The following is a 72,089-nucleotide window of genomic DNA, read 5'->3' on the forward strand; positions in this document are numbered from 1 at the left end:
TGAAAGGTAAGACTGATCTCTTCCATAAGACAATTTTCCAATTGTACATATACAAAAGAAAAACAATAAAACTTAGAGCATACCGTGGCTTTAGCGTGTTATGTATACTGCATACAAGAAATTCAGGATACTTTCTGATAACTCGTGGGAAGTGGTCTTCAGGAATACCAAGATCAGTAATGAATCTGATCTTCTCCTTCAATGTATTCTCAATATTGGCAGCAAAAATTTCTGGGCAACGACAGAGAAGCTTTCCTATATCTCTACTTTCAAAACCAAGTTCTTCCATGAAGGTGACCACCTAACATAGAAGAATCAATGAACCATGACAAAGAGAGTTTCAGCCAAAATTTCTACGAATATGAGTTGCATAGCCAAGAACATTTTTCACAAGGTGTAAATTTCAAACCCCAACCTGCATATCTAAAGCAAATAGCTTTTTGAAGCATAAACGAGAATAATATGCAACTGGACACTGATTAGACAAGCATCGAGTATACTCATTCTTGATTTTTTTTTTTTTTTTAAAAAAAAAGAGAGAAATTGTCACAGACTTTCCAGGATCACAAAGCTGGATCTCTTGTTCACCAACTAATACTGACACAGCTCTAGCAGTTCTGCAACATCAGTCTTCCCTTGTCCTTTGTCATCCTTGTTCGGATAAAGCAAGTAATTTAAGAATTGACACCCATTTGGTGAGTTCTTCTATTCCCACCATATGATACCATGTAACACTTCCTATCATCCATGGGCTATTTTTACAAAGAAACCGTAGATTGGCTGCTTAAGTTGGTGGTGTGCATGTGTACAAGACGAAAAGGTAGGTTTTAGAATTCAGCCAAACTGTTGTCTTCTGGCATTCATTTCAAAATTCATTTTAGAGTACGCAAGTGAAAAGATATAAGTTAGTACCTTTTCAGTACCTAGCAGTAATCTTGGTACCGAAACTCAAAAGAATTGCAAATTCAAGAGCATGAGGTGCAAATCCTTGTACTAGACAAGATAACATAGACCTGCTTAACCTTTAACATAGTTACAAACAACTGCCTAACATTTAAAAAGTTGTAAAGAACCCCCAAGTTTGAGTCACTGTCACAGATATCATTATATTTTTGAAAATATCACAATATTAATAAGGAAAACAGAAAAAAAAATTATATTTAAAAAAATGAAAATAAATTTCCTCGTCTTTATCACATTTTGTTTCTTTTTTTTTTTTGTTTTCTCTCTTTTTTTACATCAATATCATCATGAGTTCATATAAACTTATGTAAAGCTATTTATCATAATTAGCCTCTCATTTATTTTATTTTAACATAATTTTTAGATTTTTGTTTTCGTTTTCCTGAGATTTTTCCAAGATTTTGCTGAGAAAACAACTTTGAAAAAAAATATCTGAGCAAAACCTTGCCACTAAAAATCTGAAAATGACATTTGTGACAATATTTTGTGCAAATAAAATAAATTCCAAACACACTTCAGAAATGTTGGCTCATGGAAAACATTAGATTGATGTTTAAAATACACATTTTTTATTTAAAAAAAGAACTTCCAGAAAGCATGATTCTTTGTCCTTTTTCTCCATCTTTTGGATGATCAGGTTCGGTGTTTGCCATTCTTAATTTTTAGGTTTTCTTGTGGAAGAAAAGAACAAAGATGTGGTGAACAGTCAGCTACGAAGCCAGTCCAACAGCCAGCTCAGTTTCCTTTGAACGGTATATATTGGGGGGCTCAGCCCCTTCTTTCTACCATGCTTTTTCCAAGCAATGGACGAATAAAATAGATTTATTTTTATGTTGCTTGTACCATGGGGGACTTTTGTTAGTATTTGTGGGGTTTGATTTTGTGTTGGTGCAACTGCACATGTAACTGATCTTTGTGAGATTTTGTGAGTTAATCAAGTCTATATAAACTTGATTCTAGAGAAGATTGAGGGCAGCTTTACAATACTAACTTGTGTCAAACCTTAGTTAACTAAATGGTGGCTGGTAGAAGCAGTTGTTTGGGAGTTGCTGATAAACATTAGGCAGTTATTTTTAGTTTTTGAAAGTCAAGCAGTTGCCTATAAATAGGTCAAAAATTCAGCAGTTTTCTTTCTAAAGCTTCAGCAAAGAATTTCACCATCAAGTAGCAAGAAGCAGAGTCGTTGGGATTTAGGATAAAATGGGCTTATGGTTGGGCAGGTCCAAGAAAAAGTCTTCTAGAATGGAAAAGGCAAATATTTATGTGCAACCAAAATCTTGGGAAATTGGCCATTTAAAGTATTCATTATCGAGAAGGGCAGCTTAGGACATTGACATGCCATCGGTCATAAGTAGTCACTTCCCATTTCTCATGGTCGTCCAGATTACTTTTATTGAAGCAAGTGAAAACACTTCTCTCTAGAAAAACCTTTCACATATTTGAAGTTGATTCATTGCTTATGCACATCAATGACATGAACAAGTGGTGAAATGCTCCCATGACTCAGATGCATTATGCATTCCACTGGCTGAGAAACAGAGGACTCTTCTATCGGCAAGCCTCAGCAGTCCCATGGGCCTCTCATACGTCATGTCATATCTAATGGTGATATAATGATCTCTATTAATTTCATGCATTTTGACATTAATGTATTTATATTGATAAATTATTCCAGTTATTAATAATAATATTCATATTTCCTACCTTTCATTTACTATTCATCCATTTCTTCCAACTAGATTCCAAGAAATTCCATCTCAGTGCCAGGTGATTCCTCACAGTAGAACACCCCACTTTTGACTTTCCTTATGCTTTGAATGTTCAAATTCCCCTTCTATTCCAAAGATGTGCTGTCCACTCCAGCAACCATAGGCAAACAACCACACAATTTTGAGCTATTCAATTTTAACTCTTGCTTGAGAATAGTTGGAGGAGATAGACAAATGAATAACTTTAGCAGTAACAATGTGACAATCAAAGCCCAACAGAAGATTTTTGACTCTTAGTTATCTGCTTCCAGTTCGACCACATAGTCCTGAGAAGGGAAGATGGATTTGTTACATGTTACTTGTTGAGACCTTAGTATGTTTCTGTTTCGCACATACATGTTTCTGCTTCAGAGATTGTATGCTTATCACAATTTCAAAAAATAAAAACATATCAGTGGGAAACTAAGATGAGGACCTTCGTGACACAGAATATTTTCTTTCCTATGTGATACTTTTGGAGGCATTAACTATCACAGTTCAATGTCCTTTATGGCGATGACTGGTTAGTCACTAAACCAGAAAAATGCCCCATGGATGAAGGATCAGAGGGTTTGGTTTGTACCAACACAACTATTACAACTAGATGCCATGTGACAGAAAAAAAAAAGAAAAGAAACGAAAAGAAACAAAGTTAATTGATAAAACCATTGTGCAGACACTAAAAGACCCTAGATTATGCACCACTATTATTTGGGCAAAAATATATGCCAGTTCATTCATAGATCTAGATGGAAATGCTAAGGATAGAAAAGAGAAAAAAAAAGAAACATATACGTACATCTTTCAGAAAATTTTGAAGGAAACGTAAACAATAGTTTAAGTCTTCAAGTTAATAAAAAAACAAACCTTCAAGAGCTCTTGAGGTCTCTGCAGCAACAATTGAGGACTAGAAGAAATAATATGTGCAAACTTTTGGCTTCTAACCCCCAAATCAACAAACTGTGTTAGCACCAACTTCATCCTTCCAGTTGAACATCCTAATATATGAGGCCAGCTTTTGATCGCACCAGTGATACTGGCTTTTGGCACCTAATGATAAAAAGAATTGCTATTGTCATTGGCTGAACATTAAACTAAGAAGAAAGTTGGCATGAATATAAATGTCCTCATGTTCTAGTCACATGCACATACAGTTTAAAAAGTATGTATATACAACTATTACTATTATCTAGAAGAAATAAATGATTAACACCACCTAACAACAGCAGGAGTTGTTGAAAATGAAAAGACAAAATAGGTGACAAAATGGACCATATTTTTTAAGAAAGGTAGCAAATTAACCATATCTTCTTTCTTTCCCCTCCAAAAAATTGGACCCTAGCTAGATAAATAATACCTACTCTTGCTAGGTGGACAACATCAGGGGTGCTCTAAGAACTATCCAATGGCACTTAACCAACGAAAAGGATGGAACACATTATGCATGCCTATCCACTGTTAGGAAAGAAGGGATTAATTTTTTATTTTCCAAACTCAGATATCAGTACAAGGATGTAGAGTAAATTTCAGCCACCATTTCAAGGACAAAATATTATATCAAACAGATAAGGAAAAAATTCAATATAATTGCAAAATACACCTCGCAACTTGAAATAGGCCCCGTTCATTTTCATGCACAGGAACACAGATATCAAACAAAGATTTAATATTTCTCTCTACCATCTCTTGATTTTTCATATGTATAACAGACTCGGCAGTTAAAGTATGTAATGACCAAAATTAATAGAATGGTGACAACAAGTAAGGAAAAGAGAAGCCAAAATATTCACCTTTTCTGCACTAAGTAAGAAGACAATTTCTCCATAGTTTTTTTGGATACAATTTGAGAGAATCCAAGGGTACTTAACCAGCAGCTTTCCCATTTCTTTGTCCTCTATGCCGACCTGAACAGAAACATGATTGATTGGGTTATTTACATAGGAGAAGCAGAAAAACAAACAAGCGCCTAACGACCTCACCAGCAGTTTGGTGTATGATTACAAAGCAACTTATTGAAGAATTATCTGTTGCTGCTAGGTGTGGCAAACAATGACTACAGGTCATGCATCATGGCTCATTAGATGCACAAGTACATCCATGTATATGCATATCTTAGTAGTCTGCATGTGTGTGTGGGTTGGTGGAATGGTGGGTGAATGTGTGACCATATGCATGAATCACAGGTGCAGTGGCTTGTAAACTGTATTGAAATTACGCGGAGACAAAACTCAATATTGCCTAAAGAGAGTTTCATTACACACATTTGATGTTGAAAAAATAGAACCAGGAAAGTAAAACGGTACAAAAACAAGAAGAATCAGATTACCCTTGCAAAAAACTTTATTCTGGGGATAATATCCTTCTCGATGTTGTAAAAGATAGTGGGAGGAAATAGTAAGATTATCATTCCAATCAGTCCTTTTGGCACACCAGCTTCTTCAAAAAATTGCACCAACGGCTTGATACTGGAATCAATTGACAGCAAAAGTACACGAGGAAAAGATTCAATAAGATAAGGAAAAGAGGCATCCCCTTGATCCAACATGTTTAATCCTCCACGCCTGGCTTCCATCTAAAACATGGAAGAAGTATCAATGATAAGGAAATCAAACCTTATCAAATATGAACACAATTGTAAAAAGGTGACATGTTGAAACTTGAAAGAATCATCAGGCAACATCAGAAGATGAAGAAAATTCATAAACTGAACTGACCTTCTCAAAGTATGACAGAGTTCTTTGAACATCATCATCAGCAGAAATAGAGAAGTGCTTCATCATGCGACGAGCATTCTTTCCAATCAATTTCACTCGGTCCCGTTCAGAAAACAATATTTCTTTCACAAACTTAACCTGTAAATCACAAAATATTAAATAATTAAGAAAGTAAACCGAAACCAAGAACAGTAAAACAGGCAAACCCAATAAACTTCAACAAAAAAACTCAGTATTGAAAACCAGAACATTAGTCAACAGACCGATTAAATATGCATCCCAGGAAAGATAAATGTCGGTCAGGTGCTGTAGCTAGATACCTAGAAACGCATTGTCTTGATCAATGACTAAAACGTAATGACTTTGTTTGCCTAAAGCGCTAGTCAGTGGTTAGTGCTTAGAGGCAAAGGCCAGACTAGTTGGGGCCAAGTCGAGACCTGACGAATTCAAATTAAATTTTTAAAATGAACTTTTAAAACAAGGAAAACGAAAAAAAAAAACTGAGATTTTCATCCGTTATAATTTGATTACATGGCTTGCTTAATGTAAAAAATTGGAAAGAAGAGAATTGCTAATAAAGAACAAATAAGAAAAGTTTCCAAACCAGGTGCAAAGTACGAGAACCTACAAGTTCGGAACTTCGATCACTCCGACCTAACAAACGGAAAATAGCAACTGTTTTTTGACCCAAAACCGACTTCAACTATATCGGAGTGCCCAGAGCATCGCAACAAAAGTCTGCTTATAGAAGCATGCTGAGAAGGGATTCTAAATTTGAACTCACAGACTACAAAAAGCATGAACTACTCTAATAATGGAATCATGGTGAAAATCTTTTAAATTCAATCAGAGAGCTAAAAAGAACAGACATAATCATCTAAGCTGATGAAAACCCAAATCTCACACCTTCTCTACAAGCTCGACGAGCCCGACCTTCCCGGACAAGTAACGCGCAACGTATGTGGAGGTGGAAGAGCTCAAACCAATGCTCTCCAAGAAAGGGATTAGACCATTATCTCCTTTCTCTTTAGCTACGTACCAGACCTTCTTTCGGAAACCGAGGCTACCCGCCTCCCCCTCTTCAATTTGCCACGAGTTCCATAACCCAGATTCGTCCAATTCTCTGACATTTCCAACAAGTGTCTGAATATATGCCGGACATTTCGACGAAATCTCTATCGCTTCGTTCTTCGACACCCCTAAACCTACAAAAATATCAAAGACCATATTCCTCGCTTCCTCTAAGTCATCACTACCGGAACTACCACCACCATCGGCGATCAAATTCTCAGGGGAATCGGCAGAAACACCAGTGGTTACTCTCTTCCTTCGTCTGAGTGATCTGCCTAAAAATCTGACTCGACCGCATATCGAACGCGGAGGGGTTCCCGAGGAAATCCTCGAGGAACCAATGTGCTCCAGAGCATGGGCAGTGCAGTACTCGCGACGGAGACGGCGAGATTCGAGGAGAAACGTGAAGCGTGAGGGTAGCGAGACGTTCGCAGACATGGCCGGGACATTGCCGCGAAAAGAAGCGGGACTGGGCGTCTGTTACTGCTCTCTAGCCGTTCTTTGATATTTTTCCGGGCAGATTTTTATCTTGAAGGAAGCTATCGTTCCCATTCCCACCGCAGTATGAACAATTCGCGTTTTGGAGACGCGCTTCAAAAGACATTCCGCAATTATCAATACCATGTTCCAAAAACTTAGAAATAAACATGAAAAGTTGAATATTTACTTAGGCATTTTGTAAGGGAAGGTCCATATTTTCTAAGTATGCTATTTATGTGATCAACATATGTACTTTAACAAATGCAGTTGTTCTTAAAATTCTTTTAGTTCTTAAAATTCTTTTAGTTCTTAAATTAGTTCTTACTTTTAGTTCTTAAAATTCTTTTAAGATTTAAAAAGCTTGTTTTGAGACAGTTCAAAGAAATAATTCACTGAATCGTGACAACTATAACGGATTCTAACACAATATGTGTAATAAATATCAGAACGTTGATTAGACCAACTATGTTAGTGGATCGAAGCAAGAGTTGTGGCCATTGCCGCTGGTTTCTCCTCTTCTCCTCAAGGATTACATAATATCTATATTATTACATATTATACACATATATCCAGCATATAACATATCTATAACACAACTAGTCTACAGCTTCAACATGTTGAAAGTCCAAGTAAAATAGCAAATAAAAAAGATGGTAAAGAGCCGTTGGGAGGGATTGCCGGGTGGTAAGAATCCACTCACAGCTTCATTGCAAAAACAAACCAGCCGTAAAAACTAGTACCTATATATGTTAAAATACGAAGCAAAATAAAATGAATTTAAACATGCTGAAAAATCAGAGAAAATAAGAAACATAAGAAGAAGCAAAATAGGATCATATGTCCATTTGGCAAATGAAACAGTTTGTTAGTATTATGCTTAAAAATATTGATGTCGAGCAATCAGATTTGCATCGGATATACCCATAGCCGTATCCTTTTTTTTTGAGATATTGACATATTCAAATTTGAATACGAACAAAGAAAAGTCACATCTAAATTTGAATTTGATTTCACAATCCAAATCTGATTTTTACATTCATTTCTGAATCAAAATCTAAATTTTGAACCGAATTTGGTCAATTTTCAAAATGTAAGATTGTTACATATAGGATGTTTGTTTAAAAATAAATTTTATCTGAAGCTGTGTCTGAATCCAATCAGATTTTTATGTATATTTGAATCCAAAACCGATCGATGTCATTTCTTAAATCTAAATCTGATCCAATTTCTTAATCAGATATTAAATTTTTTTTTCCACATCTGAATGTTTCGAAATGATTTGATTGGATATCCAATCCAAATTAGATATATTGACATCCCTACCTATAATTTTGAAGCAGATTTATAAAACACTTTTTAAAGTATTTCATCGTTATGCTAGCTAGCTCTAATTTTTTAGCCATATTCATGGAACAATTACATGTTGTTTTGTTTGCCACAAGGGCTCTATACTAACACTAGACTGCTGGTCTGGTTAAGGAAGATGGAAATCCGGCAGGGATAATCCTCACCAAACCGGCTGGAAGGAAAGAGCTACTATGGAGAACCCTCCACTAGCAACTCTTGGAGCCAGATCTCCTATCAAATTGCTAAAAAACACTAAAAATTTGGTATCTTCTCCATGTTAGCACCATTTTAGACCAAATTGAAACATCACCTCTTATCAATAAAAGCAATGAAGATATGGAATTTTAACCTTAAAATCCTATCAATGACATAAAAATATGATGCATTTCATGCATCATCAGCTGCCAAGGGTTTCAATAAGAAGATAGAGAGAGCAAGTATGGGCTTCAGCACCAATTGGCATGTTGAGAACTACACAAAAAGAGAAAGAGAGAGTGGGTGTGAGAACATTCACAGCCACCAACAGTTTCCATATGCTACTACAACTTACAACTTGGCCCTTTCTTCCGTAGATGATTGTACATGTCCCACCTAGTGGTCATCGGAACTGTTCTAATTTCAACATTTAGAAGCATAACTTATAGATCTAAAAAATCCAGTATGAAAATACTTTTTAACCGTTTATGACTTTCTACATCAAGGAAACTAGATTCAAGAGTCTACAGATATCAATGCGTATTGTTAGTTTTTATGAAAAAATATTATCACTATTCCTATACATGGTCATCAATCATGCAACATGTTGGGCAAGTTCAAAACACGAACTTGTGGTGACATTTAAAATCACATAAGCGGCTATTCTTTTCACGGCTATGGTGCAGCTTTATCGAGCCATTACTGCAATCATCCTAGTGTGGGGTTATTATTTTATTTTTTAAAAAAAATATTCACACAACAGCAACCATTTCTGAGTAAGTGGACTTCCAGTGTCGCACTGCCACCATTTACCGTCTATAACCATTTACCAGTTACATACAAAAATCACGAAACATGAAAATGACCCATGAAATTTGAACTTCAAACCCTTAAATGTGAACCACCTTGCCGCCGGGTTATACTACACCTCTTGAGTGCATTTAGTTATCGCATGCACTGAGAGAAATAATGATCGTGCAATATCAAGGGAAAAAAAAAACTGCAGACGACTCGTTTGCAGTCTCCTGAAGTTTTATGAGCAGCTACTCATATTGCACACAGCCTATTGCGTGGTTATTTTTTATTAAAAAACATTTAAACAACAGGCGTGAGCGTATTCAATTCCCATACAGTCACAACGAAAGAAACATATAATCATGCAACATATTGGGCAAGTTCTAAAAAAAAAAAAAATTACTTGTTGACAATTAAAATCACGTGATCAACTATTCGCTTTGATCAGATCAATGCTCAACGTTCACTAAATGGCCTTAAACCTGCCCCAGATACATCCATACAGAGGTTCCAGAGTATACACTCAGACCTCGGTTGGAGGCTTTAGCCTGATAAGCCTTCGCACTCTGTCCTTCTCTGTGTTTTCCAACAGTCCCTTCAAAACAGCACAGAAAATAGATGAAGGAAGAGAAAAATTAGTACGACACACAAAACCTAAGAAAGAAAAAACAAAGGAAACATAGCAGATCTGCTCTTCAGCCCTCGGCATTAGTCAAGCAATATCATATATTCATTCATCAATAAGGTGATTAAAGTACTTTTGTCAACAGATTTATGACTCCTACTCCCCTCAAAAAAATGTTTAAAATGATAAAATATCGGAACAGAAAATGTCATAAGAAGCTAAAAGGATATTCCCATCATGCTTTAATGGACAGAGAAAAAAGTTGTATCGCAATAAGGAAATCCTAACATGGACATTTCTGAGACTTTAAATTTTGAACATTTTTTGAAGAACGAGAAATATTTTTTTATTTTAGAAAAAGTAGACATTGTCACTCTGCCTTTGATTTGGACAAGATGAAATAACAGAATTGGTGCTTGCAGATTGAACGTCTACAAAGTGAAAAATGTTGTATCTATAACAACTCAAAACCAAACCACTCCCATTAAATGCTCATTGTTGAGCATTGAGCATTTAACGAGAGACAAAGGGGTTGTCCCAGTTGTCACAACACACTGCGTTGTTAGGATATCTATCTATCTATCTATCTATCTATATATATATATATATATATAGGTCCTGACAAGATGTAGTTTTCTGCTGGACCTATTGAAGGCATAAAGTACTAATGTTTACTTGGCAGTAAAATGCCATAGCCCAATCATCTATCTTATAACTGACAAGCATGCTTCGAAGTAAAAATATGAGTGTCAAGTTCCACAAATAGATTCAATCTTTTAGAATTGCAACCTTAGAAAAGAAACAATAATCTTCCTAATATTGGACTTTCAAATGAAAACTAGAGTTAATGCATATCAGGCAACTCAAAACCATAACCATCACTATTTTGACATAGAGAAACCAAACCTTCCACACAATTTCGTCCAAGCATAAACAGATCCTTCCATACTTGTCCAGAAAGAGGCGCTCTGTGGGGGGTTTGCCACATACATCCTTTACTGAAGAAGTTATTGCAAATATGACTTCTGTCACTGAGGCTCAGACAACAAAAAGACGTCACTCGTCAGTACAACAACCTCATCGTGTTCAAGTCCCTAAGTCCAGTAAGACATTGTTAAGAATAAGTAGGGACCCCAGATGCAAGTTTCAGAAATGATAACCTTGCATGATGCTTATGTTCATACCATATATAAGGCACCCCGGAATCACAAAGATTCACAACCAATTACTGACCCCCTTTTACTTGATTTGTGTAGCCAACCAGAAAAAATTAGAATTTACTCACTTGAGCGAGTCACAAATTTTCCTGGCTGCATGGACGACCTCATTATCTCTGGTGTTAATAAAACTAGAGCTTTAATTGCAAGAGGACCACTAAGGCGCCAACGACATGAGTACATTTTGGAAAGGAAAAACATGTTTGAAAAACTCACATGCAAGTTCGTCGTATTCATCTTTCCCAACCACAAAAAGGCAGACATCTCCAAGCATAGTATAAACAATATACACAGACCTGTAATATCAAGAATGACAATTAGATAAATTAATTTACTTGTATAGTGATCCAGGAGATATAACTAATGGAATATAAAACTCACATACTAAATCAGGTATTGCATAACTTAGTAAATATGATTGAGATCATTGAGGGAAAATAGGACTTTGTCACTCAATAGTTGACAAAATATGATTGACACCCAACAAAGTTCGCTAATTAAGGACTGCCGAATGTAAAAAATTTCACAATTCAAGAAATGAGGCTAAGGTGGCCGAACTGCAGATGCATGACCATGAAAGTACTACACAAGCTTCAGAATAACAGCTGAACAAATAAAGGATATTAAGGTCGACCAACTTTATGATTAACTTCCTAATGTTGCTAAAACAAGTCCATGTCTACCCTGACGGTTAATCTTCAGGGAGAAAGAAAGTTCAAGTACTTTCCAAGCATTACCAAGCCTGAACCAGTTGGATATAATGTAACTGCATACAGGTTCAGATAACATTAGATGAATTCAGATCCTACCATCAAATGAACTGAGTTCCCACTACCAAATCAAAGTAAACAGAACTTAAGTGTCATGAAGTCAAAAATAATAATTTTTTTACTCAAGAAATGTTAGTTTTATTGAAAATGAAAGTGGAATTACTAAGCCTAAGACAAATAATGAGATTGTGGATTACTATTTTCTATTCTACCAACTTTTAGATATGGAAATGATTGTATTCTGGCTTCAACCAAGACGAAAATCATGAACATGAAATTAATCAAATGCATTCTCAAAGTGAAATACGTAATAATCCTATTGTTTATTCTAGAAGAAATCCATAACTACCTCAAGAAACTCATGATCATCATAGGAATCAAATTTAGGAACTTAAAATACACATCCAACTCTTAGAAAAAAGGAAAAATATCCAGAATTCCAAATAGATTTGTCTTTTACGACTCTTTCACATAAACATAAAGTTAGGCATCTTGCTATACATTCTTACTTGTACCGTCAAATTAAAATTATGCTAAAGACAAGTTTAATGGGAAAAATTACGAAAACTGAACTAAATGCTCCTGAATATTCTAAAGCATAGGAAATTCAAGTTTTATCCATTGAAAAGCAAACCATTGAATGTAGATAGGTTTATAAAATAGAAACTAAAAGTATTAGATCTCTAGGAAGACACAAAGCTAGGTTAGTATCCAAATGGTATACACAAAGATATACAATAGGTTGTGAAAAAACATTTCCTCCTTTAGCAAGAATGACAACCATAAGAACTACTGTTTCTATTGCATCATTTAAAATATAAAACATCTTCTAAATAAATGTTGAAAATATTTTTTTGAATGGAGAATTAAATGATAAAGTATGTATGGAAGACCACCTGCTTCGCATTGGAAAGTTATTTGACTAAGAAAAACTCAATCTGGCTTAAGCAAGCTTCCAAAGCTTGGTTTCATAGGTTCATTTTCTTATATGTAGATGATACTTGCTTTAGAGTTTTGATGTTATTGGAATGTCACAAACAATAGGTAATAAAGTTGTAGAAGCCCCAAAGATTATTGGAATGAAGATGAAAGTTGAATATGGTATTCGTATGGATAATCCAAGTCCATATAGGCAACTTGTTGGATCACTTCTATTAGCATCAATAGTCCTAATATGGTTAATGCAGTCCATATAGGATGTAAATTTCAACATGCTCGCTTCTCACTTCACACATGTGCCGTGTTGAAGATCATTAGATATATGAAAGCAACTGTCAATAAGGGAGTTTCTTTTTTTTTTTTTTTTTCATCATCATCCTCACTTGAATAGTTGAATTTTATTGTTGTTGACTGAGGAGGAGATCTCAACAATAGAAACTCAAGAACTAGCTTTTATGTATGTTTAGGAAAAAGTCTCGTACCCTAGAGATGCAAAAACAAGTTCTCCCTGCATTCTATTGAAGCGAGCAATAGAACAATGGCTTCAATAACAAGCTTAAGGAACTATGGGAACACATGGATAGTTTGGAACAACCCACAAAAATTATGCTATGCTAGTCAGAGTTTGATCTACATACCCAGACTCATACGTTTTGTAAGTGAATAAACATAAAAAAATGGATTGCCCCATTTTTGTCAGAGCGGACTACTTAAGGAGTACAATTTATCTTCTCTGTGTGGCCTCAAAAATTCAAATTACGTGTTCATTTACCAAGGCAATTGTGTTCTCCACGTGTTCAATCATTTTCTTAACAAACTTTCTGCGATAGCACCGTAACTCCATAAGTGTGAGAGGAATCTCAGGCTGCATGTGTAAGACATCTAGATGGATGGATAGCCAAAGGATTTGAGCTTCTCTATCTACACATACATACATAGATACACACACACACACAAAAACCTATATATACATATATATGTATCTGCCGTTGTTTGTAACTTGCACTCTTTTTTATGTATTTTTATTTTTCTATTTGTCAAGTCAAGGATAGTCCTTGACTTGACCAGGCTAACTGTCAGCTAGCTCCTAATGGCTAGCTTGGTCCTACTATTCTATATGTGAGACTGAGAGTTTTGCCCGTTATATAATATGGAAATTTCAGCCATTTGTTCTCTTCAAAAAAATTCTTTTCTTACTTTTGCCTTCTGCATAGCACACATTGGATATGCTTCTTGTGTGAATAGGTTGTTCTGAACCTTTCTTGTTGATTTGAGATTTGAAACTCACTATTTTCAAGGCTTTGGACTTTGACGTTTATTATTGGTTGCTGATTTACAAGGCATTGCACAATTAGTACCGTTTTCATAGATATCACCATTTTTTTTTTCAAAATATCACGTTAAAAGAACATAAATAAGAGCAAAAAACTTAAAACAATTGAGATATTTGAAAAACAAACAAAAAAACAACTGTCTTTTCAAGAAAAAGTATATCTTAAAATTTTCAAGGTTTTTAATATGTTACTAACAATTTTAAACTTTTATCAACGTTTCTATAAAAAATAGTAGAAAACTTCAACTTTTTCATAATTTTGTTCATTATTCTTTATATTAATTAGTTTTTTTGAAATCCTGATATTTCCCAAGCTTCCTAATCAGTCCCTGAAGAAAACCACAAAGATAAAAATCCTAAAACAGTATTTCTGGCAGTTGGTTATACTAACAACTTTTAAGAAAGAATTTGTAACTAACATTTAGAACAAATCTAAAACTGAACTTGTCAAGGGATAAATCTAAGCATATTTAGAGTGCATGGTTTGATTGTTAAGAAAAGACTGCCATACTTATGTGAAGCCACAAGGAGCTCTTCATTTTTTGCACCTTCAAGATTGTCTGCTCCTAACTTCACCAAGAAAGATCTCCAGTGTAATCGTTCTTCTGCAGGAACACCATGAAACCTACACCAAAGAAAGTAGAATCACATGATTTGCTTTCAAACCTCTTGACGTACCTAAAAAGATGTAATGATATTACCGCAAAATTGTATGACAATTTGCCTCTCATTAGTTGCTACAAAGTACAAACACAGATTAACTAATCTACATGTTTCAAATAATGCTAAGTAAAATTTCGACTATTAACCCTTTTAACTGTACAATATCCAATACCAAAACATGGCCAACATAAAAATTAGAAGCTGCTAACAATGCACACACAATAGCTAGATTTTAAGTCAGGATGAAGTGATATACAAGCATGTGCATATATATATATACACATATATAAGAGACTTTATGTTAAAACTTATGTTACAATAGATTAGGGATAATTGATAAAATGGTTACCAGTGCATCATCTTTATCTTCAGCAAAACCATCCTTAAAGCACATGTATTTCCTAAAAATCAGGAAACTTAGTCTAAACTCTAAACACTTCTAGCTGAAGGAAAAAGTTCAGGAAAGTCAGTAAACTTAACCATAAGGACACGTCTGTCTAGAAAGTTTCTTATTGAATAAATTTACCTACTCTTTCACTAGAAAACTTGCTCTGTCAAATCGTCATCTTAATGTAGCAAAAGCATTCTAGTGCTTGTCCTAGATAAAACATAAGAATTTTCATGGCAATGGAAAGCAAAATGATGCTTTATACTTATAAAGAGATCCTATGGTCAGTCAATGACCATTAGATGATGAGGATAATGCCCTAGTTACTTCACAACGTAGGCCATGTGTCCCTCTGACATTTCCTTAATTTTGACAAGACCATGACTGAAAAGCTCAGCATCGTATTAGCCAAGGCCAACTTAATCCTGTTTGTACAGATTACAGATGAGGCAACTCTAAGAGGTACTATAGCAATAATTTATCAAACACCTATGTATCTTCATTTTATTCTCCCTTTCACATTTCTCAAAATGTGATGTGTTTTCATGTTAAAAAAAATCTGATGAACGAAGTTGGGATTACAGGGATTTTCATAAAATAGCGTTAATCAATACCAGACTCGAAAAAATAAATAAACAAAACCATGGCTTAAAAAACCCCAGCTTCAATTAGTTTTTGTCTTTTTCAAGAATGCACCCTCACCTGGGCAGAGATGTCAGGTGTGCTAGAGTTCAACACAATCAACCGTTCTATGAGCACGCATCACCATTGGTTTGTGCAATTATCTCTTCCGAGAAAACTACTCATCTAGACAATTCCTACTAAGAAGGAAAACCATCCAAAAAACCTCTGTTCTCGCTCACCAACAACGGGAAGCTTTCAAACCAAATAATAGAAATCGACAAAATTTTGAAGAAAACCAAGCCATATAACGAATTATCGATGCAGATCCAACGAATCACCACAAGAAAACTTTACAAGAAATGCAAGCAACAGTTGGAAGGATTACCGTTCCAGCAGAATATTTCCTTCTGAGTTTGAGAAGAGAACAGCAAGCAACATTTCTTAGCTCTCTGACACACTCTCACGGATTGATATCTCCCTCCCCCTTTTGCAAGCTTTCTTGGATAAGTTCCAGCAACTACGTTAGACCAAAGATGTCACCCGCTGCTCCAGGAGGTGAGGAGAAAACAGTAACTTTCTTACAGAATTCAAAATCTAATGGTCACTAGAATACAATTTCAATTCAAAACTGATAATATGCGTTGGAAGAGAAGTGTAACGGCTACTTTCTACATGATATCCAATGCATAATCAATAAACATGGATCTAGTTTGTACCTATTACGCTGGGAACTCAGAGGCTTAGATCTAACTGATGTTTAGCTGCTTGCTCAGAAGACTCGATCTTGCTCAGCTGAAAAAGAGAAAATACAAAAGAATGAGTCCTACTAACTCAGCGAGCATAGAACTGTAAGATCATAACAATTGAAAGCAAGTACACTCATCAACAATTAAGAGATAACACTACATAAACAACTTTCAAGAATATCTCTTAGCATTGTTTTGAGCTTAAAACTTAATTGTCTGCTATTGGATCTCTAAATTTCACATATCAATCTCTTACTTAAGTTCACTCTATTGCCTCAAGAGAGACTTGCTCTCCACTTGAGGTCCCACACTCAAAGGACTTGCCCCTTTGTGGAATCTTGCAATTAGTGACCATCTTTTTCTTTCTTTTTCCTTTTTTTAATAGAGGACTTACTCCTGGCTCCTTGCGGGCTATCATTGGTCACGGCCCTTAGGAAGCATTTGGGGCCAGTCACAATAAAGACTTGCTGAAGAATTTTATGAACATTCTAATAACTTTGTCTTCTCATTACAATTGTCTGCTTTCACATAGATCAGCCTCTACTAATAATTCTAAAATAGCTGCCTTTACAAAAATAATGAGATACCCATAAAAGATGCTTTAAACAGCTTCAAATAGCTATGACATCTTAATAAATCTGTTTAACATATAACTTAACAAATCATTGTTAAGCAAAAGGCTCAACATGCTAGATCTGCTATATTTATCTATTCATGATATGTACATCAAATAATGAAATAGCTCGTAAACAAACATTTAAAATTCAGCTGTGATAACAATCTATTGCAGGTCCAAACATAACAACCCATGCAATCGCAAACCAAATAAATCAGAAATATGTATTTTAGATATACCATACTCCAGGCACGTCCTTGGGTACGGTGTCGCGATCCAGCCCACCTAAACAATAACATACTCAGTTATTATCCTTGATTAAAGGTCAAAACCCAATCCCCTTACATCACCAGCAGCCTCACCAACCATAACCCTTCAAATACGCTGCCCAATCTTCTCATATTCACCTACATTTAGTCCAGCTCATACAGGATTATAAAAGCCCCATTTCATTTTGAAATCAACTCTAATTAAAACCCAAAAAGGAACCGTGCAGCTTCAGCCCCATCTGAAACTAACACAGAACTGAAACTTCTCTCGTATCCCACAATCTATGCTCAAAACTTCTTCCTTAGCCATCAATACCCGAACTCTTAAAAACAGCCTTCAAAAATTCAACCGTATGACCATGCAGCCCTCTATAGACAAAAATATCACATCCACGATCAATCCCACGCTAAAACTAAGGAAATCGTGATTCTCTATCACAAACTAACAATTAAGAGATTCAAGCTTCTAATCTTAGAAGAAATTTAAAAAATAATTGAAGAAGGAAACAAATGCAGTAAACTTACCTTCTCTACGATCCTCTTTTCCTTCTCTATCTCTCACTCTCTCTCGTTTTCTCTCTTCCTCCCTCGTCTCTTCTCACTCGTTCTCCTTCTTTCTCTCTTCACCTCTCCCGCTCTTTCTCTCCCGATCTCCCTGTCTCCTTGTCTCCTCTCTCGCTCTCTCAAACCCTCCCCCGAGAGGAGGCCCAGGCGACCGTCCCCTCCTTGAATTTTACAAAATCGGCCCACAACAAAACAAGTATTTACTAAAATGTTCATTTTAGTTTAAGTTTTTCTAAATAGCCCCTCAAACAAATTTAAATTAGAAACCAATTTACAACATTATTTTACTAAAACTACATTTAAAAAAATGAAAAGAAAAAGAAAGAAAAAAACCCGGATCATTCAATAAGATTTCCGGGAAATGAGATCCAACCCCTGTTATTTGGCGAGATTATTTCTTCAATTTATTGTTTTCTTTTATGATGCTGCGATTTGCTAATTGTGGGAAAACATTAAGCACCTATTTATTAGATACCAAAAGATACTAGAAGATATCATTTTGCTGAGAACTGACTTCACAAATAATTTACTTTTAGTAAAATTCTTTTACTTTTCAAATGTTGTGTCTTTTGATTATTTTCAATATTTACAACACTATATATATATATATAGATATATATAAAGTAACCATGACTCTAATTTTTCAAAATCACCCAGTTATCTAGTCTTGTTCATATGAATTAGATAGATAGTTGAGAAAAAAAATAAAAAGAAAAAAATGTGAACTAATGTAAATGACAAAAATGTTAAATATTTTTTTGCTCTTACCATACATCATGTTATCGAAAGGTCATAGTTATAGTTAAATGGTTGGATGGTATACACACTATAGATTCACATTTTCCCCACTTGGGAGACAAAACTTAAGTCATGTCCCCCCAAAACAACAATTCTTAAAAAATGAAAATTTATCGTCTAAAATTTGCAAAAAAATCAAAAAAATTGTCTTAGCTGCACCTTTGTCAAGCGTGCAATCCTATGTCGACTATTATTGAAACTGTTCCTTCAAGGTGCTTTGTATTTCAGCTAAAACTCACACTCTAACGCTTTGTTTAGATAAAGAAAAAGGAAAGGAAAGGGAGGAAAAGGGAACGAAAAAGAAAGAGGTGATTACAAAGACTTGTTTGAATAAAAAAGAAAGAATTGCTACAATCATGTTTGTTTGGACTACAAAAAGGAAATAAAGGGATATAATTTATAATACTTTACAATAATACCCCTAATATTCAAAAATGAAATATAACAACAACACTAGAGTAGAAATTTTTTCCTTTAATAGGAAAACTTTATGGCCAACAAATGTTCAAGGTTACACGCCATACCTTGAGATAAAGACAGAATCATTTGGAGAAAGATAGAGGTCTGAAACTAGAACGTGCACTTCCACAAGAGAGAGAGTGTGAGGTGGAATTGCCAATGGCCAGCGGGAGTTTGGACAATGAACAGCAGCAACCCAATGTCCAGCGGCAGCGATAGTGACTCTGGCAATGGTCGGTATAGTCTTAACAGAGAAGGTTACCATACAGGTCTCGAGCAGTGGCAGGAAGGGAGAGAGAGACAGACATGGTGCCCGTTAGAGTCTTGACGGTGGACAGAAAGAGAAAGAGTCATGTAAGGTCGATTGATGTCTCTTTTGCTTGCGGGTGGAAAGTGTATACACAGAAGAAAAGGATAGACTTTTCATTTCCTTCTCAATCCCTCTAATTTAGAAATGATCGAATTTACATTAGAGCTTCCTTTCTTTTCCATCCCTTTGCAACCAAACAAAATTTTTACTTTCTTTTCCTTTCCCTTCTTTTTAATTAATCAACCAAACAAAGGAACCAAACAAAGGATTGATTGTTTTTTTTTCCCTTTCCCTCCTTTTCCCTCCATCCAAACAGGACGTAATGCACAAAGAGCTATGATATACCTAACTTAATGCACGCACACAAAGTAAGAATAACTCAATAATATTGACCGGTCAAGTAACAAGCGGCCGACAACAAAGGGAATTAGATATATTCGATGTCTCATTCATATTGATACAAAGCTATGACTAATGATGGAAACAAATGGACCAAAGTTGACTAGGAATGATCGAAATTGTTCTTTCTGCCTTATAAGTTGGTGCTATCTGTTTGCTTATTTTATACAGCGGCACCTCTCAAACATCTACTTATTTATACGTAGTGCCCACGATCAATCACTTTACTATGTGTGTTGAAGGGAAGGGATCTAAAATTCTTTGAATTTGTACCCCTTGTTAAAAGGTTTCTAGCTCCTAGTCTAAGCAGGCCAAAGACGGCAAATGAAAGAAAAAACAGGAAGGAGATTGGTGTAAACTTGATTTTTGACATGAAAACTAGTGCAAACTTAAGTTTCATACAAAAAGTTAGGTACTCGTCAATCTCATATTCAGACCTCAGCAACATCCTTGTGTTTGGGAAGTTTTTTCTTGAGAACTAGCCAATGTCGTGCAGTGATTGGACTTGTTTATTGCTATAACGATCAACAAAGTCAAGTTATATATATATATATATATGTATATAGATATATATCAGGCACTTGGGTCAGGGGTAAAACAGCATACTCTTTATTTTTTGCTAAAAAATATTTTAAATAAAATATAAACATTATAACATATTTATAAAAACTATTTTAATATAAATTATGTTTCGATCAAGTCTTTTTATGAAAAATGTCGATTTTTCCATTATCAAAATGTTGATATATGAGACCCATTCATTTTCGCTTATTATAAAAACACTACTGAAGCCCAAAAAATTATCAACTTAATTTATATTTTGTATCACTCTGTCCTTTAGATCATATTGATAATGTTATATTAAAAAACACACTTTTATCCAATATAATGGATAGTTAAAGAAAGCAAAGAGAAAAAAGTCCTAGTATTTTGGTCATTTCATATTAGTTCACATACATTTCTCATTATTTTTCTTTCAACTATCTATTTGATTTACATCAACCACTCTAATTAGATGATTGGGTGATTATAGATAACCGAAGTCATAATTCTCTCTCTCTCTCTCTCTCTCTCTATATATATATATATATATATATATATATATATATATATATATATATATATATATATATATATATATATATATATATATATATATATATATATATATATATATATATATATATATATATATATATATATATATATATATATATATATATAGTGAATGAACGATGACTTTGGTTATTTAGAATCACTCAACGATGACTTTGGTTATTTAGAATCACTCAACCATCTAACTAAGGCCGTCCATGAAAAGCAACCCGATGGTTAAAAGAAAAATAAGGAGAGAAATATGTTAACTAATATTAGATGACAAAAATGTCTATCACTTTTTTCATTTAACCATTCATCATGTTGGATTGAACGGTGTAGATTAAAGGGATGGCTGACTCTAAAAAGCTATTGTCACCATTCAATTTTCACACACACACACATATATATATGTGTGTGTGTGTGTGTCAAGAGATATATTATATGTGTTGTATAGTTGGTACATGTTACATGTCAGCATCCCAAAATTTATTTTTGGTTTTTTTTTAAAGTGCTTCAAAAAAACAAGGTTTTGTTTTGAAAAGAGAAAGAAAAAATGTCTTGTCCATCAATATGATGATTGGTCATTTCTGATGTCTTTACCAATGGTAACCAATCCAAGGGCTATGTTTATTCATGATACATTTAGTTTTTATTTAAATATATTTTTAATGTTGAATATTGATATTTTAAAGACTTTTTGATGAGAAAATTTGAAGTATCATTTGAAATTTAAGTCATTTTGATTTGAGACTTTTGAATCAAGACATCTTTGTAAGCATCATTTGGAGATCTTTGGAAAGTAATACGAGTATTTTGAAGATTTTTTTTAATCAATTTAGTATTTCTTTAGGATCTTAAGTAGATTTAGGATTTTTCTTTAATTTGGTTACTACTTAGCTAAAGCTTCATGTAATATTACTTAAGTTCTTTTAGAGAAGTGTTTGTGATCATTCGTGAATTTCATAAATGAATGTGAATACATGAATGCATTGATTCTATATGTTTGAAAAATATGTTGTTTATTCCTACCATCATATTCATCTAAAAACATTCATACCATCACATACATCTAGATTTATTACAGTGCTTATATATTTTGTCATAAACTTTCTTGTAAAAAAAGAAAAGATTTTGTAAGTGCAATAAGTTTGTAGACATTCAAACATGATTCAAACATTAAGTTATTACTTGGGTTTCGGTCTTGATGAAGTCGATAAATTAATTAAAATTTTAAACCTTAAAAAAGCGATATTTGGATGAATCAAACAAGAAGAAAGAATGAATAAATGATTTTAGAGAGTAATGATATATGTATATGTATATGTATATCTATATGAATATATGCACTTACATATATGATCATTCATGTAACATAATTTTAAGCAAAAAGAAATAGAGGGAAATGGAAAGAGATTTTGGAAAAAAAAAAAACAAAAGGGGATATAGATATATATATATATATGTGTGTGTGTCAAAATTTATAAAAAGAAGATGTTAGATCAAAGAGATAGATATATTCACGTACATATATATAAGTGTGTGTGTGTGTGTGTATATATATATATATATTAAAATCAAGAGATAACTTGAAATATTTTTTACTTTTTTTTTTTTGTAGGCCAGAGGAACTTGAGTTTATGCTAGGTTAAGTCTCTAAGACTTCATTGAAGATGGTCCATATTTTTAAAATTATTTTGAAAGCAATATTCAAAGTATTTTCATATAAACATATAAAATAATAATTATTTCATCTATTAGAAGGAAATTAATTTCTCTTACCATTGGGTATGAGAAAAATCATTCATATATGAAGTAGAAAGTCGATAACATAAGAAAGTTCTCATTGGGATCTCTAATCGAGTGATTAAGAGAAATGTTAAATATAAGAATGTCATAGAGATGCATTTTTAACATTTATATATTCGTGGGGGTTTTCTTAGGTTGGATAAATCACAACATCAAAAATCAAAGAAATCTCAACCCAAGCATTGATTCTTACCATTCATTCGCATATTAATTGAAAAAATCAATCAGTTATGCATGATTAACATCTCAAAACAAACCACACTTTTAAGAGAAGAAGGAAACATATTTGGGTCATAGGATAAAATTTTATTTCACCTCTCAGTGCACTTAAGAATGGTTATTGACTCCAAAGAGGAAATTTTTATAGTTATCTTGTATGGCCAAAGATGAAAAAAAGAGGAAAAAAAAAACAAAAAAGAGAATGAGGATATTGACTACATACCTCCAAATAGGCCCGTTGGAGATACAAAAACTTCTTTTATGCATGATCCTGAAGCCCTCCTAAGTGAACCTCCAAAGTATCTAGGATGTCTCCCTAAAAGGTCTGCTTTTGTTCCCTTAAAGAGTGGAAGTTGAAGAAACTTACTCCCAAGGTTGGAAAGAAGAAGAGGAGAAGAAGAGAAAAGAAATGGAGAGAGAGGTAGGAAAAAACTCTAATTCTTCAAATGAGAAAACTTTGGAGGTTCCTTAAGGGTTAACTCATACTCAAAAAAGAAGATTTATGGAGAATTTAAAGAGAGTTTTGGAGGTAAAACTCAAAATTTGAATTTAACAGAGTTTTGGAGGTAAAACTCAAAATTTGAATTTAACAAGATTTTTATGCGAATTCTAGTGTTTTTTTGAATGATTTTCAATTTTTTTCTTTAAAAATGGGCCTGACTAAAAGGGATGGCCCTTAGCCATGCAAACACCCTTTTGGGGATGTTGGCAGGGTAATGCCCACCCAACCAGGCCAAATCCACCCCAAAGGGGCAGTTTTAGCCCAAAACAAACATGCGCCTTGTGTTGTCGTGCTTGGCTACACGCGACAGCGCCTGGCGCGAAGTGTACAACCACGCAGCGCTTGGTGCAATAGCAGCAAGACGCTGTGCGTCCGTGCGCTGCTCGGCCAACACACTTGTCCCCCTTATTGGCTCATTTTTTGGGCCAATGAGGGGGGGTTTCGAGCTCCCCCTTGAGTGGGGTCCACTTTAAAAAATTTAAAACTTATATTAAAATGTATATGCAAAAGGGAAAAATGGATTTTTTTTTGTAAAAAAAATGAGTTCAGTTTCAATTTGGGTGATTTCGGGCTCGTTTTAGATCCAGAGTGGGTTCATTTGGTCGTGAAAATGTTCCAATCGATGCCCAAGGTTCAGATCAAGGATTAGACAAGTGTTTTAAGCTCGAAACATGTTTTTAAAGGTTTTGGCGCAAGATTAAGGCGAAAAACAAAGGTGAGATTTGTGTGTGCGCTTGCTGTGCTAAATAGTGTCGGAACTTGTTATTTTGATATCGACTTGGGATTTTAAGTTGAAATTCTTGATTTGGATCTAAACTTAGTTTTGGGTCTAATTTGGATCCTAAAGCGGTTTTATGGATCCATTTTTCTAATTTGGACTTGATTTCACCTATCATGCTCAATTATCCATGCTCAATTATCGACTTTGGCTTCGTATTTTGTATCAAGGTGTGGATTTTTTATCTAAAACTTGGATTTCAGTTTAAATCTTGATCTAAAGTTGGATTTTGTATCTGAACTTTGCATTTGGACCTTGATATGGATCTAAATGTCCATTTTTTATCTAAGATCGAGATTTGAATATGGGCATGGATCTAAAGGTCTGCTTTGGGGTGAGCATGGGCCCAAGGTCCTAAATTAGTTCCAAATTCTTGTAAAAATGATTGAAATAATTGAAATTTTGTTTAAATAAATGAAATGGTCTTTTGAAAAAATTTGAGGTGACATGCCCAAACAGTACCCTACATCATGATTTATGGCTTAAGCATGGCTCTTTTGTCTGGTTCTTTCCTCCTCGCTAGCAAATAGCAGTTACTAAAATCAAAATCATTATTGTTTTATGTCTTATGGATACATTCATTTCAACCTTTTATAACTTAAATGTTTCAAATGAGTTTGCAAGGTAAAATTTGACAACTATTATTTTCCTATTTGTGCAAAAGGAAAAGAATCATTAAAGAGGAAGAAAATAAGGTGCTCATAGAAATAACAAACGATCATACTACCGAATCGTGTGAACTCATTAGTAAAGGATTATGACGTGGTTAATTGAAGATTTGTAGAAGGGGTCATGATTCAGCTCGTTTTCTCATAGCATTGGGTGTCGCAAATTATGGCTTGTGTGTTTGCTCGGTTTTGGCCGCCGTTTTTGGTTAAAAGTGCTCCAAGTTAAGCTTGGGCATTGGGCCAACCCGATAAACAGTCGGTATCAAGTTGATCCGACACCTGAAACTCGGGCCCAGGCCCGGCTTGGCACCTAAAACTCTAGCTGGAGCCCAAGCCTGACTCCGGCCCAGTCCGATTAAATTAAAAATATATATTTTCAATATAAAATAATATATAAATATAATTCATTATAATAAAATATTATATGTAAAAATAATAATTAGTGGGGCTCACTTCGGACTGGTAACTTGTTGAGCGGGTGTCTTTTTTATTCACTAGGTTGGCAAATAGGTAGCCTCCCTGTCATCTACCGGGGTTTGCCCTAGTTCGTTGGCAAATTGAAGGAGGAATGGTGGGAGCCACTCCTTGGCAAAGTGGATAAACGTTTTACCTTATGGAAGGTCTGCTACTCTATATTGAGTCGGGTCCAACCTCAAGTGAGGACCCAACCCACCCGCTCACTTAGGGCCTGTTTGGTAGGAGGGAAAGGGATGAATTGAGCAATCCCTCCTTTGTTTGGATAACTAATTAGAAAGGAGAGAAAGGGGCAAAGCGTGTTTGGTTGCAAGAGAAGGGAAAGGAAAGGAAAGGAAATGGAGGGATTGTTTAGTGTAAATCTCTCCCCTCCCAAATCGGACGGATTGGGAAGGAAAGGAAATAAAGTAAGTGGAAAAGTTATTTGTTTTTTTTATTGGGTGATCTCTTTCTTGTTTCTTTTGGGGTTGTTATTGTTCTCTTGTGTTCACTGTTTTTCTTAAAACAATAGAGATACTGCTGATGGTGTATTTGGTCTCCTCTGATATATACATATACAAAGTCTCCTTGCCTGTGGTTTTTTTCCCTCATTATTGAGAGTTTTTTCATGTAGATTTGGTGTGCATCTTTTTTGTTGTTTTATTCCTGCAATATGTTCATTTATAATTAAAATTTCAACATTACATCTATTATAGCAGTCATAAACTTGGTATCAGCAGTTTTGAGCACTTTACTATCAAACTAGTTGTTTTGGGCTGTTTTATTGATGTTAAAGGCTGCCATTAGCTGGGTAATTATTCGATACATATATTCTTGAAGTTTGAGAGTGTTTGTGACAACGTTAAGTGTTGAAATTAACTGGTTTTTGTTTTCCTATGTATTTGTTTATAAGGGTAATCAGTCTTTACAAGAATATAACTATATTTTGAGTGTTTTTCAAGTTGAAGAAAAGTTTGTTGGGAAAAAATAGCTATAACAAAGTGGTATCAGAGAACTAGATTTGTTGTGTGCATTCTTATTGAATGATGAAACCGGCTCCCACTAGGATGGTCTCTTTAAATAAAAACAATTGGAATATATAGAAAACAAAAATGGAGAATTTGCTCTATTGTAAAGTTTTGTATGCACCTATTGAGAACAACATACTAACAAATATGACTGATAATAAATGAAAGTTATTAGACAGGAAAACCATTGACACCATTAGACAATAGTTAGATGACAGTATCTTTCATTTGGTATCTGCAAAGACGAGCGTGAAGTGATTATGCAGAAATTGCATGATCTTTACAAAAAGAAAACAATTGAAAACAAGGCTTTTGAACAGGTAATTGGTAATCTCAAATTTAAAGAAGAAAAACCTATATCGAGCATAGGTTTTTGGTTTTTGATTCCCTTTTTTGTACATAGGTTTTTGGTGACTGATCAATAATATTCTTGGAGGTTTGATGCAGAAAGTACGTATGCTCGTGAAAAGCTACCAGCACACAGCTAAACTGCCTTGAGGATAAATTCGCTTTATATATTAACTCTAAGTATTGGTGGACGGTGATGAATTTGTCAATTACAAAACGATAAGCGATATATTTGGACAGGGAAACCCTAAAATCATAATAAGTCCAAGCATGGCCGGACCTCGTCGAACCGAACCTGCCAATTGCAATCGTCTATTATTCCATTTCAAATTTCAAACACTAAACACTTTGAGCACATACTGCCGCCAGCACCTGTCGCTGTAATACTCACTGTCCACCAACACAAGGACCCTCGACACTCACGCCTGTCAGCCAGCCGTAGAGATTACTTAATGGACTTCCTCCCACTAGTACCCAAAGCCTTAGATTGCGGAAGTTGGGGTTGAGCCAGCTCGGGTCTCATTTTGGTCTGGTTCTGCCCGTTTAAGTTCGGCTGAGCTTGAGCGCCGTTCAGCCTAAGCCCGGCCTAGCTCTTTTAAATTTTATTTAAAAAATATAGATTATATATATATATATATTATTTAAATTAATAAAAAAGCTTATTGAGCTCGACTCGGTTTCAACGTGAGCCTAAGCCGGCTCAAGGCCATTTTCACCACCCAAGCTCGGCCTGACCCTACTAGAATCTCATCAATATTCGAGTTGTATCCGTTCAGTTTAGTGACATAAAATTTGTTTTCGCGTTACAGTAAATCAACTATCCATCCTTAATAAAAGATTGCATTAAAAACTATGCATTACTAGATCGACCCTGTGAAATAATCTCGTCTTCAAAAGTAGTTTTCAAATATATATATATATATACCCGTAGAGAGAGAAAGAAAAGATTATCTTAGAATTAGTTTTGAAATAATTGTGTAATATATAGAGGTGGGGGAGTGAACAATAAATGTCTCCATTGCATTAGTATTGTCAATGAAAATTTATTTCAGGAGAGGTCGTTGCCTCTCCTCCGTTCAGTTGAGCATTGTGGGTAGTATTGGGTAATGTTGTAACAGTGTGCTTGTAAAGCGAGGGATAGCTTAATAATGCGTATTGAAGTGTAAGTATTAGGACAAAAATTATTTATTGTATAATATGCACAAAATAGTGTAAAAAAACCAATAAAACAAGCAATACAAGTACTAAACAACTTAAGTAAAAGTTATAGCTATCATTAAATGGCCATGAAGCCCTTCAACTAAACCATGCAAAAACTTTGGTGGCCAAATCATATCAAACATTAGAAAACTTAAAACATATTCACATTACCTAACATATAAGCTTATTTTCTTACATGATTTTTTTTTTGTGATGTGAGTGAGAGGTTCATCCCCACCGCTTCGAGTGAGTCTCCAAAGCCCCACCATTCCCTCTGCTTTTAGGGTCTTGAGCTGCGTCTGTATTAGCAATAGCAACGGTGCATCTGTCACTTGGATGACACACCCTACTACCTTAAGACATATGAGGATAACGCTCACGAGAATCAAATTACATACCTACCTTTTTATATGTCCTTAGCTTGATCATCTATCCTATGCCCCTTGATGCATTTTCTTACATGATTTTAACTTACTTCAAAAACACATAAATATGTCGATTATCTTTTAGTTGTTATAAATCATTCTTTAGATGGAATATGTTTTATAATATAAAATTATTTTTTGCTATAAAAGTTTTGGCATCAAATTAATCTTTTATTTTAAGTTAAAGTTCTCATTAAGAAAATACCTTTAAGCGGCAATAATCACTTTTAATAAATTAACTCGATCGGCTAAAGAGTGAGAATGAAGAATGAGACTGATGGTACTAGCAGGCAGGGACAAAGCAGCAGTAGGGCCCTCAAGGGCCTTGGCACCTATTTCAAACAAAATTAATAATTTATATATAAATTTAAAAAAAAATTATTTGTTTTATATAATAATTTTGAAAATTGATATTTACTCCTGTCAAAATTTAGAAACTTTAATTTGGCCCCCCTCATGAAAATTTTCTGGCTCCACCTTTACGAGCAGGGGAAAGAGAGGAACACCAATAAGAGAAAGAAAGAGAACAAGAGATTGAATAATAAAGGGGGAGAATCTTTCACCAGGTCATAGGTCATGAACCTCCCACAACTTTTGTTTACTTAGTTCAAGGCCATTGTAACAGATTGAAGACTAGCTGTAGGGTCAGCCAAATTAGGGGGAAAAATTTGCCCTTAGATCACCAATCCTCTAATGAGTGCCGCCGACACTAGTGAAGTTTACTGACAGTCCCTAGCTATAAGTAAGCCCCATCAGTGTGTCGCTGGTGCTCAGCAGGAGACGTGGTGGCCTTCCTATGTAACGTGTCTAGAGCCGGTTAGGGAAAGTGATAAAACAACTCAATCCACTTTTAGGCTTGGGCCTCTGGTTTGGTAGATCCCAACCCACCCACTAGTAGTTTCAGCTCCAATCCTAAAAATGCTAGGAACCAAGACAACAATTTATTTTAATAACCATCTTCTTACACTTGAAGATCCCTCACAATCTTCAATAAAAAATTCAATTTTTGGGGTGTTACAGGCGAAGTATTGGCTTTCCCCACGAATTCTTTTTCTAATCTTTTTAAGAATAGGGGTCGTCCAATTAAACCAAATCGGGACGGTCCATGTGGAGTATGTGGGGGACAATGCTTGGTAATGTAGTTATATATATATATATATATATATATATATATATATATATAATTTTATGTTGTCAGGTAACAACTGTTTTTAGTGACTGATTTTAGATTTTAGAATCCTGTTGTCCTCGTGGAAGGAAATGATTGATCAATATGATTTACAAGACTTATGGTTGTAAAAGGAAAAAGAAAAGTGGGTGTTTGTATATAATCAACAATAGTTATGTACAAACGTAATTAACATGCAAAGAGTTGAAAGTATGAAAGCAACTTTTAAGAAGAATCAATAATGTGTTTAATAGCTTTTTGGTGCATACTAGTAATGGTAAAAGATCGTTAACTTCTATTCATTCGGCAACATCGAGATACGATAGATTTAAAATCTCTTTTTCTTCAACCTTTCAATTGACAAATAACAAGCAACTTTTCTGAACTTTAGGAAACGGGAAAAGAAGTAGAAGATTCAGTCTTATTTTGTGAATGATTTTAGAGAGTTATTTTGTTGTTACGTGCCAGATGACTAAAGGTAAAAATCTGTTACTAAAGATACTATGAATCATTGCTTAAAGAAAGATCATGAACGGTCATAAATTGTCACTGGTGCTCATATGATACCTATTTTTTATTGACATATTGTTAACTTTTAACCATCTAGTAAAATTCGACGTATAGCAACATAAAGCTTTTATGTATATATATATAACTGCATTTTTTATTGTCATATATAAATATATTTATGTATAAATAAATACATAAATATTTTTTATTTTTTTAAAGTAAACTGGGCCAGGCCCAGCTTGGCCCTAGACCACCCCTATCGCCATCGTGTTTCTTTTTATTTTTATAATTCATAAGAGCCATTGGATCGGGTACAATCAACGGCACTCCTCACCGGTTTATTTGACAGATAAATAAGGATTAGAGTTCTAGAGTTGACCTGTTTATTTATTTTTAGAACTTAAGTAACTTCGATAATTGACAGAGCTGGAGAAAATTACTTATTCCTTAGAAACCCCACCCGTGTAAGTTTTTGAATGCCCTACCTACCTATCAAAGTAAAAAGAAGAAAGAAGAGAAAGAGAAAGAGAAAGAGCAAATAAAAAAATAAAAAAAAAGCCATGGGACTTGGAACAAGAAGGACAACTTACGTGTTTGGTGGCTAACAATGGGCCTCATGTTTTATGGCTTGAGGAAACTGGACATGTATTTCCCATTTATTTCCTCATTACAGAAATAGTCCTCCAAGTTACATTTTCCTAATTTCCGACTGCAAACATATTTTCTATATGCTTGAAGCTCTGTTTATGGGCCATAACTTATAAGGTTCTTTGTGTTAAGTGCCTAACAATAGACTTGTATATATATATATACAAATTGTCAATTTTGTAAGCCATGAACGCCGGAGTGGACAAATGCAAACGTTCAAAATCTAGGCCTGTTTCTTAAAATGCTCCTTTTCCGGGGTCCTCCTTGTAATTGTCATTAAACGGAAAACTGCAGCAAAATGAATGAGAATAACACTCACGCCTGCTCTCTTTTCAGAAAACAGGTACTCGCGGAGAACGGAGCTCCTCTGTCCTCAAAACAGAGCATCGCTCTCTCTTTCTCTCCATAGAGATCATCATGATCGGGTACATCGAAGACGTGGAGAACGAGTGCTACTTCACGCAGAGGAGGGATCATCCTCCTCCTCCTCCTCCTCCCCACCTCCCCGATACGGCGGCGCCGTCGCCCAAGGAGTCTGCTCAGCAGTCGCTCAGTGCCATCATCCAGCTGCATTTCGAAAAGACCCTCGAGAAGAAGTACGCCGTGGACCTCCAAAAGAAGCAACTGTGGCGTTTGTTCCTCCTCTTCTTCATCTTCCTCGCCCTCTTCCTCTCCGGCCTCTCTCAGTCCTCCCGCCTCCGCTGCCGCCACTTCTGGGCGCCCATCGGCCTCCTCTCCCTCGCCCACCTCGTCTTCTACGTCTCCGTCGCCCAAACCCTCCGCTGCATCAACGGGTTCAAGTACCAGAGGAGATGCCACAAGCTCACCCTCGGCGTCGCCACCGAGAAACTCCGGAGGCTGCAGAGGGTCGCCGGCCGCGGCGCTGGTGAAGATGTCCGGTTGGATGAGGAGGATGAGGAGGAGATGGCGGCCGTCCGGTACCAGGAGCCGCCGGAGAGCTACATGGCTAAGTTCAAGAGAAACTGGGCCCTCTACTTTAGCCTGTTGGTCTTCACCTACTGCTTCATGGTCTCTGCCACGGTCAGCATCCTCTGCTTCTAGTTTCCACCAACACACGCCCAGAGTCCGACGATTTCTCCCTTTCTCTCTCTACATCCAGTCGGCCCTCGCTCTGCACAGGGAGCTGAGACGCTTTCCTAGGTATTCCGATGTACCACCATTAGTAACTTGCCTGCCGAAGTTCTGTTTTCCGGCTTCTCCCCTTTTGTCTACTGAATGTATTTTATTATTGATCTCTGTCCGTCTCTCCGATAGATGGGGATGTTGGTTTCTGCTTTTCTGGGGCTCTGAACTTTTTCATAGCACGTAAATCGGCCTATTGCTTGGTGGCGTCGTTTTCATTGGTTGACATGTTGAGGACGTTTGTAAGACTTGTGAAATCCATCCCTGATCTCCTGCTACAACTCTAGTACTTCAGAGGCGTTCCTGGCTGTAACGAAGCTTCCAATCTGGCAATCTTTCATGGCTGTATCGAAGCTTCTGAACGAGCAAGCTTCATACATTAGTGTTAAGGTGCCGCTTTTCATGCTAAAGATCTATTCGCTGAAGTTCAATTCAATCTGAGCTTTACTTTTTTGGTATGATAAAGTGGGTGTTATACTAGTTGACACATGTTGGATCTATAAAGACACCAATGCCGCAATCCTTAGGAGCAGGTGTAGAAGGAACTTCAGTTCTCGATCGAATCACCTGCTCACCCAGATCTAATAGACGTAAGTTGAGGATCATAAGTGTTCACAGTTAGTACTCATGTGCGATACAGTGACATCTACATGAGCCCTACAAGGGCGACCTCACGTATTGGAAGTTCGAAGGAGAAAGAATGGGATTGGAATAGATTCATCTTATACACGGACCCTTTCCCTTTCTCCATGTTCTCTTCTACTTAAATACGCAATGGATTTCTCATTGGGGGTCTCAAATCTGTGTTAGCTTATGAAAATCTTGGATTTATGGTCCCACAGGTTTATGGTTGTAAAATATGTTGTAGCCTCGGATTTAATATCTAAAGCTATCAAACATCGCATTGGGTTGGTAAGAAGCGATACAACTTTTCAATGAATATATGGAAAGGAAGATCCACCATTGGCGGATGTTGAATCTCTCATCCCCTTTTCTGTTGTTTAGGTTGGTAAACATGCAATACAACTTCTCAATAAATATGGAATGGAAGATCTACGACTGGTGGATGTTGAATCTCTCATCCCCATTTCTCTTGTTCTTCTTTCAGGGTTTTTTTTTTTTTTTAATAATTTTTAATCGTAGGCACACTCATAGGCACACTCAAATATAAAATATAAACTTTAACATGTCAACATGCACGTGATAGAGCAAGAGTTGATCATATCTGACACCGTTCAAGGTTTATGTTTTTAAAGCAAAATTGCCAACCGAAAACATGTGAAAACCCCATATAAGGTAATAATAATTTAATTGGCTTTCATGTAGTAAGGAGACTAGGTCGAACAAAGGGAATGAAATCATGACAAATAAATATAATCACCTTATTGCCTTTAATCATACAAATGATGCATTTGCAGGCAATTCGCTAAGGCCATGTTTGTTTGTTATAGATCATTGAGGATATCAGATCCATGGATTTAATGTAGGACCCCTTAATCTGACCTTAAATCCTTGGTTTTAAAGAAGTAGTGTGGATCCGAGATCCACCCAATTGCTTTTGTCTGAAATCTACTATTTGTTTAAATAGTGGATCTTAAAAACCATTGGTTTGAATTCCTCTAGGAAAAAAAAAGGAATCGTAAGAGTAATTGCAAAGAATAAACGTTTCTCAATCTAAAGAAATGTAGACAATGAACTCTATTGGATCGATTCCTTTTCCTCAAGCATGAGAGAACTTCCATAGATAAAGCCAAAGAATTAGCAAAACAATGAGCAAAGCCGAGGTACAAAACAGCAACAATAACCAATATCATTGAGTGATGATTACCACCAACTACCTAATACATGGCAAGCTTCAACCAAAATCTAAAGAAAAAAACATCAACTCCTAAAAAACCTAATCCATCCCTAAGCTGTTGACAACAAAACTAATTACATCTTTGTTAGCCAACAATACTGTGAGGACAAAAGAAAAAATCATAAACCTTGTCATAGGATGATAACCCACCTGATTGCAGAATAAGTTGTGCTAGAAATGATAGAAACATCTACTTTCATCTAATGTAAACATTAAACCAAGAAGGAAAAAACTTTATGCGATCAATAAAGAAAACCTAAATCTAGCAACTTTGGAGAATAACAATGAACATAAGAACAAAATAGAAAACCTATAAACTAAACAAAAATTAACAAGTAACAACCAAGAATGCAAGTTTTTTGTTAGCAACAATAATGGAAGAAATTGACAGAGAGAAGATGTAGCAATAGTGAAATCATCAGCATCCAACTGGTTTTTTGGCCACAAATTTTGCACAAAACACTGTAGTTGACCTTGGAAACAATTCGTAGTGGATACTTATATATATAAGGATAAATATTTAAGATTCACATTTATAAATAAAGAACTTTCCAAACACTGGTGTGGGCAACTGCCCACACCAGTCATAATGTGGCTACGCCACTGGACACAATTGAGCACCTAGAACCAACAAATGCATAAGAAAAAACCAGAATAGAAGAAGACAAATGCCCAGTGATGTCTTTTTATTCCCATTAGGAATTGGAAGCTTTCAACATCTTCACACCTAGGCATGCATTCTGCAAAATTTTCCTTGAAGTCATTTTTTTTATTCAATATATTACCCATGTTTTTTGCTGTATTTTAAAAAATATACTATAAATTAACAAAGTAAATGATGCGCATCTAGCCAAATATGAGAGACTGATATTGCTATTGTATTATCACCATATGTAAGTAAGTACAACTTTAAGATGGATCCCACTTGTGGCCTCTATGGCGACTCTAAACAACAACCCAAAGGTTTCTATAGTCTAGTCATATAAAAATATGCCATAAAAAGCTAACTTTGTAAGTGATGGTTCACACATATACATTGTTCAAATGGCCACTAATGAGTATTAACCTTAAATTATGTTGAGAATCAATAATATAATTGATGAATTCATAATTCATTTTTAACCTTAAGTCTGCCCAAAATATACTTGGTGGCATATCCATTCCTGTCCAATTTCATTAGACCATAGAAACTAGTGCCTTTACTTGACTTCTTTTGCAAGTATCTTCCAAGGTGTATATTTATTCATTTTCATGGTATTTCTCTTTTTCTCTCAAATGTTTTTATAATTCATGAGTGTAAATGCTACATTATTGTAACCAACATCTACTTCACAAAGTAATTTTATATTTTCCAAGAAACACCAAGACTACCAGCTAGTTCACCCATTCTAAAATGCAAAGGTGTCACTTTATAATGTAACCTCAACATATGGGACAAGTGAGAAGGTGGCAAAATATGATTATGATCACTAACAAATATACACACAGTATTATATATATATATATATATATATATATATATAATATTATTGAGAAGTCTTATTATGACCATTTTCACTAAGCAATTGCATCATGTATTAAATCAATTCCTTTTTAAAATTCCACTTGAATTCTTCTAATTTCTTCTTATAACAAACAAATGACCTTCTCATAATGAGGATCCCAAATGAACTTTCTTACCTTAGAGCACAACACTTTTAAAATGTATGCACATCATCCTCGTTATCAAATTACAATCCTGTTGTCGGAATAGTACAATTAATGCCAGTACTTGTATCATTCTAACAACTTGCAATGGTATGTTCATCATGTTCATCTCTCTCATTGCTTACAGAAACAATACTTCCAAATGGGATGTTTATGAATATATGAGATCACAATGATCACAAAATTTTCATATGAAATAATCTTTTCAGTTGCATCATTCATGCATCTGTTCTCTTCATTACATTCATTTTCTAGTGACAGAGAAATTTGATTTTCTTTTTTTTTCAAACTCTATCATCTTTCAGAACACACCTTTTGTTTTATCCGAGGCCAACAAAATTTATGCAATTCACGATGGGGATCGACGGTTAGGCAACTATTGTTACAGCGGAAGGAAGCCATGTAAACTTGTAATTCAAACTTTAGTAAGACAAAATAATGTAGGGGCGTTGAGGTTGGAGAGCAAGCAGGTGCAATGGAGATAAATGAGGAGAGATTTTATGGGCCCTACAGTCATCCTTGTAAACTGTTCTCCCGGACGCAGGTGTGGTGCACAAGACTCGGTATCTGCACATCCGGCCGGCTGTTTGCTTCATGGTAGACGTCCGTGAGGATAGAATGCTGCGGTGATGGGAGGGTGGTCATCGGATACCGGCAGCAGCAGCAGCATCGGCGGCGGTTAGGTGGCACGAGAAGGACGTGGGGGCGATGGACGCCTCCTGCCTTTGTTTCTCACTCCCCCACAACCCTGCTCGCCTCGCCGGCAAGCGCGCCAGGTCTCGCCGTTATCCTCTCAAGCTCTCACTCCATCTGCAGCGCCCTTCTTCCTCCTCCTCCTCTTCTCCATCTTCTTGTCACGAACTCAACGACCCATCTCCCTCTCTAGGCCGCGTCCGGCGTCCGGGGAACCCCAACCTCGGGCCTTCCGCCGACAAGAAACTCGAAAGAGCCGAGTCGGAATCGTTGAAAAACTCTAACCCGCTTCGCAGTTTCTCCGGTTCGTCGAAGATTTCGGGGAAGTTGTGGCTCTCCAGCAAGCTTTTGCCGCCTCAGGACGACGAGACCCCTACGGAGCTGACTGATGAACCGAGCGAGAGAGTGGAAAAGGAAGTTCAGGAGGAGACACGAAGTGAGGTGCCCCCGGATCCGGTGTACAGGGAGGAAGGGAAGATTTTCGTGGGGAATTTGCCCCTCTGGGTTAAGAAAAAGGAGGTGGCCGAGTTTTTTCGGCAGTTCGGGCCCCTGAAGAACGTGGTTCTGATTAAGGGCCATGATGATCCAGAGAGAAACATGGGCTACTGTTTTGTGATTTATGGAGGTCCTACAGCCGCGAATTCTGCGATGAAGGCCGTGGAATTCGATGGCGTCGAGTTTCATGGAAAAATCCTCACTGTGAAGTTGGACGATGGGAGGAGGTTGAAGGCAAGATCAGCGGAGAGATCAAAATGGTTGGAGGGCTCGGACTCAAAGGATTATCGATCGAAATGGCATGAAGAGAGGCACAATTCTTGCAAGGAATTCCGTCGGGTCCTTGACACAGAGCCAGAGAATTGGCAGAGCGTTGTTTCGGCCTTCCAAAAGATTAAGAAGGTACCCACGCAATAAATTGCACCATTGTGTTGTTTTCGGGTTCTAGTTAAAGAAATAAATTTCCAGTCGCAAAGAATAAGGCATGCGGCACTAACGCAAACAATACTAGAGATAAATGAGGGCAACTAAAAGTGTGCAACTTATATGATATGCCTGCCTTTGTGCACTAATTCAGAACACAATCTCTGTGGATGGGTAAAAATAAAATATGCTTCACTCTGTAGATGTGGATTTATGTTAGACCCTAAAACGACAATTCCGTTAAGGGCTATTGGTTATTAAATATGACACCAGATTGCTAATCTTACTTGAAAGGCATGATTCTTTAGTACATGTTCGGTTGACTGTACCAAGTTCTTTTACTATGTGCTTGAGCGGGCGTGTATACGCTTGAGGAAAGGTGTGGCATTCTTTCGTGCCTCTCCCTCCCTCCCTCCCGCTCTCTCCTGAACATTTTTCTGTAATTTTGTTAGCTTGCCATTGGCGACCTGTGGATGCATTTAGCTCCAGCTTATGTGAAAGAGTACATTGCAACTCACTGGCTTGGTTGAAATGTTAATCCTTTTCAGCCTTCAAGAAGGGAGTTTGGATTGATGGTTAATTATTATGCTAGACGAGGTGACAAGCATCACGCTCGTGCCACCTTTGAGACCATGAGGGCAAGGGGAATAGAACCAAATTCATATGTTTATACCAAGTGAGTGTGGTTCCTTTCCTTTCCTAATTCTCTTTTCTCCTTATTGTTGGTATGGTTGTATGGTTCTTTATTTAAAGCATATTAAAGTGTACAAATCTTTAGATTCAAACAAGAGGATAGAAAGTTTGGTGGTAGATAAACATGAATAGACAATCTAACTTTGTTTGTTGAACATTACACAGCAGTAACAGCGGTAGCAAGAGATGCATATGTATCATGTTCTACTGTTTTCATGGTCACTTACAATATACCTAGCTATTTGAGAATGATCAAGTGCGTTCTTATAAATGTATCGTTTCAAGATTTTGATTGCATGATCACTTTATTAGCTTTTATTAGCCCAACTTTCTGCATTTTATGCCTTCGTAAGAATGCGGTCATTCAATGTATTGTATGCTTGAGTGGGCCCTGGTATATAATTGAAGTTCTTCATCCTCTAGAAATAGTTCCTTTTTCTTGTGAGAGATTTTGCTCGTGGAGTACTAGGAGAAGATCTGATGTGCAGTTTATTACTCTCGTTTTGTCCTTTATTTTCTTATTTTAAGATAATGTTTTCTGTTCCATTAAAGTATATAGGCTATTTTGTCTTAGTCACCAATTTTCATTTGCACCAAATGTTTCCAGACTTTGTGTGATATTTAAGCATAATATTCCAGGCCCTTCATTGTCTTCTACGAGAATCTGTTACCTTCTGGTTGAAGCTTTGTCGTCATCCTAATTGACAGTGATTAGGATTTGCAAATTATGCCTATCCTATTAAAAAAGTCCATATTTATGTATGACAGGTAACTTTTCAAAAAGTGAAAGCAATTTGTTTGTATCTAAATGTTCTGGTCGTATTATAGCTCATGCTATGTGGCTTATTGCATCCTCTCAGTTTAAGATTGTTTCATGCAGCCTTGTTCACGCTTATGCAGTTGCCCGAGACATGCAGGGAGCTGTAGCCTGTGTGCAGGAAATGAAGGCTGAGGACATTGAAATGACTTTAGTGACATACAGTATCCTTATTGCTGGCTTTGCCAACATTGGTGATGCAAAGTAAATACATTCATACATTTGTTTGTATCTTTTTTCATGTGCTATTTTTGTTATCAATTGATGCAGAAATTTTCAACATCTGACATGCATTCCCTCAGATGCATCATTGGGCCCTATTGCTTCTTCTGCTGTACTACTGTTGGTTCTCTAGAGAACTGCATTGTGCTTCAGAACTTTCAATTTTAAATTCTTTAGCCTGTATGTTGTGTCTCTGTATATTCAACTACATTAGTATGATGAGAACATGGTTCCCTGTTGCCCATGAATTCATAAGGAGCTTCTGGCTCCATTGCTGGTATGTTACCATAGTTAGTGTCTCTTTTGGCTTTGAGGGCTTCCTGGGGAATTATCTGTTCTTTCAGTGAGGCTTTTCCTGAGTCTGAGAAAGCTTTTTGGCAATCATATGATTTCAACCTCCTGTATACATTGTGAATTCCTCCCATCTTGCATGTACATATAGCATGTGCTGACTTTTGTTATGTGCCTGTGTGCTTGTTTATGCTAGATTTAGTGGCTGATGAGTGCATCACGTGTTTCCCTCCTACTTGATTTGTAAACTTCATGGCAGTTCCTTACATTTTCACCACTGTAATTAATTAATTCTACACAAAATAAGATCCATTTTGATAGTCTCCCTAGTTGTAGCTGTCAACTAGTCCATGGCCTCATGGTAGAGCCCTGGACCATGGATTATTCGACCGACTAGGTCAACTACTCAGTTCTAGTGGGTGAATGATTAGCAAGTTTTATGTCACCCCAAATTTGGGTAGTTTTTTTCCCCTTTTATAAAGAAGATAAATTTCATTTTCTAGGAGATTTTGTGTATATGTGTGTGTATTTAAAGTGTGTGTTTTGTATTTCTTATTGTTTCATTATTTGACCAACTTGGACGACTAGTCCAGATTATTCCTTTTTACCTTCTTGTGTCAAAGTCCTGTTGACGACTTGGAATGAGATAATTGTACTTTAGGTTCACCGTATAGGAATGGTTATTGCTTTTTCTTTTGATTCTGGGAGGAGTTTGAGTGGTTTTCGAGTTATGCCTTTATCCTAATGCTTGATTTTCCATTGGAATCTGAAAGAAAGAAAGATTGCTTGGCCTCTTTTTTATCCATTCATTACTATTTTTTTTTTCATATTTAAGCATTACTAGTAAAACCTTATTGCATTTGTGCATGTATTTGTAGCTAGAACAAAGATTACGCCATCTTGAACTTTTTAATCATATGAAGCTGTACACAATTGTGACATATTTTCCATACTCTCCAAGATATTCAACCATATAATCTTTTTTATTGCTTTGGAAGAGCTGCAGAGTATTGGTTTAAGGAGGCAAAAAAGACGCATTCATCCTTGAATGCAGTTGTCTACAGTAACATCATTTATGCTCATTGGTAAATTTTCATACAGAATCTTTTAGTACATCTTCTTGAAGTGATTGTGTGATATTGAAGTGCTTCTACCATGTTTCTACACCTTTTGGTTCCTTTAGTAGTATACATCTTTCCTTGGATATTCATGGTGAATAAAGGGTCACTAAGTTACATGTGACATATCAAATCTTTCAGCATGTCGATAGCATACTTGGTTGGGGTAACTTATGCTCTCTTTTGCCCACAGGCTTTATCCTGGGAATGTCTAATTTTCCTATATCCTTCATTTTGAATATTTCATGGAGTATTTTATTTATCTCATGAATTAGTAGTTCAGAATTCTCAGTAATGACAATAATATTCACATCTAGGAAAAATTATTGTGAAGCGTTTGTGACATTTATGCAAGAAAAACGAGTAATCTATAGAACTACTTTTTCCTTTACAACAATGTTGTAAAATTCTTTTTTGTAACTTGTAATTGGTTGGTTGCAAAGTAATGTGCATAAAATAACGTAATGTACAAAGCATAAATGCGTAAGACAGAACAGGAACAAAGAAGGTGTGGTCGTATCCCCAACAGAAATATATATTGGGTTTATTGAAAGAGACATATATGTTAGGTGCTAAACATGCCAACATTCCTATGGATCCAAAGATGCACTTCTGGTGGACAGCAACATGAGCCAGTGGATATCTATAGTGCATGTAGCCTTAAAAGACCAAGTTGCCGATGTTTTACTAAACCAATTCCAAGTTCTATATTGGTGAAGTGTTGTAACAAGCTGAGCATGATAGGTATCTGTACTTCAGCTCAGGAGAAGAGCTAAGAACTTTTTGTAGCAGGGGCCGAAATATAGTTTCAAAATTTTAACAGGGGCCAAAATAGAATTTTTCAAAATTTTTACATACGATAAAATAAAATTTTTGAATTTTACATATAAATTTTTGAATTTTTTAAAATCTGAGAGGGGGGAGGGAAGGCCCCTTCCAGCCCCCTCGGCCTCTGCCTCTGCTCCAGCTTGAGAGAGAGAGAGAGAGAGAGAGAGAGAGAGAGAAATAATGATGTGAAGGGGTCTTACGGAATATTAGGAAAGTCGTGGGGTGTTCTTAATTATTTTTACTTCTTTTAGTGGAGTTGGGCAACTGTAATTTGTTTTTACCATCCCTAGTCACTATTTAGTTGTGAATCTTGTGATTAGGGCTTCTAATGAATGAATTCTCTCTCTCTCTCCTTCAATTCTGGCGTAACATATATATATTAAACTTGGTCACAGGTTTGTTTGCTTTAGATTTTAGAATGGAATTGAGCTGTTTGCAGATTTTTTTTTTGTTTGGTCTGAATCACCTGAATAATTATATTGTCTTTTAGCTTGCAATTTTCAAATGCTTGGTGAACTATTCAATCAGAAGTTAATTGCACAAAATTGTGGATTTGGTTTTTGACAGTCATATCAAACTAGTGGTAAAAATTTCATTTTTAACATTTCATACCTTCCATGCAGCCAAGTTGGAAATTTAACTCGTGCCGAGGAGCTGGTCACAGGTATGGAAGGAGAAGGAATTGATGCTCCCATTGACTTGTATCACACGATGATGGATGGTTACACTAATGTACGCCAAGAAGAGAAATGCTTGATTGTCTTTCAAAGGCTCAAGGTTAGTAACTAGTTCATATGCAGTTATCAGTAGTTGCTGTTCTTGGGAATGTATATTTTGGTTGCACATGGTTAGAACAGGTATAACAATTAAATTGGTGCCATAGACATTTTTTTCATTCAGAAAATTATATTTAATAATATATAGTCATGCTGTTTCTAGGATCCAAGATGGACTAAGTGAAAAAAAAAAATCATTTCCAACTTGCAATGTTGTTAGTGAAAGACTTCTGCCCACAAACCAATGAGAATATTACCATCAAGCATCATGCTTAATGCACTGTCAGTAAAAGGATCATTTTTTTTCAACATTCTTATTTTGTTGAGGTCTATATGTGCAATGCATTTTATGATCCACTAATTTGGAGAAAATCATTATAATCTTTTGAAGAGTACTCATAACACTGAAATATAGATTATTAGATAGAAAAATAGTTTTAACGGACATGAAAATTATGAAATAAGTTAAAACCTCATATTCATGCTTTGTAAACAATGCATGCAGCAACATATTGTCGACTCCCAATATGAAACATATAAGAGCAAGGCCTGAAACATTAGAGCATCTAATTTCAAAAGGTCTTAACTCCTAAAGCAATCAACAAGTTTAGAGACAAGAACAAGGTTCTTAATATTGCAAGTATGATTGAAATTTAAGTCACACCCCTTGCATTAGATCCGTGACTCTTCTATGCCTCTTGTTTTTCCTTTTTTCCAATAGTCATATGCTGAAAATGTTGTGGGGCTGATGCTCTTCTCAAATCCAGCATTTGTTCCATGACTCCATTCATCTATTAGGATAAGTAGAGGGTTCCAACTAAGAGAGGAATGTAGGCTTTCTAATGAGTCTAGTGGAAGCAACACATTTATCATTCTTTACCTCTTATGAAATAAATTCTAGTGGGGCTAGAATTGCTGCATCTAGATGTTTAGAAAAATTTTGTTTTGTTAAAAGAAGTAGCAATGTGATCTTTTCAAGTCAGAAATGAATTCATTGAGCTTCTCTGGCACAAATCAGCTCAAAAAATTTGAAAAACCCAATTGAAAGAAAGGAAGAGTCCATGACTGAAGATCTGAAACTAGAAAAATGAAACGCAAGTTGTGGGGCAAAAGCCACAACGAGTACTCATCAGACAACCACAATATCAATGACAGACGGCACAATGGAGACCGCAGTTTTAACCACTCTGAGAGAATCTACTTTTTCTTTTTTGGGTAGTTCTCAGCACAGCCCAGTAATCAGACTGAAGATCACACAGTCTGATTTAGGGCAGAAAATAGGGCTGATTAGATTGGAAAAAAAGCTGAAAAACCATAAAGAACCCTAATGTGGATGATCAATCTTAAAATAGCATGCAGATTGATCTGTTGCTTAAAAGAGCTGTTTCTACTGAGAAGTAGGAAACACTAATTATGATGGAGTCTGTGTCTGAGGAGAAACAAAAGAAGGATGAATTAAGAATCAGAGTAAAACCCAAGGTAACTGAAGGTAAAACAGGAATAGGGACAAAAGTGTAGATAACTGAATGACCAAAGGATAAGTGGGACGGAGGTTTTAAAAACCAACTTAAGAGTTTTTCTATGAGAAAGAGGAATTAGGGTTTGATTGATGTGTGATGAACTATAAAGGAATAAGGAAAATATAAATGGGAAGATAGTGGAATTATGCTAGAGATTTTCAAGAAAAAAAAAAGGATTTAATTTGGTATCAAGAAGAAGAAGGAAAACTTCAAGGAGGAGGAGGGAAGAAAGACCTAGGAAGGGGGTTTCTTACTCACTTGAGTAAGAAGAAGAAGGAGATGTCTTTAGACATATCTTTCCAAAGCAATCACAAACTTTTGCTCTAACCTGCCTCTGAGATCTTGTTAGGTTTCTGTAGTGAAGCACCAAACTATTCACAGCAAGAAGATTGAGGGGAAGAATGGGCACACAGTGGTCACATTTCCCAATGTGGAATGTGAGCTAAATTTTTTCATGTACTAATGCTGCAATACAAGAAAAGAACAGTAATTGTCAACCGTGTAAAAAATAATGCACAAATATCACATGAACACAAAAGCGCATTATGAGTATGCACATATAAATCATATGGAGTTGGGTCTGGACAGGATCCATGACTAAATCCAACACATCTCAAGGCTTTTGTCGTTAGATGCTGCCAAAGTGGCTTTAATTTTTAGGGAAAATTGGTATTTTCTTTTATGTGTGCTTTTTGGTTGTACTTGTTTAGACCAAATGTCGAAACCGTAGGTGTATATTGGTACCATCACATGTGTTCACTTATTACATTTAATTGGTAATGCAGGAATCAGGGTTTTCTCCTTCAGTAATCAGCTATGGTTGTCTGATTAACCTTTACATAAAGGTGATGCCATTGTTGGTAGATGATGTAGATTTTGCAGCATATACTATATGAGCCAATTAAGCATGTTACTGCTGGACTAACATGACATCAAGAGATTGCAGTACTCACCTTGCAAATCACTGGCAGTTTTTTTCTTGACACGTATAACCTTCTGTAATTTTTACTACTGGTGGCATGGTTCGTAGTGTACTTGGAAGTTGGAACTGTTGATTGTCAATAAGTAAAGTGCATCTTGAGAAGAATGATTTTTTATTATTTTTTTCTAAATTCTCCTAAACGTGTCTATATTTGTCCTTCTTGCTTGACCTGGCTATCTCAATGCAGCCTGCCCTGTCTGTTCTGTATTTGTCGGTAGATCTGGATATCAAAGCTTTGTGCTCTCTCTTTTTTGCTCTCTGATTATCAGTTGGTGCATGGGTTGCATTCCCATCTTGCTAAAGGCTCACTAACCTAGGACTGCTTCATGGCTCACCTATGCCCTAAAGGTTTTTCTGGTCACTTAAGGCTAGTTCCTAGGTGACTGACCTGCCATACAAAAATGACTAGGATAATCTGGGCAGGCAACAGCCTTGTTTTCTTTGTTTTTCTCAGCAATCTAGATCTTTCTTTCTCCTTCTTCCGATTTTTCTTCTTTTTCTACTGTTTGAAACAAATTCATTTTTCCTTGTTGTACTTTCTACAAATTTTATTTTCCTTATTTGTTTTATGTTGCATGTGTTTTGACATTAGAAGTGTGTGTGTATGTATGTATATATATTATTATTTTTAGCTTAATTTTGAAATTGTATATATATATATATATATATATATATATATACGCACTGCTGTACCCCTCTACATTTCAAATTTGCTGTGTACGAATCCATACCGTCTTACTCACATGCACACTGTACCCACACTATGTGACAAGTTAAAATTGTAATAGAAAATAGTTTGATGACAAACGGCATTGACATAGAAACTCTGATTATGTTGAAGAATTATTGTGCCTCTTTTTTGGTTAGCCTAGTACTTTTAGGTTCTAGTTAAGGCTTTTATGTTTTAGAAATTAAGTAAGAGGTTCAGCAGTTTGATGTTTAGGAAATTAGAAAATTTTCCATGTTCTACGTTAGAGCCCAAGAGAAAAAGAGACAAGGAAGAGGAAGAGAGAAAGGAGAATCGAGAGAAAAGAGAGCGAGAGAGAGAGAGAGAGAGAGAGAGAGAGAGAGAGAGAGAGAGAGAGAGAGAGAGAGAGAGAACGACCCATTATTCCATGTTAACCTTAATTTCAACATAAAAAAAATTAGCTAGTAAATTTGATAGAAGTCCACCTTATTAAATGAAAGATAAAAAGAAACTAACCTTTTACCAAGCTGGAGCTAGTCCAGTGCTAAGTCACATGCGTGCGCCAAATATGGTAGTGCACCCGCGTCTACTCGGGTGCGGCCCGACACAGCACCCAACTCGGTCAAACCAAATCGGGTGCTGCTGACCGCACCAATTCTTCTTTTTTCTTGTTTTTTTTTTCATTTTTTTCCTTTTTGTATCTTCCCTTCTTTTTTTTTCCCTCTTTTCTCTCTCCTCCCTGTTTTATTTAATAAAACTTTGAATTTTGTATGCCATTAAGGCAACCTTGATAAAAAAGAAGTTTTAAAATATAGACAAATGAAATTACTTATATAACAGATCACATATATATGTACACAAACACACACACACACACACACACACACACACACACACACACATATATATATGCTCTCGTCGCACCAACACCCAATTTTTTTGAACTTGCTGCATCCCGCTCCGGCACCAGCACCAGCACCCCGCACTCATGTGACATAGGTCCAATGGCTAGCTCGTGGGCTCTCTCCCTTTATAAACTGCCTTCTTCTGTCCTTTGTATGCTATGTATTACAATCCCCTTGAGTATGGTAACATTTCATGTGCCTTAGTGTACATTTGCTCTTTTGAGATTTCGTTGGATCCTTTATATGCCCTTATATGCTTAGAACTACATTTGTGACTTTTGTCAAGTCTCATGTGAGATGATTTTTTGAAGATTGGATGATATTCACAGTAAGGACCTTTGCAGAAGAAAAGGTTGGACTTGAGAGGAGTACCTTGCTTTTTTCTATGAAAAAAAAAAACTATGTTCAATTCTAGGATCAAACAAAGATTCCGTAGCTTGTGTTAAAATGTAGGTTCACTATTTTTTTAAAATTACTTATAAACTGAAGTTTTCTGCTTCTCATGTATGTTCCTATGATACTGACATAGTATGCTGTTATTCAGATGGGGAAGATCAACAAGGCTCTGGAAGTAAGCAAAACCATGGAAGCTGCAGGCATAAAACATAACAGTAAAACATATTCAATGTTGATTAGTGGCTTTGTGCAGCTTAATGACTGTGCAAATGCCTTTGCTATTTTTGAGGACATGATAAAGGATGGTTTGAAGCCTGATGCTGTCCTTTACAATATCATAATTAATGCGTTTTGTAAGATGGGTAACATGGACCGTGCTTTATGTATTGTTGATAAAATGAGTAAAGAGAGGCACAGACCTTCATCTCGGACATTCACACCTATAGTACATGGTTTTGCAAAGGTTGGAGACATGACAAGGGCTCTGGAAGTTGTTGATATGATGAGACGAGCAGGTTGTATTCCTACAGTGGAAACTTTCAATGTCCTAATTCTTGGCCTTGTTCAAAGTAAACAGGTACCATGATAAAGTAATGTCTGATGATTCCTAGTATAAATGAGTAAAATTTAGATCCACCAACTTTTTTATAATATCATTTAGCTGGCAGAATTATTTCATCTGCTACTCTTTTTTTTTTTTTTTTTTTTAATTTATGCAGATGGAGAAGACAGTTGACATCATTAATGAGATGTCTATGGCTAGCATAGCCCCAAATGAACGCACTTATACCACTATAATGCAAGGCTATGCTTCATTTGGTGAAACGGCAAAGGCATTTGAGTATTTTACCAAAATAAAACATGAAGGTCTAAAGCTTGATGTGTTCTCCTATGAAGCGCTACTTAAGGCATGCTGCAAGTCTGGCCGTATGCAGAGTGCTCTGGCTGTCACAAAAGAAATGACTGCACAAAAGATTCCTCGAAATACATTTATTTACAACATTCTAATTGATGGGTAAGTGTTTCATTCTAAATGAGTTTTCGTTTCAGTTCCGTGTACTGATTAAATTCATCCTTTCTTTTTTACGATCAAACAATGTGCCTTTCTTTCTGTTGGTTTACTGTTTACTGTCTGAGTCGGTATTTGCTTGTGTGAAATTCTTCCTGGTTTTTTCTCCAAACTTTCATGGTAAAAGAGTGTGCTTTGCAGAAGAAAACTCTGTGAGGTACTTTTCTTTGCAAGCTTCCAGTTATTAACTAACGCCAGTTTCCTTTGATTGTCACACAAAAATCTGACCTTTCTGTGAAGGTAAGACACTGAGAGGAGTGGATCAGTTTTTCCCTCAGTATAACAACACAGTTTATTTTTCAGCTCTCAGGTTTTAATCTTTTAGTGCTTCGAGGTTTGATGTTTACCATCATATAAATTCCTGAGATACTGTGGATTGCATGTGTAAAGTAGCTCTCAGATTAACAAAATCCATCAAGGACTTGATAGACCACTTTCAAAGAGCTTGAGCAACTCACAAGTGCATCCGTTTTTCAGAAATATAAAGGTTTCTTCTGTTCATCTTCTTGTGTTTCTTCAATGTTGATCCGTTTTACATCTCTTAGAATGTGCTAGCAAATGTTTTTACAGCTCATATACGTTGAACACAATAACTTCCTTCAACCTCAATTTTCAAATCTATTCTTCTTAGTGTATGCTTGTTGAAATACATTCAAATTCCTTTCATTGCTACATGCACTGCATGTCTAATTTGAGTATTTTATTTGCAAACAACTTTGAGGTCTGTGTAGTCATTTTCCAAATTTTTCTACCACATATCTGAACTCAAACGGAACGATATGACAAAAAACTAGAGATTAGCAAAATAATGGTATATGATTGAACGACTAAACAGTATGTTTAACTGCAAAATACCTAGACACGTTTTTTGTCCTATTCCGATGCCACATTTCTTTCCGTATGACCTTGGGCGTTATTATATGTTTCCAACATTTTGCATGTCGGAGTTGGAGACTAATGTATCAGTGCAGTCAAGGAATCCCTTATTTATTTTTTTGTCATTTTGAATATTGTTGAACATCTCATTGCAGGAATTAGATAATAAGCTGCTGCATGAAGGGTATGATGAATTTTCCCAGTACTCTACGCTTACACATTCTATTCTTTTCCTTGAGGTGCTTTCAATTGCTTCTTTTGCTTCCATGACTTCATAGAGGTAGCTGTAACAGGGCTATCCTTAGGTCGACCATTCTCAAAAGTCAAAACTGTACGAAAGAAATGTTGACTTTCAACAACTTCAGACATGCTTCCCAAGCTAGAAAGCCTATTGTTTCACAGCTTATTTCTCGTTCATTTTCCAGTCTTAAATCTTCTGAGATTTTTCGGATATTTTCCTAAGAAAAAACATATTTTTGAAAATTTCCAAGAAGAAAACTTGTGAAAAAATTACATAGAATGATATTGCTGGCCATGGTTAAAATAAGATGTATCTACGGTCTTCAACAACGAAGCCTGTCAGGTGGTTGTGACAATGACAAATCCAGTAAAAAGATCTTGTCTCCATCATGTTGAGACATACATTCAATTGAAAACAAAGTCTCGTCTTACTTTTTTTAACACATCTAGCGTTGGCATGTTGACATAGGTTAAGGCCTTTAGACACTAATTTGAAATAACCATCCTTTATAGAAAGAAATAGGGAACAAAGGCTAAAGGAAAGATAAATAAAATAACTAGAATAATTCTCTGTGCTGTGATAACTTGTGCCATTAAATGTATCAACAAGAATGATGAGTTAAATTGTTTACTGTGTTCCAAAATGCTTTGCTCTGCTGGAGGGGTTGTATGCTGCTTATTTTGATATATTCTCGAAGCTGCATTTTTAAAGAGAATTTTGGAAGAGTTAATGATGCATTATCTAGGCTTATCACTTGCTTATATCTAGTAGATGTTTTTGGCTTATAGATGGGCCCGTAGGGGTGATGTGTGGGAGGCTGCTGATTTAATGCAACAAATGAAACAAGATGGAGTTCTGCCTGATATTCATACTTATACATCATTCATTAATGCATGCAGCAAGTCTGGAGATATGCAGGTAATCATATTTGTAAGATGCATGTAAATTTTTAATTAGTTTCCTTCTCATGTTTTGAATTGTCTTTACAGTATAGCTTTACAGTTTATAAAGATCACAGAAATTAGGTTCTGATGCAGGTTTCTCGCAGCTGTGCATATGCAGCAATATAGTTACTGTTCTATTTGTGATTCATAAGATTATGCTACTTTCTTTAATTCAATTTACATATCCATGCCCATGTACATATTTTTTCCCAAAGCGACAGCCGACATTAGTTGTAATCTTGTTTCTGGTAACAGGACAATGTGCACCATCCAGTGCACAAGCAAAGCAAGAATAGGCCTTGGGGGCACTGGGTAAGGCTGAGCCGCAGCCGTGACTGTGGCCCGACACCTGATACCTGAGCCTGGGCTTGGCCTGGCCTGGCCATATTTTGATATAAAATAATATATAAATGTAATTAATCGTAATAATATATATATGTAATTATATATATATATATATAAATTAATAAAAATAACATTAAAAACAATGTATCGGGTCAAATTGAGTTGAGTCAGGCCAACTTGGGCCGGCCTGGTGCCTCGTTTTTGGGACCGACTAGGGCTGGGTATTGGGTACTCGACCCGATGCCCACCCTTAGTGCCGGGTACCAGCCATGGGCTTTTGGATTGCAGGTAATGCAATATGCAACTAACTGTTTTCACGGGTGTGGTGTCCTCATGTTAGAAACCCAAAAAGAGAAAAGAAAATATTAACCTACAAACTTCTGTTGCTCCCAAAAGTATGTTGCAGAAGGGAAAAAGAAAAAGCACTTTTATCCTGGTTGTTCTAGGTGCAATCCTTGTTTAAAGCAACAGCTGCTGTTAGTAATGCTGCTGCTTCTCTATCACGTCTTAGCCTCTTCGTGTAAGCATCGTCTTGTCTCTATGAAGCATTGGTGCTAATACTAGTATCTTGGCAACCTTCTTCTCTTTTATCAACTGTACTATCTCTATCTTGTGCCCATTGAGTTACAACATAGGAATGTGTAAAAAATAGAAGCAGCTGTTGCTGTTAGTATTATTGATGCTCCCATCTCTGTTCTATCTGTATCTGGTGCCCATTGAGTTAGAACATAGGAATAAGTAAAAAATGGAAGCAGCTGTTGCTGTTAGTGTTAGTGATGCTCCCACCTAGGAGCTGGATTGTTGGACTGTGGATCCTTGGTTCCAAGCTCACTAAGAGAGAGAAAGGTTATGCCAGTGTTATTTGTATTGTATGATAAAACGTATCATATTCCAATCTATGTGATACAGGCACGATACACAAGCATGTGAATGCTCATATCTACTATATCTTGCTGGAGAAACACGAACAAGAAGAGGAAAACACGAACAAGAAGAGGAAGAGAAACAACAATCACGATGTAACGTGGAAAACCCTCAACAAGAGGGAAAAAACCACGAATGAGGAGGAGCCGGTGCCCACTAGCCGCCAGACTCTCTCTCTCCTTAGTCTTTCATTCACACCTTAAGGATTAGGGTTACACGACTTAAATAATGCCCAACAAGGGCTACAAGCTGGATTGGATCCGGATCCGGACCCGGTCCCGAGACCCATCTAACATACTTCAACACTCCCCCTCAAGTTGGGCATACATATCAAACATGCCCAACTTGGATACATTTCTCTCAAATGAAGTTTAAGATAGAGCTTTCGTCAGAACATCAGCGGTTTGGTCTTCAGACTTCATGTAAGGAAGTACAAGTTCTTTAGCATCAATTCTCTCTCGAATGAAATGCCGGTCAATCTCAACATGCTTTGTTCTGTCATGAAGCACAGGGTTGTTGGCCAAGTTAATTGCAGACTTGTTATTGCAATACATCTTCATTGGTTCTTCAACCTTTATACCAATATCAGTCAACAATACTTTCAGCCACAAAAGCTCAGAAACTCCCATAGCAACAGCTCTTTATTCTGCTTCAGCACTGGAACGCGAACAAACATCTTGCCTTTTACTTCTCCACACTATGAGATTCCCTCCCAAATAAATACAATAATAGCCAGAGGTGGACCTCCTAGTGTCAATACAGCCTGTAACCTTCAATCCCAAGAGTGTCTTGCTTGACATATAAGAGACCTTTGCCAGGATTCCTCTTCAGGTAGCATAAGATCCTGTCAACAGCCTTCAAGTGGGCATCCGTGGGAGCATGCATGAACTGACTCATCACATTCACAGCAAAAGTAATATCAGGTCTAGTGAGAGTAAGATAAATTAACTTCCCTACAAGACATTGATATCTTCTTTTTGCCTCTTCACAGAGTGGCTCCTCGTCTCTAAGACTTAGCTTATGGCCAGCATCTAGAGGAGTAGAAGCTGGTCTACACCCTAGTTTCCCAGTCTCCTTTAATAAATCTAGAGTGTACTTCCGTTGATTTAGCACAAGGCTAGTCCCAGACCTAGCAATTTCTATGCCAAGGAAGTATTTCAACTTACCAAGGTGCTTAAGATCAAACTCAATCGCCAACAGTTTCTTTAACTTCATTATTTCATCTTCATCATCACCTGTGACAATCATATCATCAACATATACCAACAAAATAGTAATCTTGTGCTCATTTCTCTTCACAAAGAGTGTATGATCTCCATTCCCTTGATGGTATCCACATTGTCTCATGACAAGTCTGAGTCGTTCAAACCATGCTCGAGGAGATTGCTTGAGCCCATATAAAGCTTTCCTTAGCTTGCAGCATTTTCCAGGTTCCTCATATCCTGGAGGCATACACATATATACTTCCTCTTCAAGGTCTCCATTGAGAAATGCGTTCTTGACATCAAGTTGGTACATCTTCCACTCCTTCATCACAGCTAAAGAGATAATGACTCTGACAGTCTTCATCTTCGCAACAGGAGCAAAGGTCTCCAAATAATCAATCCCATATTTTTGACTAAACCCCTTGGCCACAAGACGAGCTTTGTATCTTTCAACACTCCCATCTGGTTTGTACTTGATGGTGTAGACCCACTTAGATCCAACCAAGTGAGCGGCCTCAGGAATCTTTACAACTTCCCATGTCATGTTTCTTCGCAAGGCTTCCATCTCTTCTTGCATTGCATAAGTCCACTTAGGATCACTCTGAGCCTCAGCAACATTCCTGGGAATCATAGTCAAAGAAAGAGAAGATACAAAGCATTTGTAGTCCTTGCTCAGTCTAGAATATGAAACAAAGTTACCAATAGGATGTTGAGTACATGACCTGACACCCTTTCGCAGGGCGATGGGAAGCTCTTCACTAGCAGCAACAGTCTGAATCTCTTCTTCAACAGGTTGCTTCTGCGCACGACTTGGGTCATCCAGGGAAGGACTAATTGGATTGGGAGTAGAATTCTCACCACCTGTCATCTTATCTGTACAAACTCTTCGCCTAGAGTAAACTTGCCCAAATAGACGATTGCACTTCTCTTCTGCCTTAGTGGAACACTCTCCATTTTTCTCCTGTTCATGCACCTCACTAGATGGACCATTTTTCTCCTGTTCATGCACCTCATTAGATGGACCAACGGAGTCACGCCTGTAGTCCAAAAAATCTGTAAACTGAATTTCCTGACTCAGAGAATACTCTTCCTATGACATAGAGTACTCCCCCTGAAGAGGATTCTCACCAAAATAGGACACATGTTCAAGGAAAGTGACATCTTTGGTAACATAGGCCCGACCAGTGGAAGGGTCTCGACACTTGTACCCTTTTTGAGTGAGAGAATACCCTAAAAAAATGCCCTTAATGGATCTTGGATCAAGCTTTTTAATGTGAGGACTATGATTGTGAATAAAGCAAACACAACCAAAAACTCTGAGTGGAAGAGAGAAATGTTCACGACAACCCGGTAACAGAGAGTGAGGCGTCTTCCCATTCAACACACGACTAGGCAACCGGTTTATAAGATACGCACTAGTCAGCACAGCATCCCCCCAATACTTTTTTGGAACATGACGTTGAAAAAGAAGAGCTCAAGTCATATTCAATAACTGACGATTTTTTCGATCAACAACTCCATTTTGAGGAGGGGTATAACTACAGGAAGTCTCATGAACAATTCCCCTTTTTTGAAAGAAGCTATCAACAGACTGGCACATATACTCTCGAGCATTGTCAGATCGAAATGTCTTAACAGATGCTCCATATTGAGTTTCCACATAAGCAATGAAAGTCTCTATGACAGTAGGAACTTCACTACGGTCTTTCAGCAAGTAGACAATAGTGTTACGAGAATAATCATCTATAAATGTGATAAAATATTGAAAACCATGACAAGAAGGAATCCCTGCAGGCCCCCACACATCGGAATGAATCATGGCAAATACCTCATTAGACCGATGGCTAGACAAAGAGTATGAAGCCCTAACATGTTTGGCCAGGTGACAGACATCACAAGACACCATAGTCATATCTAACCTGGAACATATATCAGGAAACAACTGTCTAAGAAGGCCAAAAGGCAAGTGTCCAAGGCGCTCATGCCAACGTAGAAGCAACTGAAGGGAGTCCTCTCTATTCTTCGTGGCTTGGCTGGCTGCCGTCATGAGAGCCTGAGCAGCACGCATAGGTAAACGATAGAGCCCGTCAGAAGCTAGACCAATCCCAATCCTCTTCCCTGTCACCAAGTCCTGCATAACACAGCGATCAGCGGAAAATATAAGTTTGCAATTTAACTCCTTCGTGATCTTGCTAACCGACAAGAGATTCAAGGGAATATGAGGAACATGTAGAGCATTGTGGACTAAGAACTTGTTCAAAAGTGGGAGACTCCCTTTTCCAGCCACAGAGATAGATGAACCATCGGCAAGGGAAACACGATCCTTTCTTGATGAAAGCTTATACCCATGAAAGACCTTAGGATCGCCGGTCATGTGGTGAGTAGCGCCACTGTCAATGATCCACTCCTCCATACGGCAATCCGCCATCACGTCTATAGATGAAGAAGCTACCATAATCACAGATAGTCCAACAGGAGGCACGAGCAGCGATACAACAAGAGAGACACCGGTGACAACGGAGAGCACCAACGGGCAGTAATATCCTTGGATAGAATCACAAGAACGAGAGAAAAATCAAGTTCTATCTAGAAAGGAACGATAAAGAGAGAGAGGTAATATCTTCACCAGATTCCCAATCAACCCCAAGAGTGAACGGAATGTCGATTGGGGGAAACGATCGTCGATGTCGCTCGACGGAAGCGGTTCCTTCTCTCTCTCGGGCTGCAATCTCCCACGGGTAGAGGTTGCGTCACACGTTCTCCTTGCTGGAATCAAGATTCAAGAGGCAAAACCCAGCAAGTATCAAGGTATAGAAGTGAATAGGAAATCAACTTCGAGATGAGGAAAGCCTTCACCCGTAAGACCAATTTAACCCCGGTCTTTTGCAAGGAAAGGGGGATGCGATCGCCGGCAGACGTTGAGGCAATCCTCAAGTTACGCCCCTCTCCTCCTTTACGTCCTCTACCAAGTCACGGACCAGCCACCTCTTCTTGCACGGTGGGCGCCAAAAAAACAAGAAGATGGAATCAAAGATCAACCAAGCAATATATTGCAGGTAAGAGGCGGATGCACTTCACCGGATTTGCAAAAGACCCCTAAGAAGTGACGTGAATAGGGGGAGGCAAGCCTAGGAAGCGCCTAAGCATGCATATCTTCCTTCTTCTCCGGGAAGCAAGACGACGGCGCAAAAAAGGCAGTGGCGCAAGGGACAACGGTGACGGCGATGGTCAACAACGCAAGAGCGACGGCGCAAGAGCGACGCCGCAAGAGTGGCTGCGATGGCGCAAAGGGTGACACCGGCGGTGGCGGCGGCGGCGGCAGCGGCGGCGGCGGCAGCGGCGGCGGCGGCAGCGGCGGCGGCGGTGGTGGCGGCAGTGGCAGCGGCAGCGGCGGCGGTGGCTGCTGCAGTGGTGGCGGTGGTAGCGGTGAGAGATATTAGGGTTGGAACTTCACAACCCCTAAAAATTTCCCAAACTCGTCGGCTCTGATACCATGTAGAAACACGAACAAGAAGAGGAAGAGAAACAACAATCACGATGTAACGTGGAAAACCCTCAACAAGAGGGAAAAAACCACAAATGAGGAGGAGCCGGTGCCCACTAGCCGCCAGACTCTCTCTCTCCTTAGTCTTTCATTCACACCTTAAGGATTAGGGTTACACGACTTAAATAATGCCCAACAAGGGCTACAAGCTGGATTGGATCCGGATCCGGACCCGGTCCCGAGACCCATCTAACATACTTCAACACTTGCGATACAGCCCTTTATCGTATGATACAGCTGATATGGACTGTGTCTTAGGATACGGCTCTGTTTTTTCAAAAGGGGGTATGATGCCCCCTTTTTGTTGAGATTTTTTTTTTTAAAGTTTCTGTCTCCTTTCATTTGCAACATTTCTAAGAATTGTGGCAATGTGAGTTTTCATCATTTTAAAAAGAAATTGCCAAGAAATCATTGTCTTAAGGGAGAAATCACCAGCTTGAAGGGATGAAGATGAAGATAATGATTCTTGTACTGATTGATAATAACCATGACGTTACTTAATTATAAACGTTTTTTCAATTCTCGTTTGACAGTAAACGACTATAGAGTATAGACTATACGTTTTGATGTGATGTAAAAATACTTTAAAGTTCAGGCTTTATTTTATTATGTCGTTACTTGTGAACAATGAATCATGAATGTTCATTATGTGTGCAAGGACTTTTTTTTTCATAGAACACATTTTTCTTGATTTTTCTGAAATTTTCTCTATTTTTCTTGATTTTTCTGTTTTTTTTTTGTGAATTAAAAATAAATTTATGATATGCTTAATATACTTTACAATACACGTATTGGTTGCCCCGGCTGATACGTGTTATGAACGCCTTTTACAACGTTGGGTTATGTTTGTAATTTGTGGATTTATTCTATCAAGTGATTACATTCTTTTTGAAGTTTCTTGCTAAGAATTTCATTAGTGTCGGGGAAGGCTATGGATGCAAATAGCGAACTTATGCTCTGCTGAATGATCACTTTATTTTCAAAACCTTTTTTAAAAGACATTTTTTCATGCCTGTTTCCTTGGAAGTGCATATTGTGACTTCATTTCGAATTTCGTTGTGTAGAGAGCTACAAAAATGTTGGAAGAAATGGAAGCTGCTGGGGTGAAGCCTAACGTCAAAACTTACACTACATTAATTCATGGCTGGGCGCGTGCTTTGCTTCCTGAGAAAGCATTGGAGTGCTTCCAGGAGATGAAGGATGCTGGACTAAAGCCAGACAAAGCCGTATATCACTGCCTTATGACATCATTACTGTCAAGGGCAGCTGTCAATGAGCACATATACTCAGGAACCCTAAGTATCTGCAACGAAATGATAAAGCTTGGCCTAACTGTAGATATGGGCACAGCAGTTCACTGGTCCAAGTGCCTACGAAGAGTAGAAAGGACAGGTGGTAAGCTTACAGAAGCTCTGCAGAGGACCTTCCCTTCTACATGGAGTTCTTATGGAACTCATGACAGAGTATCACATAATTTGGCTCAAGGCAGTGAGAAGGACGAGTTGAATGATATAGGCGATGAATATGATGATTGTTATGATACCGGTACTGATGATTCAGATAACGATGATTACAGACACTGGTTTGACTCAAATGAGACATGAAACTGTATAGATCTATCTTTTATAGCTTGTAAAAGTATCAATTTTGTCTATGCTGGATCACTGTAGAAAATGTGTCATATGTTAAATCATTGCACAGAAAACAAGTTCATTCATTTAAAGTAGACTTTATGATCACTACTGAAGTCTCCATAAGCTAAATTACAGGATCTTTTTTTAGATTTATCGTGACAAATAATAATCATTGCAGTTGGTATAATGCACATACCGTGGTAGTCAGCATCTTAAGCATTTTTTTAGTATGTGTTTTCTTTAATTGCAACCATGCGGTTGTGTTTTTGTTGGTTGTGCTGATTCTTGAGTAATTATCAACATCAGTACCATTAAGCTAATGTGTGCCGTTAGTACATTAGTTTGGTTTTTCTGAAACGTTGGATATGTTGAGAAGTGTTAATAATTATAAAGGGGCTCGTGGAAATATTTGTGTAATTCTCCTGGCAACCCTAGTTCCTCTTATTGAGAGAGGATTATGACTATTTTGATCTTAACGAATTCTATTTTCTCTATCTCTTGTCTTTTTTTTTTATTCTTTCTAACCCCAGTGGAACGTGGTATAAGAGCAGAATATTCTTGGGTGGTTCTTATGCATGATTCTTCTTTGATATATTCTCCATCTTTTTCCTTGCCATATTCCTCTTTTTCACATTTTCAAATAATCTTGGGCAGCACATGTAGGATGTGCTCTCCTAGCACGATCCAGGGTTTTCCTAAAAACCTGCCTTCTTGAAGTCATAGTTTTTGTGTGTATGCTTCTTCTGCACGTGTGGTAGATTTGTCGCTGGATGAACGCCAGGAGATTTGCGTCGAAGTATACAATGCAAGATTGAGTTGCAGCTGATGTTGTGGAGGCTGGTCTGGTTTTAGTTGCTGTTGAAGTCGCTTGCTCCAGATTATGTCGTTGAATCTGATGTGTCGAAGGAGATTGTTGCTGTTTTTAAATCTGAAGGCAGGTTGTTGATGCGGTCGTCAGATCAGCCTTGGTGTAGTTGGTAAAACTATGATTACCTCTCATGTACTTACATCATCTGCGTGTTTGTTTGACATGGAGGAATGGTCTTCTATTTTATTGACAATAGGATCAACTGTTGTATTTAAAGAGTCAGCATGTTTGCTGCGTATGTATGATGTCTGATTACGCTTGTGATATGTTGAATTCTCTTCATATCGACACTGCTTTTTCTGTCGTCTGGACCGGTTTGTCATTATAATATATTTGATATTTGCTATCTACTGTTTAGTTTGCTGCTGTAAGGGAAACATCATATCTTGCAATTCTTTCCAATGGCTGGTTCTAATTCAGACCTAAAATCTAATTTACCAACTGATTGTAAGGCTTTTGCAAATCTGTTTTCTTATGGTTATTCATTTAAGCTTGACAATAGTAATTATGAGAAGTGGTCTCAAACTTTTGTGTGTTTGTTTGTAGGCATTCTGTGCGTCCTATTTTATTTGAAGAAGAACTAGTTGAAAAGACAGGTAAATATGCCACCTAGAAGGAAGACAACCATATTGTTTTGACTTAGATATTGAACAGTGTCTAAACTCATATTGCTGCCCAGATTGTTTATTTTATCACTGCCAAAGCAACGTGGACTGTTTTGTGTGATACTTAATCTCAAGACAAGAACGTTAGCTAGATTATGCAGGTGGAATAGAAATATTTTCAGCTGAACCAAGGAGAGCAAAGTTTATCCCAATATTATGCTTTTGTTAGATCAACTTATGAGGGACTTAACTCTCTCCATTCTTCATGGTATATGATCAACATAGAGATGTTTCTACATCAATGTCTACACCCCATATATATTGATAAATTTACAAATCAATAAAACACCATATATATCTAAAAGAAACAACAAGGAGCAGCAAATGACAATTTACCTATATAATCAACCAAAAACCACCTTTACTTTTGTTTCTTTGGCTCCCACATAGTTTGTGGTAAAGATGGACCAATGCAGTTGTGCGCCACATTTAGTTGTCAACTACATCAAGGTCTTCAATGAATTAGATATAGTTTGTATGAATGCTTTCCAAAGATTTCAGTGAATAGATAGTTGCTAAAGAAGCACATTTATGTCTATTCATTTCTTGAAAACCCAGCACTTTCTATCTATGTTTCATGTAGTTATATTGCATACTCCAACCACTGGTGATGCACGAACTTAAGGCATGTCATGCGGTAGACATCCTCAAGTGTGATTGTCATTTCGAAGTCTTCAAACTAGAACATGGTAGTATATGGGTTTCAACATTAGCATAGAATACGAACATGTGTGGGAATCCACGGGTAGCGGTTCTCTGTTAGGAATTTCTCTGAAATTCGTGGCTCTTAAATGATTCTTTTAGAGCTTCAGTATCTCTAAGTACCATTTACTATGATACGCTAGTTGCACTACTGCAGAACCTACTTTTTTGGTCTCCATATGAAAAAAAAAAATTTACAGGAAGAGGCATGGTTGTCCAAGTAAAAGAGGAGCCCAGGGTTGGGTTCCCTAAGAGTATGTGCCAAGGGAATCGATTACTATTGAGCTTCTCTCTCCTCGTGAAAGAGACTTCGAGCAGACTGGGCGTTATGCTAGTGCTTGGTGCCCGGCTGGGACGGGCGCCACATACAAAACAACATGTGAAAGGAGTGTGCAACCTCGGCGACGACCAGAAGAGATACGCCTTTCCGAGAATGGACCCTCCAGCGGAAAATAGGACGCACAGAATATTTGTGGTGAACAGGTGGAACCCATCTCTGGAAAGAGAGGTAGAGACATTCTTTAAAATCCCTATTTGGGTAAGACTACCCCACCTAGCAACCCTTCGTCAGATTATTAATAGTATTGTAACAACTTGATCCCTGGTCCGATGGATCCCAACCCACCCGTTAGCAGTGTTAGTTTCAGTTCGAAAAAGACTAAAAGCCAAGACTATTATAGGGCAGTTTGAGATCCTTCAAACCAATGACCAAGTCTGGTGTAAGTCGGGTCGTTACAGTGGTATCAGAGCATGGTTCAACAATCGAACATGAGGTTTCACACACATGGATGCATGTGCCTTAAGGACAGTAGATTGTAACATCCCAAAATTTTAATCATGTATCTAAAATTGTGAGAGATCATGAGAGACTTATGATGAGAGTTGTTAAGTGGTTGATTGTCATTGTTCTTAACTTTTCTTGGGATGAAACTGAAACTGTTAGGGTTAAGATTGAGATCCGTTGGACCAAAGACCCGAGCCCAGCCTTGTACTCTTATGGGTGATTTCAACTACCTGCATACTGTAGGAGATAAAGCTAGACCGTTGACGAATCAGAAATCTTGTGACATGTTAACTCTCTCAACTTTGGTTGCAATCTGACTATACTGGAAGATTCCATGAGGCACTTCATGTGGTCAAATAAAAGATCCAGCATGGAAAGAATCTTTCGTAGGCATGATTGATACATGCTTAATTCCCCTTGGATGGATGTGTTTGTAAGTTGTAACAGTTTGGAGGTTCATCTCAGAACTATTTCAGACCGCCACATGTAGATGTAGATGATGACTACTCTTAATTCTCTAAACATCTATTATGGTAAAAGACTTTTCAAAATTATGCTTTTCTGGAGAATGAAAGAGACCTGACGACGCATTGTTATTGAGAAATGGAGACATCGTTCTAGGAATATCTGATGAGAAGGGTCCTTGGCAAACTCGACTTGTTCGCAAAGAGTTGGCAGCATAGAATAGATTACACTTTGGTAATATACTTAGTAAGATCACCCTTTTAATTATAGAGCTTGATGTAGTTCAGTTGACTGCACCTCATGAGGTGAGGACCATCACATCCATGCATGTTCGCAAGAAGGTGCCTCTAAACCAGAAATTATCGCTTGATCGCCCTTTGTAATGTTTTTTACAAGTTTATTACCAAAATCATGGCCAATAAAACGAGGCCAATTCTTGCTCGCCTAGAAATGTGCATTTACGAAGGACTGCAGAATTAGGGATAACATCATGAGTCTATACAAGGTTTGTGTCAACTTCATTACTCCTTAATCAATTTAAAGGTCGACCTCTTCAAGGCTTATGATTGATTGATCTAAGATTTTCTCCACGTATCTCTTTTGATTTCACCTTACATGGATGCATATATATCTCTTTTAATTTCACCTGGGCAAAATTTTAACAGAAATAGAAAATTTTCAAAATTTTTATATATATTAAACTAAAAATTTTTATATTTACATATAAAATTTAAAAAAATTTAAAATCTGAGGGGGAGCCAAGGCCCCTGCCGCAACCAACAATGTGCCTTCTGCAGGGCGGTGACACACACATATCAACTTCTGCCTTGGATTGGAGAAGCAAGGCTCAGTCTCTCCTTTCCCTAGTCCTAATTTTGGTGAATTGGAATATGATACAAGCCGCTGGGATAAGATCAGGTGACGTCTCCCTAATTTTGCAGGTTAACTTAATATTGAAGATGTACTTTCCGATTGTTTTATTTCTCTGTCCAGAGTTGGGGCCGATTTTGTATTAGTCTTCAACACCGTATTTTGACCTAACAGTGTTGTTGACGAATCTTTTATCTATAATTTTGTACATACTGTTTATTTTTGTTGAATAAAGGTTGGAAGACTTATACGCTTCCGCAGTCTTGCATTTGAACCAAGAGTACGTGGCATGCAGGGGGATGACCAACCATAGTGTATTAATAACGGTCATCGAACATTAAATTTTTGCCGTGCTAATCTTGAAGTGGGTTAGCGTGCCACTATGATTAATGATGAAAATGTTCCTGATTAATAGAAAAAAAAAGTAAGAATAAAAAAGAAAATACAAAAAAAAAAAGTAAAAACTAAAAAGGACATTATTTTTTAAATAATTACCGAAATGTCTTCATTTTCTTTTGGCTTATATATATAGATTCTGGCCTTTTGAACTTTTTCTGGCTTGTCTTTAAATCGCTTCATTCAATTACTCGCATCTTCTGTAACACGATCCAAATGTTTGGAACAACAATGTGCAAAAACGTCGTGAGAATAATAAATGTAAATACAAAGAAAATTATACAGTTAGTCGTGTAAATCCAACAAAATTTGTAAAATTTTTCATGTTCGATCATTAAATCCCCACCACCGCCACAGGACCTTAGCGGCCCAAATCCCGCTCACCTCTCTCTCTCGCTATCCCTTTCTCTGTCTCCATCTCTTACCAGACTAGGGACCGAGGGCGGCAATGGTGAAATTGAATACTCATGCAACGCGTAAGATGCCTCGGTGACGGGAAGGAGCAAGTGGCTCGGCATTGTTTGCCTCGCCGACTAATCTGAGCATCGCATGAAGGCAGCCTGCACCTTTCGTAATTGCGATAATTACTGCAATTTCCTCCTGCAAGCATCTCGGGATTTTTCCATCAATTAATACGTCTTCCGGGGTGATTTACAGCTATCCTTTCTACCAATTCTTCAATTCCTTTGCTTCTCTCTCTCTCTCTCTCTCTCTTTTCTTAGGTTCACCTCTACCTTCCCCTCTTACCTTCTTTATATATACACACGTCGATCTTTCCCCTGTTTGATAACAATTGAAGCCAGGCCTGACAGCTGAAAGCTCATTGAGTTCTTCCTTCGGCGCAGTTCTCTGGTTACTGTCGAGCTCTTAGGCACAATCTCTGTTTCTTCGCGCGTCGAATCCCCTTTACCTCTCGGTTGGCAGAGTCTCGTTGATCTCAAGGTTAACTTTCCTGCTCCCCTGTTCTTGCTCTTGTTATCCTTTAATGTCTGTTGATATGTTAACTGGGAGACCAGCTTTGGAACCAGGATTCTGGCCTTACCTGCAGTCCTTCTGTCCCAAGGAAGCCTCTCGTTTTGCCGCTGCAAAAGCAGCGCTCATGTTCGGAATTGAGGCAGATCAGTACTTCTACTGCTATTCATGAATTTTGAAACCACTCTGCCATCTTAATTTACAAACAAAATATTTTGTAATATCCATGCACATACTTCTGTATGCATAAGGCCTATGATGTATTATGACCATGTTGATCTCCATCTTGTGCATGTATGGTGCTACTTTTTGCAGACGAGGGCATTCTATAAACGTAGCCAGGACTGCGTTATGAAGGGGAAGGAAAAACATCGGAGGATGAAGCCCAGGTTGGAGCTCAAACTGAACTTGTCGCCGCCAAAGGACTCCGGCAGCGACGACGACTCGCTTTTTTCCCTGCCATCATCGTCATCATCTTCCTACTTGTCGTCGTCGCCCTCGGGAACATCGGCAACATCATCGTGCATTTCGTCGGAGTTCAACTCGGAGAACCGGACTGTCCCGGAGGGAAACCAGAACCAAACACTGGGCGGCTTCAGCAGCCTGGAGGCGACCTCCATGGTCTTGGCTGGGTGCCGACGCTGCCTGATGTATGTCATGCTGTCTCATGCAGATCCCAGATGCCCAAGATGCAAGAACACCTGCCTGCTTGATTTCCAGCAAAAAATCAGTAACAAGACCAAGACTTTCTGAGCGGAAGACATCAAATTTGGAGACGCATTTTACGGGTTATTATATGTCATTGGTCACGGGAATAATATGCAAAATGGGTTGAGAATCTCAGATCATTTTCGTATCATAGCATCTCATATGGATGTCATTAGCAATGGGACTAGTTGCAGGTTTTAAATTTTTTCCTCTTTATGATCATGTATTTCAGATTCTTCTGAGAGTTTGGCTGTAGTTTGGTAGCATTTTGGGCTGGGATATGTGACGAAACGAGAAGGTATGGGGTTTTGGCAGCTGGGGACAATTAAGGGAGTTGCTGTTCAGTATTGAGTTTCCACACGAACAATTTATTGCATGAGCCATAGAGTTGGTTGAGAAGAATGATTGAGTGTACTACGTAAGATGGTAAATACCAATTTATTCCCACCTAGCACTCCTCCACTTGATAGACTTAGCTGAGATCGAGTTGTACGCACATCCCTGTGATACACTCGGAAAAAGAAAGAGAAAGAGGGTAGGGGTATTTTTAAAAATTTTTATAAAAAAATTAATACATTTCAAAGTTTTAACTCTTTTTGTCTTCCTAAAAAGCTTCTCATTTTTTAGTAGACAGGGGTATTTTGGTCATTACAGACCTCTATGTACAATTTTTTATGTACAGGTGCGTGGACATAACCCGTTTCCTTGCCATACACTCAGTTTAGGAAGCTACCCTTTGCTTATAAATCAATGAAGTTCTTAAAAATCTTAATGACTACAGGGCAGTCTGAAATTTTCCACCTTTTCCCAAGTTTTTTTCTTGTCACCCAAATGCAACACTACCCACATATTTCTATAAGAATTGCCAAATAAGAGTTTAGAAAGAATAATCTCTAATTTCTTAAAATGGGAAATTAAGAAAGCAATCCGTAGCAATAATAAAGACAATGTACAGCTATGAAGAAATATTGCAGCTAATGTGTTTTTTTGGTCAATGAAAGTGTGCTTCAAACTCATAAGCACAAGGGCCCAAAAATGGAAACTACTCCGAAGGTCCTGATGTTGCTTTCCCATGTTTTATGTTGGTAGCTAGAAAAATCTACAATACACAACGATATCGACTTTATATATGTAAATTAATACTCAGTTTCTACGTCTATTCTGTTCCAGTCGCAGGGAGTTTGCACGCCAAATTGGAAAGATTTCCGTGCACGTTTTCCCTTTGAATGGGGTAGCTTGGTTCTGTATCTTTCGTGCAAAGAATATTCAATGCCAAGGCTTGAAGCTATTAATGTCGGAAAAGGAGAGAGCGAGATTAGTCGACGGAGGAATTTGACGGGTTTGAAGAAAAAAGAGGTACAAGATACTGATCTATCAAACAATGGGCGACCCATGGTTGTTCAGTATGGTTCACCAGTCAAAAACTAATCCTTGAATGACTGATCTCAACCACAAACGCCAAGATCAACTCCACAAGAGGAAGACGGAGAGAAAAAGACTTTTCTGTGGTTGCCTTGTAGCGAGGAAAATAAGTTTATGTCTCTTCTGTCCAATAATTTTGCTGATCTACCTCTGCAAGAATCAGTATATAAGCAATTTTGATGCTGCATTTTAATTTAGTCGCAAAAAAGCGTGTTTTTTTTGAAAAAAATGCAAAAAAAATGCGATAAATAAATTAGCCGTGTAAAACTTTAAAAAACTCAGTTTTTTGAAAAAAAAAAGTTAAAATGAACGAAACGCCAAAAAATGTTTTTTTCATGTTTTGTTTCCTTTTTTCCTTTTATTCATTCTTTTTCACGTTCTTTAATGCCAAACTGTTTTTTTTTTTCATTTTCTAATTTTTATTTGTTCAAATCTACTCACTTATTTGATTTTTCTTCATGTTTAGTTTTTAAATTTTTAAAAAAGTTTACTGCATTATTCTTATTTTTTTCATTTTTTTTTTTGAACTCATAAAAAAGTCTCGCCGTTTAAAACCCGACAAAATTTTTTTGTGACTATAAATTTTTAAACTAGAGATGCGTTCAACAATGCTGGAAAAAGAGTCACAATCAGCATTAAAGCTGCAACCACCGTTTGATGTCCCCAACAAAATAACAGTGAGGAAGCATTCTGCATAGGTGGTGTTTGTTTTAATAGTGCAACATAGATATTGGCAACGTTATCTCTTCATCTAACAACGACACATGAGGTCAGTCAGTTAATCTAACAACAACATCTGCTTTTTCGTTCTAAAAATGCATGTGCGCATACTATCTAGTGCGTGAAAAAACTGAGTTAATGAATGTCTAAAATCCAATAAATCTGATTTTTAAGTTAATAAAAAGTTAATACTGAACCTGTGAAAGTAAAACGCAGCAAGAGAGAAGAAGGGAAGAAAAATGTTTTCTGTGGTTTGTTCGTGAGACCTACATCCAGAACGGCTCCTTACACTCCACATTCAACTGGTTGAGGGCCTCTACATAAATATTTCAACCAATCCTTCTTTTAATAGTTGCATAAGTTAAAGTACTTTCCTTCTCCGACCGTCTAATAGTTTGGTTTGGAACGGGTTATGTGCACACCCCTGCACACAGAGGTGTGCAATGACGAAAATATCTATCCTGACTAAGTGAAAAAACTAGCCCTTCTATAGGGATAAAAAAGCGATATGAAAAAATAAAAGTCTAAAAGTTACATTTTTTATAAAAAAATCTAAAAAATATCCCAACCACTCTTCTCTTTTTGCATCTGTGCATGTTTGTTGCATGCACCACCTCAATCTCCCAATTTGGCTTCCTTTTAGCTCTAAGAGGAGAATATTTTTCTCCTTTAACTCTTGGGCTCAGCTCTACGCTTCTTGCCATCTTTATATGTCTTCATCACATTGGGATGCTAATGGTAGAGTGTTTCCTTTCACGGCTGTAAGAAACCCAGGCTCAAAGAGAAAAATGGTAGTCGGATGAAAAATGACTGAAAGGATAAAACAGGGCTCAGTAAAAATAGGGAGAAAGGTGCAGAACAAAATGAGCAAGAAGAATTCCGCGTGTTTTATTTCTCTATCAGAATGGGTATATATACAACTTGATAAATATCTTGTGCCACATGTACACAAGTTGTTACAATAGCTCAGTAAAATATCTGTTAAATGTAAGGATCACAATTGATATGGAACGATTCTGAAGCATGCATAAAGTTAAATTGAAGCTTCTGGAGAATTCATTTGTATATGGATCAGAGTTTCATTTGGATATGAATCTCAACACTCCCCTCAAATTGATGTGGACACTGATTGTAGACCCAGTTTGCCAACAAACAATTGGAATTGTTTCTTTCCCAATGCTTTGGTGAAAATATCAGCCACTTGACTTGTTGAGGAAACATGTTCTACTACAATGATTCCTGTCTTGATGTAGTCAACGAACAAGGTGACAATTTTCAATATGCTTTGTATGTTCATAGAAGACTGGGTTAGTTGAAATATGTACAGCTGCCTTATTATCGGTAGATTTTGGCGGGTGTAATATGATTCACCTTGAGATCAGAAAGTAATGATTTGAGCCAAAAAAAAGTTCACATGAAACATCTGCCAAGGCTGGGTATTCAGCCTTAGCAGTTGATCTAGAAACTGTAGGCTGCTGTTTTTATGTCTTCCATGAAATCAAGTTTTGCCCAATATAAATGCAATAGCTTGTAATGGATCTTCTGGTCTCATGACATGCTCCCCAATTGGCATCACAAAAGGCCTTTAACTGAATATCACAGCTAGATGACAACATAATGCACATACCTGGATTTTGTTTCAGGCCGCGAGCCACTCTCATAGCTGTAGCAAGATGACTAGAGTGCGGCTTTTGTAGAAATCTACTGAGAGTATTAACGGAAAATAATAAAGCATGTCTTGATATGGTCAAGTAAATGAGTCTATTGACTAGGCGCTTATAGACTTTTGGGTCCTTTAAAACTTCTCCATCATGTTCAGAAAGGTAACTTTGCTGTTCCATGGGTGTTTCTGCTGGACGAGCATTGAGGCATCCGACTTCTTCTAAAATCTCCAAGCAGTATTTCTTTTGTGAAAGAAAAATTCCCTCCCAATGCCAAAAAAAATATTTCAGATCACCCAAGTCTTTCATGTGAAAAACAGAGTTAAGGTATTTCTTTAACCCATGCACAAAATCTCGGTCATTTCCTACAATGACTAGATCATCAACATAAACAAGAATGACACAGAAAATTTTACCTTTCTACTTGTTGAAGAAACATGTTCTCAGCTTTGGACTGCTTGAAACCATATTTTTCTAGTGCAACCAAGAACTTGTGAAACCAATTTCTGGGAGCCTGTCGTAACCCATAGAGAGACTTGTTCAATTTGCATACATGTGTCTCCCCTTTTTTTTTTCATTTCCGGGTGGCAATGCCATATAAATAGTCTCCTCTAAATCACCATGCAAAAAAGCGTTATGTACATCCATTTGTTGAAGGAGTCAATTTCTCTTGACTGCTGTTGATAAGAGACATCTTATTGTCACCATTTTAGCCACAGGTGCAAAAGTTTCATGAGAGTCTAACCCCTCTATTTGTGAATTTCCTTTAGCCACTAGACGTGCTTTGTGGCTTTGTGGCGTTCAACCTGTCCATCAGCCATGTGTTTTGGTTTATACACCCATTGCAGCCAATGGGTGTCACTCCATTGAGACATGGAGTGAGCGTCTATGTAGCATTCTGCTCCAAGGCCCTTATCTCTACTGCCATGGCATCCTTCCAGCAAGAATATTGACTTGCTTCATCAAATGGGATTGGATCTGATTGCATAGAGATATTGACTAAGAAAGCACGGTGAGAGGGTGAGAATTTATTGGAGGATATAACATTGGATAATGGGCATTTAGTTGCTGACCTTACCCTTGAAGAAGCTTGAGTGGTGTAATTGAGAGATGCCATATTACAACAAAAATCCCTAAGTAACACCGAGGGACAAAGTGACGAGGCACAAATGGCTTGAACTTTCAGGCGATTGAATGTTTGGATCAATGTTTTAAGGTGGGCTTTGTTCGGTATGGTTGGAAGAATAAGAGCATTTAGATTTGGACTTCCACTAGAATGCTGGTGAGTCTCGATTTCATGGGATTCATGCTTCACCTCAATTTGGTTGCTAGATTGTTCATCCCTCACTAGAGACTCATTATTTTCAAGCACATTATCAGCTAAGGGAAGTGGTACTACAACAAAATCCATTTTGCTTTGAGACTCATGATATAGAAATATTTTTTCTTGAAAAATAACATCCCTGCTATAAAACGATTTATTTGTTTCTAAATCATAAACCAAATAAACTTTTCTTCCGAACGGATATCCCAAAAATAAGCACCTATGTGCCCTTTTGTCAAATTTATCCTTAAGGTCTACTTTAGTAACAAACAATGACACCCAAATCCATGTAAGTGTGAATATGAAGGTTTTCTTTGAAAAAGTTTTTCAAAGGAAGTCTTATTTCCAAGCAGGGCTGATGGTGTTCGATTTTTTTCAAGTAGGCAGCAGCCATGACACACTCTCCCCAAAATTTAATTGGGAGGTTAGCTCAAAATCTCAATGCTCATGCAACTGACAACAAATGGTGTTTTCTTTCAACAACACCAGTTTGCTGGGGAGTGTACACACAACTAAATTCATCGATTATTCTTCTTTCATGAAGCATCTCCTCTAGTTCATGAGAAAGAAATTCAAGACCATTATCGGACCTGATGTTTTGAACTCTGGGTTCAAATTGACTTTCCCTAAACTCACATATTTCAGCAAATGTTTGGTCTCACTTTTATGTCTCATAAGAAGGACTCAAGTAGTTCTAGTGAAATCGTCCACTAAACTCAAGAAGTAATGAGCATCAGACAATGAGGATTGAGAATACGGTCCCCATACATCACAATACACAAGCTCAAAAGGTTTTGATGTTGAAATTTTGCTTGCATGAAAAGGAATCCTTGTTTGTTTTGCATAGCACACACTTCACATAGACAATCTGCAAATTTAATTTCATGACAATATACAGAAAATAATTTTTTTCTAGATGAATAACGATGGCCTAATCTCAAATGCCACTGTCAACCATTGTCACATAAAATGGTTTTTGTAGTGGAAGAAAATATTTTTTTTTTCTTTTTATTTTGATTCAAAATTCATACCAGTGGTATTTACAGAATAGAAACAAGAAATTTAGGTTCTAAACTGATGTGAAGTACTACTGATTTGATATTTGTGCTTGTTGAATCATATGCCAACGATGTAAAACAAGGACTCGAAATGCATTATAGGCCATCTCTAAGTTCACCAACTCCAATCCTCATCTTGGAGATCATGTCCTGTAGAAGACAAGTAGAGGAATTGAAAGTTAGCTTAAGGTTTGCTGATTTAGTTAATCGATTCACCGATAGGAGATTAAACTTGAATGTAGGGACATACGTGACATTAACCAAAGTTAAATTACAAGATAATGATGCATGTCTCTTATGGGTAGCAAAGACAACTTTGTCATTAGGCAATCTAATCAGAAATGGTACTTTGAGTTTAACAACATTAGGCAAGAAGGAAAGAATGGATGTCAAATGGTCACTGGCACCACTATCAATGACCTAGACGTCTCTTAAAGAAGTTGATATACCTGCAAAGTTCACACTGGCACCACTGTCAATGACCTAGACATCTCTTAAAGAAGTTGATATACCTGCAAAGTTCACATGAGAATGAGAATGTTTTTCTTTAAGTAGCTGGACAAGTTGTTTATACTCCTCCACGGTGAATGAAGGAACAACATCTTTACTGAATTCGGTGTTGTGGTAGTAGAAACTTGAGTCGCATTGGTAATAGATGGAGCCAAAAACGTAGCCTCAGTATTCTTATCTTCACTAGCCAACTTATCCACCTGCACCTTATCTCCCATAGTTCTAGAATTTTTTCCATTATTTGGATACATGTGCAGTTTATAGCAGCGGTCTTTTGAGTGACCAGGAACCTGACAATATGAATATACTACCTAAGGATGTCTCTGATTTCTTCCATGATATTGACGAGCACCAGATGGACCTGAACTAAAAGCTATACTGATGTGCTACTTAGTAGAGGGAAGAAGACGAGTCTCCCCTGCTTTTCCTCATGAATATACTTTCCCAACGGAGGGCAATGGATCAATAAGCAATCTTTGGCCTCTAATTGCATTGTACGTCTCATTCAAACCCATGAAATTGTATGACCCTTTCCTGTTGTTGTTGCTCAACAAAATTTTTCATTGCTCCACAAGAGCAAACAGGTGGTGGGTCATAGGAGGCTCATCCCATAAGGCGTTGGGTTTTGTATTATATGTTTGCACAGATTGGGAGTCTTGTACATGCCTATGGAAGTTCTTACTTGAAATTTTCGTAGAGCTGTGCTTTGTGTAAATCTATCATGCAAATCCAGCCACACCCCTCTAGCCAAGGTGGCATATATGTTGCTATCAGTGATTTTTTTTGATAGGGCATTGATGATTCATGAGAGGACCATCATGTTACATCCTTTACAACAAATATGTTCAGGAGAATTAGGATTTGGTTCTATGATTGAACCATTTATCAAACCCAAATTGGTCTTTGCAGTTAGTGCCATAATCATAATCTACTCCACGTCGTAAAATTTGATCAAGTCGAGGGTTGAGAAACAAGAACTGCACTTGGATTATCTGAGTGGTTGATGAAAAAGAGATTGATCATTTCATTCAGATTCTATGGTCCCTCAATGGACGTTGAATTTTGCTTCTCTACCTCTACAGACTATGGATGATGTAGAATTAGTTGGAGTTGCCTTTACTGATCAGCAAAACCAAGAATGGAGAAGAACTGCTACTGATGATGGCTGATACACCCAAGATTACCAAAGATGAGGTACCAAGCTCTGATACCATGTAAGAAACCTAGGCTCAAAGAGAAAAATGGTAGTCGGATGAAACATGATTGAGGATAAAGCAGGGCTCAGTAAAACCATGGAGAAAGGTGCAGAACAAAATGAGTGAGAAAACTGCATGCTTTATTTCTTTATGTGCTTGCTGCTGCCGAACAACCCCTTAGATAACTAGTGTTGAACTTGCAACAGGCTTGTGACAATAAGATCTCTCAAGAAGTGCCCATCAGTCTCTATGTGCTTACTCCTCACATGGAAAGTGGAGTAGGTGTGAAAGGTTAATGCAGAAATTTCATTTTATGCATCGTGATATGCCACGATGCCTTTTCTGTTATAAGCTCCCAACAGGACTGTTATGCTCAGCAGAAAATATCTCACTATGAAAGATGAGGACAAATCTGTTAAAGAAGAATGTTCTAGACTATTCCAGAATGTGACATTATGATTCGATAAAATTCGTTAATTATTTTCTTATTTTCTTGCACAGTGCTCTCTTATTGTAACTATAAATAAGTGTTGAGTAATGAATTGGT

General features: G+C 37.1%; 4 protein-coding genes across 7 annotated transcripts in view; 2 read left to right on the plus strand and 2 right to left on the minus strand.

The window, feature by feature from the left end:
• The window catches only part of LOC116266592 (transcription termination factor MTERF9, chloroplastic-like), a 7,549-nt gene extending 457 nt beyond the window's left edge, over positions 1–7,092 (minus strand). Inside the window, exons 1-6 of the mRNA XM_031647856.2 lie at positions 6,332–7,092; positions 5,426–5,563; positions 5,038–5,283; positions 4,502–4,615; positions 3,579–3,761; positions 84–301 (exon numbers count right to left, since the gene is read on the minus strand). Of these exons, the coding sequence (XP_031503716.1) occupies positions 84–301; positions 3,579–3,761; positions 4,502–4,615; positions 5,038–5,283; positions 5,426–5,563; positions 6,332–6,934 (1,502 nt within the window). The 5' untranslated portion in view covers positions 6,935–7,092. The remainder of the gene's footprint in view (positions 1–83; positions 302–3,578; positions 3,762–4,501; positions 4,616–5,037; positions 5,284–5,425; positions 5,564–6,331) is intronic.
• Positions 7,093–9,568: 2,476 nt separating this feature from the next.
• Positions 9,569–18,198, minus strand: LOC116266594 (uncharacterized). Of its 4 annotated transcripts, none has more exons than XM_031647860.2 (8): positions 18,029–18,198; positions 17,474–17,519; positions 16,589–16,664; positions 16,258–16,389; positions 14,709–14,822; positions 11,372–11,451; positions 10,845–10,969; positions 9,569–9,908 (listed from the first exon to the last, which is right to left on the minus strand). In XM_031647860.2, exons 4-8 carry the CDS (start codon positions 16,308–16,310, stop codon positions 9,837–9,839), a joined length of 444 nt encoding a protein of 147 aa, XP_031503720.1. In that variant the 5' UTR covers positions 16,311–16,389; positions 16,589–16,664; positions 17,474–17,519; positions 18,029–18,198; the 3' UTR covers positions 9,569–9,836. The 4 variants fall into 4 exon arrangements, with proteins under 4 accessions (XP_031503720.1, XP_031503719.1, XP_031503722.1 ...); XM_031647859.2 differs by having other exon boundaries at positions 16,258–16,415; positions 18,029–18,197; XM_031647862.2 differs by lacking the exon at positions 17,474–17,519.
• Positions 18,199–31,219: 13,021 nt separating this feature from the next.
• LOC116267176 (uncharacterized) lies at positions 31,220–32,253 on the plus strand. Its single transcript, XM_031648779.2, has one exon. It carries the CDS (start codon positions 31,302–31,304, stop codon positions 31,944–31,946), a length of 645 nt encoding a protein of 214 aa, XP_031504639.1. The 5' UTR covers positions 31,220–31,301; the 3' UTR covers positions 31,947–32,253.
• A 3,797-nt stretch (positions 32,254–36,050) lies between these two features.
• Positions 36,051–57,329, plus strand: LOC116266632 (pentatricopeptide repeat-containing protein At5g04810, chloroplastic). Its single transcript, XM_031647932.2, has 10 exons — positions 36,051–37,182; positions 37,752–37,879; positions 38,777–38,917; positions 40,225–40,311; positions 41,796–41,949; positions 44,254–44,313; positions 46,588–47,016; positions 47,159–47,454; positions 49,414–49,543; positions 56,652–57,329. Exons 1-10 carry the CDS (start codon positions 36,301–36,303, stop codon positions 57,189–57,191), a joined length of 2,847 nt encoding a protein of 948 aa, XP_031503792.1. The 5' UTR covers positions 36,051–36,300; the 3' UTR covers positions 57,192–57,329.
• Positions 57,330–72,089: the final 14,760 nt, after the last annotated feature.

Source organism: Nymphaea colorata, chromosome 13 (assembly GCF_008831285.2).
Source record: "Nymphaea colorata isolate Beijing-Zhang1983 chromosome 13, ASM883128v2, whole genome shotgun sequence".
In the NCBI taxonomy this organism is placed as follows: domain Eukaryota; kingdom Viridiplantae; phylum Streptophyta; class Magnoliopsida; order Nymphaeales; family Nymphaeaceae; genus Nymphaea; species Nymphaea colorata.

Coding starts and splice junctions, on each gene's coding strand:
- LOC116266594 (XM_031647862.2), bottom strand. CDS start 16,310: ATGTTGCTTGCTGTTCTCTTCTCAAACTCAGAAGGAAATATTCTGCTG. Junction 11,452..14,708: donor CTCCTTGTGGCTTCACATAA/GTATGGCAGTCT, acceptor TTGATATTACAG/GTCTGTGTATATTGTTTATA. Junction 10,970..11,371: donor TGAATACGACGAACTTGCAT/GTGAGTTTTTCA, acceptor TCTGAGCCTCAG/TGACAGAAGTCATATTTGCA.
- LOC116267176 (XM_031648779.2), top strand. CDS start 31,302: ATGATCGGGTACATCGAAGACGTGGAGAACGAGTGCTACTTCACGCAG.
- LOC116266632 (XM_031647932.2), top strand. CDS start 36,301: ATGGACGCCTCCTGCCTTTGTTTCTCACTCCCCCACAACCCTGCTCGC. Junction 37,880..38,776: donor AATTCATATGTTTATACCAA/GTGAGTGTGGTT, acceptor TGTTTCATGCAG/CCTTGTTCACGCTTATGCAG. Junction 49,544..56,651: donor GCAAGTCTGGAGATATGCAG/GTAATCATATTT, acceptor TTCGTTGTGTAG/AGAGCTACAAAAATGTTGGA.